A 72,089-nucleotide genomic window follows, 5' to 3' on the forward strand; every position below is an offset into this window, starting at 1 on the left:
TCACGGGAGCCGAGTGGAACGCATACGGTGATCACCGCTCTTCACTCCGGGGCTCCGTGTGTGACGATATTTACTGCATTTCTCGTGCCTGTATCGGCTTGTTTTTATCCTGGAAGCTAAATAAACGCCTTTTAAACAATAACACATCATTTGGAGCTTTCTTTCTGTCCCCTACTCGGTCGGATGCATGGATGGAGAGGAGTGAGGGCTGAGACTGCTGAACCCTAGAGTGGGACCCTTCCTGGCCCAGGTGGCCAAACAAGCGCTGTCCGGTTTTAGTGCCATAAGGCACATAAGACCCATTCGCTCTGGTGAGTGAGCATTTCTATGTCTCTTCACGGTGGAAACAGAGTGTCATCATAAAGACCATTTTGGAAGTCGGGCACAGAGCACTTGCACTTTTCACTAAAGAAAATTCTGAACTGTTTACACAAAGTCACCATATGATTTTTTATGACACTATATATATGAACTTTTTGAGCACTAATTAGGACAATAAGTACTCAACACATCCCTCACAATATAAAATTGTATTCAATATTGTACTGAAATTCATTTATGAAAATATTTATCTATTCACCTATTAGTTTGATATTTTCTACTGTTCTTTGTATTGATTTACTGTTTGCACTTTGGCGGCACATGTTTACATCTTATCGGATTCATCTCTTTTTCATGGATAGTGTAGGACCCACTGATAATGGGGTACTTTGACGCAGTAGTGGGCTTGAGCACGATATGGCCATATGGTGGGACCAAACCCCCATTTTTATTTATGGACTCTCTTCAGATTTGGTAGTAATTTCTTTTGCATTTGCGCGCTATTCTTTTTTAATATACATGTCTTTTGGTTCATAGCTGCAGCAGTTTTGGAAATACATGGGTATGCTCCCCCAAATTTTTTGCCTGTTTATTATGTATTCGGTCTGACCAGACTATCGCGGTTGAGCAGCCCTCCCCACCCCCCACATACACCTGTACTCAATCAGTGTCTACCATCAAGTGGATATAGGAGGAGTCCCCTGTAGTGCATTTGCACATTTTTCCCAGCAAGGAGTATTATCTCCAAGGGTTAGAAAGGCTGGATTCATCTCTTTTTCATGGATAGTGTAGGACCCACTGACAATGGGGTACTTTGACGCAGTAGTGGGCTTGAGCACGATATGGCCATATGGTGGGACCAAACCCCCATTTTTATTTATGGACTCTCTTCAGATTTGGTAGTAATTTCTTTTGCATTTGCGCGCTATTCTTTTTTAATATACATGTCTTTTGGTTCATAGCTGCAGCAGCTTTGGAAATACATGGGTATGCTCCCCCAAATTTTTTACCTGTTTATGTTTGTGATGGTTCTTGAAGGAAGCTGTGAGCAAAGGTGGCAATTGAGGCGCAATTCTATCATAAATCCCTGAATCCATAAACAAATGATGAAAGTGTTATTAAACCCAGACTACGACAAACTCTCATTACATACAATATGACAGAGTGTACATACTCACAAAGCCACTAAAGCATTTGTTTTGTGTAGAGTAAAATATACCTGGTTGTTCCTGCCTTCAGTTGTCCCTCCCATCTTCTCTGTGTCCCCACTGCAGCCTGAGATAGTGTAGACGAGCTGGTGTCCTCTATGAAGCATGTTCCATTTTAGTTTCCTTCTAAGCTCTTCATTTGCTCCTTATTCTTACCTGGAGAGCCAACTAGACTATAAAGTCACACATGTGAACATTAAAGTGGAGTTCCGGCCTCTGGAGTCAATTTGAGCTAAAAATACCCCTGGGACAGTCAGGGCTAGTACATTCCATAATGGATAGCATCTGAACTGTCCCGGGTCGCATTTACCTGTAAGAAGAAATACTTACCTTGAAAATTTCTTCTCCAGCGCTGCCATCTCAGGTGTGGGCAGCTGAAGCCGCAGCGTCCCTTTTCATGTCCTCTTCCATGACGTCAGAGTCCCACAATGCACTGCACCGGCCCCGCTCGTCACTTCCGGTGCAGGCGCAGCATCCCTGCACAGCTTCTGGGCGTGCATTCCACCTTACGCGCGTTTCAGTCCTCTGAAGACGTCAACAGAATGACGAAACTCATGTAAGGTGGAACGCACGCTGTGACGTCACGGGAGCCGAGTGGAACGCATACGGTGATCACCGCTCTCCACTCCGGGGCTCTGTGTGTGACGATATTTACTGCATTTCTCGTGCCTGTATCGGCTTGTTTTTATCCTGGAAGCTAAATAAACGCCTTTTAAACAATAACACATCATTTGGAGCTTTCTTTCTGTCCCCTACTCGGTCGGATGCATGGATGGAGAGGAGTGAGGGCTGAGACTGCTGAACCCTAGAGTGGGACCCTTCCTGGCCCAGGTGGCCAAACAAGCGCTGTCCGGTTTTAGTGCCATAAGGCACATAAGACCCATTCGCTCTGGTGAGTGAGCATTTCTATTTCTCTTCACGGTGGAAACAGAGTGTCATCATAAAGACCATTTTGGAAGTCGGGCACAGAGCACTTGCACTTTTCACTAAAGAAAATTCTGAACTGTTTACACAAAGTCACCATATGATTTTTTATGACACTATATATATGAACTTTTTGAGCACTAATTAGGACAATAAGTACTCAACACATCCCTCACAATATAAAATTGTATTCAATATTGTACTGAAATTCATTTATGAAAATATTTATCTATTCACCTATTAGTTTGATATTTTCTACTGTTCTTTGTATTGATTTACTGTTTGCACTTTGGCGGCACATGTTTACATCTTATCGTTTTAATTAGCAAGCGCTATAGGTAGCCCCTATCTTGAGGCTATTCACTTTCACTTTACACTCCATACTATAGCAGCTGCATATTCTTAACACTCATATATTATCATTTTTAAACAATTGTTTATTCATATATTAATTTCCAGTCAATTTGGCGCAAGGGATATTCTCCTAGTATATTCACCCCACTTAGTACTGTGTCTGTGTCCATGTGGATGACAGAGTGTACAAAAAAAAAAAAAAACATCTCCAAAAATCGCTCCTCAGAGGAATTACTCTTGTAGAATCTATACTGTTTTAGATTAAATTCTTGAGTACACAACAGACATATCACATATACAGTGCCTTGCGAAAGTATTCGGCCCCCTTGAACTATGCGACCTTTTGCCACATTTCAGGCTTCAAACGTAAAGATATAAAACTGTAATTTTTTGTGAAGAATTAACAACAAGTGGGACACAATCATGAAGTGGAACGAAATTTATTGGATATTTCAAACTTTGTTAACAAATAAAAAACTGAAAAATTGGGCGTGCAAAATTATTCAGCCCCTTTACTTTCAGTGCAGCAAACTCTCTCCAGAAGTTCAGTGAGGATCTCTGAATGATCCAATGTTGATCTAAATGACTAATGATAAATAAAATCCACCTGTGATTGTGGGGAAATATAGATTTGCAGTGGTCTGATACTCCTTCCATTTCAATATTATCGCTTACACAGTGCTCCTTGGGATGTTTAAAGCTTGGGAAATCTTTTTATATCCAAATCCGCCTTTAGACTTCTCCACAACAGTATCTCGGACCTGCCTGGTGTGTTCCTTGTTCTTCATGATGCTCTCTGTGCTTTAAACGGACCTCTGAGACTATAACAGTGCAGGTGCATTTATACGGAGACTTGATTACACACAGGTGGATTTTATTTATCATTAGTCATTTAGATCAACATTGGATCATTCAGAGATCCTCACTGAACTTCTGGAGAGAGTTTGCTGCACTGAAAGTAAAGGGGCTGAATAATTTTGCACGCCCAATTTTTCAGTTTTTTATTTGTTAAAGTTTGAAATATCCAATAGATTTTTTTCCACTTCATGATTGTGTCCCACTTGTTGTGGATTCTTCACAAAAAAATTACAGTTTTATATCTTTATGTTTGAAGCCTGAAATGTGGCAAAAGGTCGCAAAGTTCAAGGGGGCTGAATACTTTCGCAAGGCACTGTATAGTGCTAGCTGTCACATTGACATGATAAAACTTGGTAAAAAAAAAAAAAAACATGTTGATAAAAATGTGAGCTAAGGAGCAGGTGACAGCCTTGCATACCTGGAAACCAGAACCCTGGTGCTAAAAGAACCAGGAAGCACCAACCACTCTGGTAAATGCGCCGTCAGAGGGAATAGGAACATCCCTCAAGAGAATAAACTTGGGATACAATAAAGAATTCAATGCGCAATAGTAGCACTTGACACTGGAGAACACTTGCAGAGACCATCTGAAGTGACGATAAGCGAGTCCATCTTATGGAAGGAATCAGTGCAAGACAGGTAGATTCTGACCACCTGCACAATGTTCAGGAAGTGATGGGCATACTTCTTAAGATGAGAAGGAGATGAACAAAAGGAAGGTAGCACAATGTCCACACAGAGGTAAAAGACCATTACTGCCTTTACAACAATGGAAGGACTAGGTCTTTGTAAGGCCACCCTGTAAAGAAAAGGCAACTCACCAGGGAAATCCAAAATCTCCAACACCCTCCAAGTATACATGACAGAAAAGAAAACATAGAGGAGACTTAACCTAAGGGCTCGCAAAAGGAGTGCCTTGAATGACCCAGGTAGATTTACTGGTGACTTAGAATGCCTGATTAATAGTTTTTTTTTTTATCCCAGAACTGTAAAGCAATGGGAGTGATGGTACCTTACTCTCTAATGATTTATGTATACCACCCTACTGGCAAGTAACCTCCAGTATTGATTGACTCTATACTGACAGGAAGCTTAAGACTCATCGTGAGCTGAAGAGGTTTATGTCTCAAGATAAGTTGGGGGGCATATGGAGTAGCAATGACATGTGCCTCTGAAGATCTGGTTGAGCACATGCAAGTGTATTGTATGAAAGCTTTTGGATCAGTGTAAAGTGATTTATTCCATTAAATGTGGGCTGAAACCACATCCATGGAGGGTATAAAAATGAGTAGGGCCACAAAAGAGTATATCAAGCCTTTTTATATATACAGGGTGTCCCAAAAGTCACCATACATAGGGAAAACTGAAAATTGTAACTAAACATAACTATATTTATATAATATACATTACAAAAAATATTCTCTACCTTGGCCACCTCTTTCTACACACACAAAGTATATAAATATGGAGTTTTCTCATTTTTTCTATGTATGGAGACTTTTAGGACACTCTGTATTAATAGAATAGTAACCAAGGGGTTTGAGGTGTCTTGGTAAAATTAATAAGATGAAGAAGTCAGTGCACATTGTCAGTTGCTTGTCAATTGGGCATGAAGCCCACTTGGTCTTTATGGATAATAGTAACAATCCTATTACACTGTCAAAAGGTAATTCAGGAGGTTTTTTTTCCAAGTGTCATAGAGTGGTTCATACTGACCATATTCAAATTTAAGGGTGCATAGAAAAATAAAAGTGTAAACACAGGTTTTGGAGGTCTGCCAGCATGGCAATTTGCCCTCTTTCTGGTACAGGATAGTGCTAGAATCAAGGAGGCAATCTGCAAGAAAATAGCAGGTGGCTTACTTTAAGAGACTCTTGCACAAGAGCGGATGGCAAGCGTCTAACCTGAGCTCCTGCAGAAGAGGTTAAAGCGGAGCTCCACTCCAACCCCCCCACCCAAAAAAAAAAAAAGATGATAAACTTGGTAGCTACAAATATTGTAGTTGCTGAATTTTATTTTTAGGGTAAATATCTGTCCAGGGATTCCGGGGTGTCCTCACCGAAGCGTAATTGACTCTCGGGTGCTGATGCCACCATCTTGGGTAAGGGAGCCTTGGGGCTTCACAGCTGGCTTCCTACTGCGAATGTGCAAATTTCGTTGAGTTCGCCGTCAAAACCAGGTACCCGCCCCCCCCCCTCCTTCCAGTGCCATATTTGGGGACAAGAGTATCCTCTTTTGCGTGGGGCTCTGGTTACAGCAGTTCTTCTCTAGTCTATTCCTCAGAAAGCAATAGGCTGCCAGGCTTTCCAATTTAAAAAGGGGCATGCAACTTCCAGGAGTCCTAGCGATGCTAGAAAAGAGTTGGAGCAGAAGAGATGCAGAGAAGCAGATTGCAGGATCATTTTGCTTGCAACCTTCTCAGAAAGAGGTAAAGTTGCCGTGCTGGCAGACCCCTACATTCTGTTTCTACACTTTATATTTTTTCTCTGCACCCAAAGGTTTTAATATGGTCAGGTTTTGTACAGTTTCCAGCATCAACTGTGCACAAGGCAGTTGTTGTGTAGCGTTTTGTCTTTTCTAATGGAGGGCTGTGGGATTGAATGAGATAGCATTCCAAAAGGGTATAAAAATACCAGAGTAGAAATCCTAGGGTGAAAGGAACCCAAGAAACCGCATATCATTTAACATGAAAAACATGTTTCGGTTAAACATGAAATGGCAGCCAGACAGTGTTTGAATTCAGGGGCCAAGAGCATAAGCTACAAGGTGAAGCCTGAGCATCTATTCTGAGAGAAGGTAAACAACCAGGTGACACAGCAAAAGAAACAGCCCCCACACTTAGGGCTTTCAAGTAGAGATCTTAAACGGGAGCTAGATCGTCAGATACTACTGTAGTAGCAGGTTCCTCCACCCCATTACAAGACCTCTTGCATGGAGGCAGATGCAAAGTTTGAGTACCAGAATGATGATGTCAAAGGTAGTACCAAAGAGGCGACTACTTCCATAAGGGCAAGAAAATCAAATGTTCCTTAAACGTATCTTCGGCATGCCAGTAGTCAGAGTCCTATGAATATGGACAGACAATATGCCCATGCGAGTTACAAGCTTAAATACTTGCAAAAGGCCATCACGGCTGAATGGCAGGGCTCCAGACATTTGTTAAAGAAGTTCCAGGACACAAGAGTCTGTCCTTGAGATAGCGGGTTCTCTTTTAAAGGAGAACTCTGGGGGAAAAAAACTTTTTTCCATGTCAGTATTGCTTATCGCCTACCTTCAACTATGCATCCATCTTCTTCTGAGCTAAGAAGTTCCTCTGTAATAGCCTGATGAATTTAAAGTAAAACCGTTAATCTCCAGTGATATCCTGTTTGGAAGACCGGTGGCTGCTATTCCTCCTGTACCCCCCAGCCACCGGTCTTGGCACTTCCCATTTCTAGTTCTCTCCAGCAAACAGGGACTTATACTTCTGTCCTTACTTGCTGTAGTGGGCAGAGGGGTCTCACTGGCTCTTTCTTTCTGTGTTGCAGCTAGGGATGTGCTCATATACACTATACAAGCACTGATTGCTGTTGCTGAAAGATCTCAAAGCTACAGCAGGAGGAGGAATATTTATAATACAGAATTACAGCAGGTAAAATATAGAATTATGGGCATGTGTCTACAGTTCAGTAATCTTACATAAAGTAAGGGCAATAGGTTTATCTCCTGTTCTGGCTGGAGGGGGAGAGCACAAACATGTTTTTGCATTTAGAAGGCTGTAACCTACCTATCCTACTGTACAGTGGGTACGGAAAGTATTCAGACCCCCTTAAATTTTTCACTCATTGTTATATTGCAGCCATTTGCTGAAATCATTTAGGTTCATTCTTCTTCTTCATGAATGTACACATAGCACCCCATACTGACAGAAAAACACAGAATTGTTGACATTGTTGCAGATTTATTAAAAAAGAAAAACTGAAATATCACATGGTCCTAAGTATTCAGACCCTTTGCTGTGACACTCATATTTAACTCAGGTGCTTTCCATTTCTTCTGATCATCCTTGAGATGGTTCTACACCTTCATTTGAGTCCAGCTGTGTTTGATTATACTGATTGGACTTGATTAGGAAAGCCACACACCTGTCTATATAAGACCTTCCAGATCACAATGCATGTCAGAGCAAATGAGAATCATGAGGTCAAAGAAACTGCCTGAAGAGCTCAGAGACAGAATTGTGGCAAGGCACAGATCTGGCCAAGGTTACAAAAAAGATTTCTGCTGCACTTAAGGTTCCTAAGAGCACAGTGGCCTCCATAATCCTCAAATGGAAGACATTTGGGACGACCAGAACCCTTCCTAGAGCTGGCCATCCGGCCAAACTGAGCTATCGGGGGAGAAGAGCCTTGGTGAGAGAGGTAAAGAAGAACCCAAAGATCACTGTGGCTGAGCTCCAGAGATGCAGTCAGGAGATGGGAGAAAGTTGTAGAAAGTCAACCATCACTGCAGCCCTCCACCAGTCGGGGCTTTATGGCAGAGTGGCCCGACGAAAAGCCTCTCCTCAGTGTAAGACACATGAAAGCCCGCATGGAGTTTGCTAAAAAACACCTGAAGAACTCCAAGATGGTGAGAAAAGATTCTCTGGTCTGAGGAGACCAAAATAGAAAATTTTGGCCTTAATTCTAAGCGGTATGTGTGGAGAAAACCAGGCACTGCTCATCACCTGTCCAATACAGTCCCAACAGTGAAGCATGGTGGTGGCAGCATCATGCTGTGGGGGTGTTTTTCAGCTGCAGGGACAGGACGACTGGTTGCAATCGAGGGAAAGATGAATGCGGCCAAGTACAGGGATATCCTGGACAAAAACCTTCTCCAGAGTGCTCTGGACCTCAGACTGGGCCGAAGGTTTACCTTCCAACAAGACAATGACCCTAAGCACACAGCTAAAATAACGAAGGAGTGGCTTCACAACAACTCTGTGACTGTTCTTGAATAGCCCAGCCAGAGCCCTGACTTAAACCCAATTGAGCATCTCTGGAGAGACCTAAAAATGGCTGTCCACCAACGTTTACCATCCAACCTGACTGAACTGGAGAGGATCTGCAAGGAGGAATGGCAGAGGATCCCCAAATCCAGGTGTGAAAGACTTGTTGCATCTTTCCCAAAAAGACTGACTCCTGGCTGTATTAGATCAAAAGGGGGCTTCTACTAAATACTGAGCAAAGGGTCTGAATACTTAGGACCATGTGATATTTCAGTTTTTCTTTTTTAATAAATCTGCAACAATGTCAACAATTCTGTGTTTTTCTGTCAGTATGGGGTGCTATGTGTACATTCATGAGGAAGAAGAATGAACTTAAATAATTTTAGCAAATGGCTGCAATATAACAAAGAGTGAAAAATTCAAGGGGGTCTGAATACTTTCCGTACCCACTGTATGTTACTGATTAGTGTGGTTGGCTGGCTGCAGAATGAGGGGGTGCGATTTATGTCACTGCAATTCACAAAGCATGATGGGAAGTTTAGTTTAATTATAGTGTAGACAGAGGGGAGAGGATATGATGTAATCCCATGCTCCTCCTTGGCAGAATAGATGCTGCTTTTCTTTTTAATTACACAGAGGACTTCCTGAAAAATCAATTATACTTTTCTCTTCAATGGTAAGGAATTTCACAAATGTAATACTGTTTAGTGCTTTATGTAGGGAGTGTACTAATGGGAGATTTTCGTTTTGCAGATCTCAGAGTTAAGAGATTTTATCCATAAATGTGAGTTACTGCAAAAAGAGGATGGAGAGCCACTCCACATAGCTCAAACTAATACTTGAGCAGGGAGTCTGTATGTTAGTCAAATACCCAAAAGTAAGAATATCATCAACCTATTTAGCTTGTTAAGGTGGATGACTGGAGTATCTACAGTGGATAGAGACTATTATCAGTAAATTTAATTTTCAATGAAAAAAAAAAAGCTCATTCACATTGTCAGGATGGAGCCATGATTTCACAAGTTGTGTCTAGTCCTCATGGAGGAATATTTTACATGCCAAGTGTATTGGAAAGGTCTTTGCAGCCATCAGAGCCCCCAAAGACCCTAGGCATGGAGCAGCAGGATGATCCTCCGACTGCAGGGTAAAACATATTGCATCAATTAGATTATCAAGAATTCCTTGTAAATCTGAGTCCTATGGAAATTGCTGAAATAGTCTCATTAGGAGAAGACTGTGGACTCGGTTCCGAAACGGTAATAGGAAGGACTCTGCATCAGAGATGGTACAATAGGGGCCTCAGGCACACTTCGAGGTGGAGGTCTAGTACAGTCACATTTAGATTCGGTCATGGATGGTACCAGAGCCCCTACAAGCTATTTGCTTTAAAAATTGTGCGCAAACGGTCAAAAAATCCAAAGTGAATATTAGGGGTCTTGTGGACTCTCAAGGTCTGACTCATGCTGTAGAGATATAGAATGCTCATAAAGATCACCCTGTAGTAATAGAGGTCACAAAATGTATAGATACTCCTGCACTAATCAATCAATAAATAAATATAAAACTGTGAAACACCAGCTGCTGCCAATCTTTAGATTGTGTTCCCATACAGTAAGGTCAATAAATTAAATAACTGGATGTGATGCTGCCCAGGTATAAAATAAAAAACTAAAAAGCCCAAAAAAGTGCACAGAAATAGACCCCTAATAAAAAATGAGACACATTCATATACCAATATATAGTGTAATACCATACTGTGATGTTGTAGTAACAAACAATACCAGTAAACACAAAAAAACAATCAGTTTAAATCAATGCATTGGAATCTTCTTTTATATTTGCAATACCAAATAATAGATATTGTGCCCACAACTTCTGTGCTGCACCAACTGCAACAATTTGTATAGAATTTATTAGAGTTGGTGCAGCAACAGAGTTGTGGGCACAATATCTATTATTCCGAATTGCACATATAAAAGAAGATTCTGATGCACTGATTTAGGCAAATTATCTTTTACAGGTTTACCAGTTATTGTTTGCTATTGAAAGAGCAAAGTATGATGTTATACAGTCTATTTTTATATGAATGTCTAATTTTTAGGGATCTATTCGTGTGCGCGTTTTTTTTTTTTTTTTTTTTTTGTACATGGGCAGCACCACATTATTTAATTCATGGTACCAGAATCTAGTTTGCAGCCATCAGTCCTTCTGGGGATATTGAAAAATGACCCTGAGCAACTATGGAGGTGTATGGGGTGAGGTCATCTATTGCAGCAGAACTGTCTTCTAGGGGTTTTTATAAAGATGTTGCATTGTTTAGTGGAAAAACAACTATGAGCAAGGCCTCGCATACTCTGAAGAGGGTCGGTGATCCTGCAGTGAAACTAGATGGAAGACCAGATAATCGACAAATGCTTCAGAAAAGCGCTGAGTGCAAGCATGCCCAATCCACCTAGCAAATGACACCAACAATTCATTTCAACAGCGCTCGCTTTTACTTGTTAAGATAGTGGTGGCACCCAAAAGGTACCTACAAGGAAGCAGCCCCTAATGCTTTAGTCTGACTGGCTTACTTACCCATACGAGTCGCCAGAGACTGGGTCACAGCAGAGGCAGGCTGCACCATACCTCCGGACCCGGAGAACCCCCTGTGGCTAACAGTACAGAGGTTTGGAAAAAAGTGCCACAAGACTAGCCTTACCACGTCCAAAGGTCTACTTACTATGTGAGTCTTAAGAAACTTGGTAAAACCAGAGGCTGTGTCACTGCTCGGGACCTGGAGAACACTTTGAGGTTTATTTACTAAAGCTGCAAAATCTGTTGCATTTCTGCATAGAAACCAATCAGCTTTTAGGTTTTAATACCAAAGCTTAACCACTTGCCGACCAGTCACTGGGACTGTACTGCGGCAAAGTGGCTCGTTCCCGTCCAGCGACGTAGACCTACGTTGCTGGACTTCTCCCCTTGTGGGCGGCGCTCGCGCGCTGCCGGAGGCTCGCTCCCGCTGTTTTCCAGTCACAGCGGGAGTCGGGCCAGGGGAGGAGCGGCGGTGATCACCGCCGCTCTTCCCCGATCGTCTGGGAATCGAGTCTGGAGATCCGCCCGCTTGTGTAAACAAAGCGGGCGGATCTTCTAAGTGACAAACGGTGACAGATTGCAGGGTTCAGCATAGCTGAACATGCGATCTGTCCCTGTGTCACTCAGTCACCTCCCCCCACACACGTTAGTAAGCACCAGACATACATTAACCCCTCCCTCTCCAATAAAATTAACCCCTTCCCTGCCAGTGTTATTATTACAGTAACAGTTTTGCATATTTATAGCAGTGATTACTGTAGTAATGTCACTGGTACCCCCAAAAGTGTCAAAAATGTCAGTCAAGGGTCCGATCTGCCCGCAGCAATGTCGCAGTCCAGCGCAAAAAAAAAACAAATCGCAGATCGCTGCCATTATTCGTTAAAAAAAAAAAAAAAAAAAACACCAAAAATGACAAAAAGCTTTCCCTTAGAAAACGCAATAACTTTTGCGCAAACCAATCAAAATACGCTTATTATGATTTTTTTTACCAAACATAGGTAGCAGAAAGAAATTGGCCAAAAATGTAAAAAAATTTTGATTTTTACATTTTTTTTTTGGGGGGGGGGGGGGGGGGATTTCTTATAAAAAAAAAAAAAAAAAAAGTGAAAAATATTGTTACTTTTTCAAAATTTACGCTCTTTTGTTTATAGCGCAAAAAGTAAAAATTGCACAGGTGATCAAATACCACCAAAAGAAAGCTCTGTTTGTGGGAAAAAAAGAACGTAAATTTCGTTTGGGTACGGCGTCGCACGACCGTGCAATTGTCAGTTAAAGTCGCACAGTGCCGAATCGCAAAAAGTGGCCTGGACGCAAGACAGCAAAATCCTCCGGTGGTAAAGTGGTTAACTGAACAAGCTGAGGTTAGAAGCTAATTTACTACCTTGCACAGCTGCACAAGATTCTGAGTGCACCAGTTTTAGTAAACCTAAACCTTTTCATCTAAGTACACAGAGGTCCGGAATGCAGAAATAAATGCCCGAAAGTCACGTTCCAGGCTAGCACTACGATTTTTAGTCCAGCACTGTCAGAGTACGGCCTCCAAAACAATTGCTGAAGATATACTTATCATGAGAGCTGCTATGTATAGATTAGCTTAAAACAGTGCTTTCAATGTCTTAAAAGAATTGACCTTGGTCCCTTGAGAGGTATATTTGACCACTATCTGATTGAGGGTCACTTTGTTGGCCAAGGGGCTCTGGTGAGCACATATAATATCACATATTGGGTGGAGCACCGTAGATTGAATATTTGGGTACTGCATTTCAGAAGCGCAGTGTTGGTCATTTGATAAAACTGTACTTTTTCCTTCTAGTTGGAATTTAGGATTATCATGGCTGGTTTGCAGTTTTTATTTATAATTCAGTAGATGCACTATCACTGTCTGATACATTATTTTTGATTGGGTAGACAGGGAAGTACTTTGTTTTGAATAATAATATTGTATAGCGTTTTTGCACTATAAAAAAAAAAAGGGGCAGCAACTCACGTATTACCGAAAGGATAAGTTGGCGCCCCTCCTAAATTGATCATGAAGGAAGTACAATTTAAAACCATCACAGCATTTACACAAATGAAAAAAGAGAAGACAGCAGTTTCTAAATTATTATACACTTTTATTATTTTTACATAGGTCATTTTTTATTGCATATTTTAGTGATGATGCTTCTGTTTAAACTGGAGCCCACAATATCCACAAGTTCCAGATCTTGTTTCTTTGTCCTATGAGAAAAACAATAATACTTTATACATATGCTATATTATAATTATACGCAGTTTACTTTATTTTTAAACAACCCCTCCTCCTGTGAGAGATATATAAATAAAAACACACACACACACACTGTATCTCACAAAAGTGAGTACACCCCTCACATTTTTGTAAATATTTTATTATATATTGTGACAGCACTGAAGAAATTACACTTTGCTTCAATGTAAAGAAGTGAGTGTACAGCTTGTATAACAGTGTAAATTTGCTGTCCCCTCAAAATAACAACACAGCCATTAATGTCTAGAACTCTGGCAACAAAAGTGAGTACACCCCTAATGTCCAAATTTGCCCAAAGTGTCAATATTTTATGTGGCCACCATTATTTTCCAGCACTGCCTTAACCCTCTTGGGCATAGAGTTCACCAGAGGGTCACAGGTTGCCACTGGAGCCCGCTTCCACTCCTCTATGACAACATCACGGAGCTGGTGGATGTTAGAGACCTTACGTTCCACCTTTCGTTTGAGGATGCCCCACAGATGCTCAATAGGGTTTAGGTCTAGAGACATGCTTGGCCAGTCCATCACCTTTACCCTCAGCTTCTTTAGCAAGGCAGTGGTCGTCTTGGAGGTGTGTTTGGGGTCGTTATGTTGGAATACTCCCTTGCCGGCGCAATCTCTCACGGGAGGGGATCATGCTCTGCTTCAGTATGTCACAGTACATGTTAGCATTCATGGTTCCCTCAATGAACTGGAGCTCCCCAGTGACAGCAGCACTCATGCAGCCCCAGACCATGACACTTTCACCACCATGCTTGACTGTAGGCAGGACACACTTGTCTTTTTACTCCTCACCTGCTTAATGTGTTAGGAACAAAAATAGAATTTTTTTAAGAACTTACCGTAAAATTCTTTTCTCTGAGTCCTGACAGTCACCGCCCACTCATAGTCTTCACTACTGGGTATTGGTCTTATCCACAGGAGTATACTTAGGCAGAAGACTCCGAGAAAATAATTTTATGGTAAGTTCTTACAAAAATTCTATTTTCTCTTACGTCCTCTGACAGTCGCCGCCCACTCATACAGTTTTCACTACTGGAATGTCCCAAAGCAGTGTAGATGTGAGGGGTGGGAAACGTAACCGTCTAAAAGACAACGCAGCACCCAGGTCAGAGAAAAGAACCTTATCTGAACCAGAAAGGTAAAACACTGGGTAACAGGAAAGCTCAACAGGAGAGAACAAACCCAGGAAAGCAAAATAACCAAAAGGGTAAAAAACCCCAACAGGAGGGGACAGGCGAAAAAATGCCATGTCTCCCCTAAGGCACTGCGGCACTCAGAACTTTGCGGCCAAAGGAGGCATCTGCCGATGCCAAAACATCAAGTTTGTAAAATTTTGCAAAGGTGTGCACGGACGACCAGGTCACCGCTTTGCACACCTGGGACACCAAGGCCCAAGACGCACTCACCGCTCTGGTAGAGTGCGCCGTGACAGGGAATGGCGAAACCCGTTCCCTAAGTGAATAAGCCTGTACAATCGTCTGTCTGAGCCATACCCTTCCGAGGTCCGAGGATTCAGTAGACGACAGGTACACCCTGATCGCCCGGACTACATCAAAGGAATGCAAGGCAAACTCTTTAGGATGCTTAGGATTCGCACACAGCGAAGGCAAGACAATGTCCTCGTTGAGATGAAAATCGGACACCACCTTTGGAAGGAAAGATTGATGGGGGTCGCAAGACCACCTTATCCCTATAAACAACCAGGTAGGGGGAGCGGCAAGACAGGGCCGCCAACTCCGACACTCTGCGAGCAGATGTGATCGCCACCAGAAGGGCGACTTTCCGTGACAGTGCGGGCAGAGGAATCTCCCGGATGTTCTCAAATTGAGGACGTTGCAAAACGGACAGAACCAAAGTCTAGTCCCAAGGAGGCAAGGGTGCCCTCCTAGGGGGAGCCAGATGATGCACCCCTTGAATAAAGGTGCGGATCAAGGAATTTGACGCCAAGGGGAGCTGGAAAAGAATGGCCAGCGCAGATAAATGACCCTTAATAGTGGTCAGCGCAAGACGCTGGTCCACACCAGATTGCAGGAAGGCTAACACTCTCACCACCGAAAAGGAGCGAGGATGGAAACCCTGCGATTCACACCAGGTGAAATAAGCCTTCCAGGTACGGTAATAAATCTTACCGGACGAGGCCTTCCTAGCCTTGAGTAGGGATGACCGCTGACGAGAGACCCCGATCTCTCAAGACCTGGCTTTCAACAGCCACGCCGTTAAAGCCAGCGACTAAAGCAGGATGGAAGATCGGCCCCTGAGACAGCAGCTCGTCTCGTAACAGGAGCCGCCAGGGAGGCTCGACGACCAGTTGCATGATGTCCGCGTACCAAGACCGGCGCGACCAGTCCGGGGCCACTAGAATCACCAACCTCGGTTCCGAGACCAACCTGCGAAGGAACCTGGACAAAAACTGAATCGGGGGGGGAAGGCATAAATCAGGCGATACCGATTCCAAGGCACTACCAACGCGTCCGAGGCGTCTGCCAGAGGGTCGCGTGTTCTTGCCACGAACCTTCCCACTTTGTTGTTTAGACAAGGCGCGAACAGATCCACGTCCGGGGATCCCCATCGCGCGCACAGCATCTGAAACGCCTCCGGGGTGTCGGGACCATTCCCCCTGGTCCAGGGTCTGACGGCTCAGAGTCGGCCTGCCAGTTGTCCACACCTGGAATGTGAACTGCTGAAATCGCCGAGACCCGCGTCTCGGCCGACTAACGGAGCAAACATAGTCTGATCGTTCGCAGTTCCAAGACATTTATCGGTAGGGAGGATTCCTCCTCCGACCAAGTGCCCTGGGCAGACAAATTGCCCAGAACGCCACCCCAGCCCGACAGGCTGGCCTCCGTGGTGACCACCGTCCATAACAACGGCCGGAAGGATTTCCTTTCCATCAGAGCCGGAGACTGGAGCCACCACAGAAGATCCTCTCTGACTTGGTGGCTCAAAGAGATCCTCCTTTCCAAGGAATGAGGATGTCTGTCCCACCTCACCAGAATCTCCGCTTGCAGAGATTGTGTGTGGAACTGTGCAAATGGTATCGCCTCGAAGGCTGACACCACCAATCCTAGGGACCGCATGCAGGTCCTGAGCGATGAGGACTCGTTGTCCATGAGGGACCTGACCTCATTCTGCAGAGTCCGGAGTTTGTCCCCCGGCAGGAAGACCTTCGCCTGGGCGGAGTCCAGAACCATCCCCAGGTAAGGGAGGCTAACAGAAGGAGACAATGTCGATTTCTGAAAATTGATGTCCCACCCGAACCCCTGGAGCATCTGAACCGTGGTTGTCAGGTCGTGCAACAGAGTGGCACTGGAACTTGACCGTAACAGGAGATCGTCCAGATACCCAAGGATGGCAATCCCCTGCGCCCGCAACATGGCCAGGACAGGAGCCAACACTTTGGTAAACACCCTTGGAGCCGAAGCGAGACCAAAAGGCAACGCCACAAACTGATAATGCTCCTCCGCGATTGCGAATCGGAGGTACCTCTGATGACCTTCGTAGATGGGGACGTGTAAATACGCATCCTTGAGGTCGATGGAAGCCAGGAAAACTCCTGGACTCAGGGAGGCCACCACCGATCTGAGGGATTCCATGCGGAACTTTTGAACCCGCACAAAGCGGTTCAGAAACTTTAGGTCCAGAATTGGACGCACCTTGCCCTCCTTTCTCGGCACCGTGAACAGATTTGAGTAAAAACCCCGAAACGCACACCCCCTGGGTGAGGAGATCCTGAACCGCCCGTTTGAGATCATGGAAACGATCTGGGGTCAAATGAAGATTTGAGGGAAAGAATCTGCCTGCTGGGCGTGATAGAAATTCGATCTTGTACACTGACCGAATGAATTCCTGAACCCATCTGTCCTGAAACTTGGCCAGCCAAGGTTCGGGAAAACAGCGCAGACGTCCCCCCACCCCTGAAATGGGTGAGGGCACCCCTTCAGGTCGAGGCGGACTGGGCTGCCGTGTCAGTGTGGGAGGCTTTTGACTTGCCCGCCCAAGGCTTCTTCTGGCAACCAGGGGCCTTGAAGGATTTGCCCTTGTCTTGAAGGCACGAAAGGACCCCTGGTTAGGTTTAAAGGAAGGGCCCCGCTTACCACGGAAAGACTTGCCCCTGGACACCTGGGGCAGCAGCGTTTTTTTACCCCCAGTGACCCCCTTCACCAATTCGTCCAGGGAGTCCCCAAAAAGGCGATTCCCTGCATAAGGGATGTCAGATACCGTCTTCTTGGAAGACTGGTCGGCCAACCAGCTTTTCAACCACACGATGCTACGGATCGTCACTGCGACTGCAGATAAGCGTGAGACTAAAGGGGCCTCATCCAAGGCCGCGTCACACAGGTATAAAACAGCCTGAATAATTTGGTCCATCATCTCCAGAGTAGCAGGAGGGGCGGAATCAGCCACAAGGGTGCATCTTAGCACCTTATTCCACTCCACCACAGCCTGAGAGACCATTACTGAGGCGAACACGGGTTTCATCAAGGAACCTGCCACCAGATACAAGTGGCGGGTAAGAGACTCCACCCGCCTATCCGCCGGGTCCTTAAACACCAGAGAATCCTCCGCGGGCATCAGAGTGGCTTTATTTAACCTGGATACAGTGTGGTCCACCTTAGGGGCCACAGTCCAGCGCGAATCCACCGGAGACGCAAAGGGATAACGGTACTGAAACCGCTTAGGCACCACAAAATTGCGCTTTAAATTGCGCCATTGTTCGTTCACTGTTTCGTGAAACTCAGCGGGACAGGGAAACACCTGAACTGACTTCTGGGTTTTGCGGGTCCCAAAGGAAGACCGGTTACCCGGCAGGTGGGGCTCATCTTCTAAATGTAGCGGGTCTTTAATAGAGCTAGTGAGCGCAGACATTGCAGTGCGTTCTTTGGCCGACCCGGAGGGGAAATCCTCAACCTCCTCCTCCCCCCCCATCCGACAGAGGACTGAGACCCCTCAGGGGGTACACTGTCCGTGGCAACCATATCTAGCTCCGAATCAGAAGATTGAGAAAGCCTGTGCCTTTTCTTAGAAGCCCGCTCAGACATCAACAGATCCACTTTGGACGCTAAAGTCGTAAGTGCAGCAGTAAATGAGACTATTGCAGAGGATTCAGGAGTACCTGAACCCTCCACCAGAGCTGGGGGGGGGGGGGGGGGGAGAGAATTGCTATCCTGAGACTCCATCAGAAACACTTAAAGATTAAATCGCCCTGGCCCTTTAAATTGGCGATAGCGGCGGATCCCACCGCAATAAGTGACTAGCCTGTGCTACTAAGCACTGAAAGATAACAACTGCCAGCAGAGATATAAATCAGAAAAAAATTGCAGAAAAGCCCCCAGAAGTGTGTCTATTCTGTACTCACGCTGCAACAAGAAAATTGTTGCCAATGTAAGTCTATGGGGGAGGCTCCGAGAAAATGGCCGCCGAGCACATGAGGAAACGCATTGCCCACACTAAAGATGGCTCCGAGAAAATGGCCGCCGAGCACATGAGGAAACACATTGCCCACACTAAAGATGGCGCCTGAAAGGGCGCCAAGCATTACAGAAAATGGCTGCTGCCCTCACCAATGAGGCTAAACAGCCTGCCCACACCTGAAATGGCGGCCCCGCGGTTTTACACTGATGTGGCCCGCACAAACATGTCTGTACCCCCAAAAACGTAGCACAAGCATCACAAGGGACTCAGGGACCCCCGAAAACCCCCCACACCGCGGCAGAACCACTATAGCGCCCCCGCAGGGACACACGGGAACCATACCAAAAAAAACCCAAAGAAATTCTTTAAATATATCAACAGCAAAAAAACTAAGGCAGAGCATATTGCACACATAATTAACAATGATGGGAGGATGGTTACAGAGGACACTGAAAAAGCAACCGTGCTGAATGCTTTTTTCTCATCAGTATTTACACAGGAAACGGAGGGGTACACTGACCATGACTGTATGGTTAGTAGTAATACACAGGACTTGCCACTATGGCTAACAGAGGGTGAAATCAGGGAAAGGCTGGATAAACTGAACACAAACAAATCACCAGGCCCGGATGGCGTACATCCGAGAGTACTCAAGGAACTCAGTAAAGTTATATCGAGACCACTGTTCCTGATCTTTGCTGACAGTATTAGGACAGGAGATGTAACAGGGGATTGGAAGAAAGCTAACATGATTCCGATATTCAAAAAGGGCCAGAGGCATATCCCGGGAAATTATAGGCCTGTCAGTTTGACATCAATAGTATGTAAACTTCTGGAGGGGATGATAAGGGACTATATCGTAGAGTTTGCTAAAGACAACAACATCATCAGCAGTAATCAGCAGTAATCAGCACGCGTTTACAAATGGGCGTTCTTTTCAAACCAATCTCTTAACATTCTACGAGGAGGTGAGCTAGATAGGGGGAGACCAGTGGATGTGGTGTACCTAGATTTCGCTAAGGCGTTTGATACAGTTCCCCACAAGCGCTTAATTTATAAAATAAGGTCTGCAGGTATCGACAGCAGGGTTTGCTCTTGGATACGGAATTGGCTTAAAGGGCGTGTCCAAAGGGTGGTAATAAACAGCGCATACTCAAGACTGGTCTGAGGTTGTAAGCGGGGTGCCCCAGGGCTCAGTCCTGGGACCAACCTTGTTCAATTTATTCATAAACAACATTGAGGACGGGATCAGTAGTGCGTTATCAGTTTTTGCAGATGACACAAAATTGGCCAGGGCAATAACTGCACAGCATGAAGCAGATATCCTACAGAATGACCTGGACAAAATAACAGAGTGGGCAACGACATGGCAAATGAGGTTTAACGTGGAGGTTTAACGTGGAGAAGTGTAAGGTTTTGCACTTGGGGACTAAAAACATAAAAACACAATACACGTTAGGAGGGGAACCCTTGGGGGAATCAAAAATGGAGAAGGATCTGGGAGTCTTGGTTGATGATAGATTAGGCAACAGCATGCAATGTCAAGCGGCAGCTGCCAAGGCCAGCAGAATATTAGCATGCATAAAGAAAGGGATGTATTCCAGAGATAAGACTATAATCCTTCCACTTTATAAAACTCTGGTCCGACCGCATCTGGAGTATTCTGTCCAGTTCTGGTCGCCAGTCCTCAGGAGGGATGTGTTGGAGCTGGAGAGAGTCCAGAGAAGGGCAACTAAACTAATTAGGGGATTGGAGGACCTTGACTATGAAGAGCGTCTGCAATTGCTCGATTTATGCTCCCTGGAGAAGAGACGTCTGAGGGGGGACATGATAGCAATTTATAAATATCTTAATGGGGATCCCAGCTTAGAAAAAAAGCTGTTCATTCGAAGGGATTGCATGAGGACTCGAGAGCATACAATGCGATTAGAGGAGAAGCGTTTTAATCTCAGGCAACGTGGGGGGTTCTTTACTGTTAGGGCTACAAGATTGTGGAATTCTCTACCACAAGAGGTGGTTTCTGTGGGTAGTATGGTGGCTTTCAAAAGACTCTTAGACTTACATCTCAAGGATCAGAACATTCAGGGGTATGTGAGATGATTACAGCCACGCACACCTACACAGGTTGAACTGGATGGACTATTGTCTTTATTCAACCTCACCTACTATGTAACTATGTAACATACTGACAGACATGAGGGGGATATCACAGACTCCACATAGACCCCCCGACAGATAATGCCATAGACAGAGGGGGTAGCATGGTACTCACCGGTCCAGCGAAAACGTGGGTACCGCTCTGTGACAGGAAGCCTCCCACTCTGGGTGGGGGTGCCTTCAGCTGAACAGGCAACACGCGGGCTACCGCAGTTGAGACATCCCAGCGAGGTAGCCACTTCGCAGGCTTTGTCCCTGAGGACAGGGACAGGTCGTTTGCGAGGCCTGGGCGTACGCATAGCCTGTTAACGCTCGATGGCAGGCTGGGATTCCGTAAGGCTCTAGGACAACCAGTGCGATTCCCAGCTCCGCAAATGCTGTAGTCTTCCGAAGTCCGACTAACTAAGCGCAGGAACAAATAAAAAGCTGTGAGTGTAAAGAAAAATCACTTTTGCAGAAATAAAAATTAAGAAGAAGAAGAAGAAAAGGCTGAGACTGCAGCCCCAGCCAAGGGAAGCCTGCCTACTCCTAACTAGGCAAAAGACAAACTGAATTGGGAATGCCGCTAGTAGGGGGGGGGGGGGGGTATTGGACTAGAGGGACAGCCCCCTGTAGGTGGGTCTATGCAAAGTTTTTGTGAATGTTTCTAACAAAATCTTCTGCCTAGCTTACTCCTGTGGATAAGACCAATACCCAGCAGTGAAGACTGTATGAGTGGGCGGCGACTGTCAGAGGACGTAAGAGAAAACACATTGTTTCATGGAAATGAAAATTATAAACCTACAGAGGGCTGAATTCAAAGACACCCTGAAAATCGAAATGAAAAATTATGCAGCAGGCTAGTCCATTTTGCTGAAATTTCATTGCACCAACTCAAAATGGTACTCCGTAGTTTGTATGGCCCCCACGTGCTTGTATGCATGCCTGACAATGTTGTGGTATGATTCTAATGAGACAACGGACAGTGTCCTGGGGTAATTTCCTCCCAGATCTGGACCAAGGCCTCACTGAGCACCTAAACAGACTGAGGTGCAACCTATCGTTGTCAGATGGACCAAAACAATGTCACAGAGGTGTTATATTGGATTTAGGCCAGGCAAACATTGGGGCCAGTCAATGGTATCAATTCCTCCATCCTCCAGAAACTGGCTGCATACTCTTGCCACATGAGCCGGGCATTATCGTGTACCAAGAGGAACTCGGAACACCAGTGTAGGGTCCGACAATGGGTCCAAGGATTTCATCCTGATAACTAATGGCAGTCAAGGTGCCATTGTCTGGCCTGTAAAGATCTGTGGGTCCCTACATGGTAATGCCTCCCCAGACCATAACTGACCCACCACTAAACCGGTCATGCTAAATGTTACAGGCAGCATAACATTCTCCATGGCTTCTCCAGACCCTTTTACGCCTGTTACATGTGCTCAGAGTGAACCTGCTCTCATCTGCGAAAAGCACAGGACGCTGGTAGTGGACCTGCCAATTCTGGTGTTCGATGGCAAATGCCAATCGAGCTCCACAGTGCTTTGCAGGGAGCACAGGGCCTACTAGAGGATGTGGAGCCCTCAGGCCACCCTCATGAAGTCTGTTTGATTGTTTGGTCAGAGACATTCACACCAGTGTTCTTCTGGAGGTCATTTTGTAGGGCTTTGGCAGAGCTCACCCTGTTCCTCCTTGTCACTTTGTATGGCTAAATTCGCACCGCACCCGCAGCAAACACGCACAGGACCCTTTTTTGCAGCCGCATCAGGATCGGATCGCACAGTGGTTCACACTTGTGCGATCCGATCCTGTGCGAACTGTAAGATCGCACTGCGATATGCGATCAAAATGGGGGTGTCGTTAAGATTACATTGACACCCCCAGCGTATCGCATATGGCAGTGTGAACTGCCAGGGGTGCGTTTGCGATGCGGGAACAGGCTGCAAATTCGCAGCCTTCCCGCATCGCATAAGTGTGAACCGGGGCTTAGACATGAAAAATTTTCAAAAACCTTCACTTGCAACAAGCATACTTCCAGTACATTATTCTTCTAAAGGCAGATATCTTTTATTTATTTTTTTTTTGCTGAGGAGATACGCTTACTTTTTCAGCTCACCAAGATAGAGAACACAGTTTAAAGCCTTTTAATAGTAGGTCAGGGTATACATTTCTCACATACAGATGTCTCTACTGGCTCAACATTACCCTCTCACTCCCTCGTGTACTTTCCACTAATTGAAGGATAACACTTCAATGAGAGACAGCAGCTTGTTGCTATCAAATCCTAACAAAGATAAGCAGGTAGTTGCTAGTATGCAGCGTAGCAGCTCTAATTCCACTCTCAAATTCCTGATCTGCATGCTTGTTGTGGGTCAGTCCTCCAGAAAGCATTCACACCAGAGAAGGGCAACTAGCAATTCTGTAATTCTCTCAGTACACGTTTCTTTCAGATTAAAACGGAGCACATAGGTGGTGCGTGCCCAACAATCATGCAAACAGAAAGAAGAGGACAGCACCCAGGAAATGATTATTTTGTGAAGGAAATAGACCCCAAAGGAAGTATTTACCACTGCTTTAACCACTTAAGCCCCGGAGGATTTGGCTGCTAAAGGACCAGGGGTTTTTTTGCGATTTTTTACTGCGTGACTTTAACGGACAATTGCGCGGTCGTGCGACGCTGTACCTAAACGAATTTGACGTCCTTTTTTTCCCACAAACAGAGCTTTCTTTTGGTGGTATTTGATCACCTGTGCGATTTTTTGATCACGCGCTATAAACAAAAAAAGAGCGTAAATTTTGCAAAAATAACAATATTTTTCACATTTTTTTATATGAAATTCCCCCAAAAAAAAAAGTAAAAATCAAAATTTTTTAACATTTTTCGGCCAATTTGTTTTATGCTACCTATGTTTGGTAAAAAAAAATCGCAAAAAGCGTATTTTGATTGGTTTGCGCAAAAGTTATCGCGTTTACTAACAAAGAGAAAGATTTTTGTCATTTTTGGTGTTTTTTTTTTTAACGCGTAATGGCGGCGATCTGCGATTTTTTTTTCGGTACTGCGACATTGCGGCGGACAGATCGGACCCTTGACTGACATTTTTGACACTTTTGGGGTTACCAGTGACATTACTGCAGTAATCAGTGCTATACATATGCACTGTTACTGCAAAAATGACACTGGCAGGGAAGGGGTTAACTTTATTGGACAGGGAGGGGTTAAGTGTGTCCTAGGGGCGTGCTTTCTACTGTGTAGGGACATTGCTATTGGTGTAAAAGCAAAGATCAACCGTTCTACATAGTAGAACGGTCAGATCTTTACTTTTACACAGGGAGAACTGACAGGCAGCTTGTTTACACAAGCTGCTCTGTCTTTCTCCCTTCACAGGAGCGATCGCAGTGTGACTGGCGGACATCGAGTCCGCCGGTCACACGCACTGACTTGCCTGTGAATGAGCCGCGGCGGGCGCGCGCCTCGGCGGGCGCGCGCCCGCTCGCTATAGGCTCGCAAGTCAGTGACAGGCGAGTGACGTACCGATACGTCACTCTGCCTGGCCGGGGCTGACCGCCGCAGTATATAGTCGTGCGGCGGTCGGCAACCGGTTAAAAGTGTAACTGTTCATTTGGTGCGATTACACTTCTATTTCATCTGGTCTTTACCCAAGTCCCTCCACCAGTCTACTACTCACCTTAGTTATCCAGTGAGAGATACCAATACCAAGGCAGCACAGACACTGGTCAAAATCTTTTGAGCTGGACCAGTGAATGTACTGTAAACTTCCATTCACGTACTTCTTTGCATGAATTCTAAATTTGTGCAGACTCAGCAAAGAAGCTTTATGAAAAGCATATAAAAGCTTAAAGTGGAGTTCCACCCTATTTTTATACTTACCTCCATCTTCTCGCTCCGGGTCACCTGAAAAAGAAATGGATAATCGCATATTTTTTTTTTTTTTTTACTTACCTCGTAGCGAAGAAAAAATACTTACCTTACTTCCTTCTTCCTCGGCCGCGACCCGTCGTCACTTCCTGGCTCTGCAATGATTCCTGGGGAGCTGAACGTCATAGCTCCCAGGAATCATTGCGCCTGCACCGGCCCCGACGTCAGTTCCGGGTCGCGCGCGTCATCCCCTTCTAAACAGCTTCTGGGCATGCCCAGAAGCTGTAGAGGGATGACGAGCGCGACCCGGAAGTGACGTCGGGGCCGGCGCAGAGCATCGTGGGACCAAAGAAGGCGGAAGAAGACGCCGAAGGGGATCTCGCTGGCTTCAAGCTGCCCACATCTGAGATGGCAGCGCTGGACAAGACGTTTGCAAGGTAAGTATTTGTCCTAACAGGTAAGTGCAACCCGGGACAGATCAGAGGCTAGCCATTGTGGAATGTACTAGCCCTGACTGTCCCGGGGGTATTAAAAAAAAAAATCCAGGGTGGAACTCCGCTTTAAGACCTCACTGACGATGCAGTTATACAGCAATGTTACCATTAACTTTTTCTTTCGTATTTTATAGCATAGGTGCTCTTTTTTAGGTTGCACAGCAATGCATCTCCTCCTTTCCAACTTACCAAGTTGATGTATACTTTAGGATGACCCAAAGCTCCACCTCCTCCATCACACGATACAATTCGGTCTTCAGATTCATTAATAGGCTGTTCCGCAATCAGCTCAACAGCAAACTGCTCATTCACCTACAAAGACAAACACTGTCAAATGGACGCAATCCCATATAGCTTTTTGAGGCATGAGAGAGGCTGAGCGGTTTGTAACAACCCATGATCTAATGCCTAAAATGACATTCCAAGTAACAAAATATAAAACTCAATAATCTTATACAGTTCCTGCGGTAAGGTATTTTGAAATAAATAAAATTATTTAATACCACTAGGACAGCCTCTGTTAGCCCATATTTAGACAACAGCCATGAACATAACTCTTAGAATCTTCCATTTGCACAGGATAAGTTTCTGTCTGTCTCCTTATGGGGGTATTCCTAATAGGTGCATTAAAATGATGTACTGTTTCCATCTGCTCATGCTGATGGATAAGACAGCTAACCGCACATAGGCTGTGTTACAGTTTAAAGTAATGTGATGTCTCAGTGACTGACAACACAAATACCTTCCAGGTTACTCTGGCAGACATCAAGGCACCGACTGTGGCAGCTGAAAGACCCCATCTACCTACTTTGTGGGACGGCCATGCAATGCCTTGACACTTCTGAATGACAAAAAGGCCATACTACTGTCACTTAATGCACGGCACTCAAGGCATGGATGACCTTATTATTAATGCTTGGTCTCTGAAAATCAATCCTACTGGAGAAATACACACGCATTCTCTCTAGCAGATAAATGAGAAGGGATGAGAAATAAAGCATTTGCTGTGCTTCGAGAAAAATACTAAGTGGCCAACAAATAGCTCAGCACAGGATCTGCATTATGCATCACTTTCATCTGATAACGCGGAAATAGATTACTTTGGTTATGAGATATCTATCTATATATCTCTCTTTCTCAAATAAATATAAATAAATAAATATATATCTTTGGTATTTTTCTTTTGAAGGGTGGGCATACTTCATTTGTTTCGTGAAAAAAAAAAAAAAAAAAGTACTATTTAAATGCCATAGTATACCTATAAACAACAACTACTACAACAGCAACATCCCCCCCCCAAAGAAAGAGTATTTCTTTTGAAATTCCCATTTTGCATGTTCTTGACAAAACCAGGCACATAATTAGTACAAACGACAGTGATACCGCTGTACACAAATGTAACTACTTTTGAACTTGTCGGTGCTTTCCACTTAAAAACATGTGTGCATGTAAGGAGAATTTGTGGGCATGCTTTACATTTTCACATGCTACATCTAACCACAAAGTAAACAATTCATGACCCAGGCGCTGGTCTTTTTTGGGCGATAGTTTGAAAGTGTGCTGGGAACTCCCTTTGTATTGTCTTATACTGTATATAGCGAGTCTCTGGCTTGCTCGCTTTTTTGCTTTCAGGAACGTAAAAAATACAAAACTGACACTTTCTTTGCACAATTTTATACGGTAGTCAGCTCAGTGATTTAGACATTGTATTCACTTACAAATTGCAGGCTTAAGTCAGTCTGATACTTAGAATACCAATAAAATGGATAGCAAACTCACTAAAACAGTGTTTTTCAAACTTTTTTCAGTCAAGGCACCCTTTAAAATATAGAGTATCTCAAGGTCCCCTCTAAAATTATGGGCACCCCATTCTAAAATGTAAAAAACTGTTTTACATAATGTGGCAATGTCTACACATGTAGGACACCAAACATTAGGAAAGATTTTTTCCCCCCAATTGATCAAATAGGACCATGCTTAACTGCTTGCCTAATGCATGCCACAGTTGTACGGCGGCAGTCTGGCGCTCCCAGGCAAAGTGGTGTACATGTACGGCGCTAGCCTGGGAGGAGCTAGGGGGCGATCGCGCGCGCAGCCGGAGGCGTGCTACCACCCCCGTTTGTCGGCTGGGGAGCCAGCGCATGTGCCCGATCTCCACTCGCAAGAGAAGGACAGACGGGTGATGTAAACATTCTCACTAAAGTAATCATAGAGGCTATGTGATCCTGCTATGTAGGATCACATCACAAGCCACGCCCCTCCACAGTTAGAATCACGCCCCTAGGGACACACTTAACCCCTTGATCACCAGTAAAGTTTACCCCTTCCCTGCCAGTGTCATTTTTACAGTAACTGTACATATTTTTAGCACTGATTGGTGTAGTAATGTCACTGGTACTCCCAAAGTGTCAAAAATGTCAGTCAGGGGTTCGATCTATCCGCCACAATGTCGCAGTCCCACAAAAAAAAAAAAAAAAAAAAAACAATAAAAATGACATAAATCTTTCCCGTAGTTAGTAAACGCAACGTAACTTTCACGCAAACCAATCAAAATACGCTTATTGCAATTATTTTTTACCAAAAGTACGAAGCGGAAAACAAATTGGCCTAAAATGTTAAAAAATTTAGGATTTTTACATTTTTTTTTTTGAGAATTTCATATAAAAAAAAAAAAAAAAAAAAAAATGTGAAAAAGAGTTACTTTTTAAAAATTATCAATTTTTTTGTTTATAGCGCAAATAAAAAAAAAAAAAAAAAAAAATGCACAGTTAAACAAATGCCACCAAAATAAAGCTCTGTTTGTGGGGAAAAAAGAACGTCAATTTCGTTTGGGTACATCGTCACACGACCGCGCAATTGTCAGTTAAATTAATGCAGTGCCGAATCACAAAATAGGGCCTGGTCTTTTAGCAGTCAAATCTTCCGGGGCTAAAGTGGTTAATAGGTTTTTTTTTTGCCTTCCTTTGGGTCAACAGTGGATACAGGATCGTGTATATGGAGGTGTTCTATTTATTTTTTTTAATTGGTTGTAAATTAAGTTTGGTAATTAAGTATGTAACAAGGCAAGATATAACAAGTATTATTTTAACTATTTAAACAGATATATTAAAACCCTTTTAAAAAGGTATATTTAGCAGACCAAAGTTTTCATATACTTCAACTCTATGTAAAAGGGATAGAAAGCAACATTTTACATCTACAGGAGTGAAATTTCCCTTTTAATTAACTGGTACAATTCTGACAAAAAGACAGTAGACTTGTTTTTTTATTGAAAAAGGACTAAAAGTAAAAGTAAAGACCTAATATTCACCTGTTAACGGCTCGTTGTGAACATTTTCCAGAATCCAACACACTTCTGGGTTTGTCCAATTCCTGGCACCCCACTGTGCATTGTGGTTTCATCAGCCAGCTGCTACGTCACTGCAAGACACAGTCAAGACTTAGCAGCTGGCAGGGGGAACCACAGAGTCATTTTAGCTGAACATTTACCTTGCTAGAGTAATGTATATTTTACATTTTTTTTTGCTATAAAAGCACTACGGTCTCTTTTTTTGAAACTCACACTCTTACTGCAACCCAGCAACTTCGAAGGACTTCCGATCTTGCAGAATGCAAAATAGAAACCTGCTGACAGAGATGCAGCTCAGCTTGATCTTATGTTCCCTGTCTTCTGCATATCAATGAATGCAGTGCACCACCTGATGACATCTCATCCACCCATGTGATCATGTATGTCCTTCCCCACGTCTTTAAATGCGGGGAAAAGGAAGAAAAATGCAAACTTGCAGAAAAGCCATTCCAAAGACTTGAAGCACTTGCTATGCTTCGACATCTATCATATCAGCTATAAGAAAAGAGAAGAGCTGTTTTAGCACAGTAAGTTCCCAACCACTGAGCTGTTGCCCACTGCCAGCCCACAGCCATCTGCCTCCTGCCGATCCCCTAACCTGAGACAGCACCTGCCAGTTTCCATAGTGCGTCACAGTGCCACTCAAAATGCACACTGTTTCTCCAGGCCCCACACTGCTGCTCAAACTCCCACAGTACCACCACCCCGCAGTGCCCCCTGCCTTGCTGCAAACTACAACAGCTCCTTGCAGTGCCCCTGCAAAGTCCCCTGCCTCCAAGAGGGACCCTCAGCCTGCGTCAGAGACCCTATACCCCATAGTCGTCCCCAGCTACCTCCAGAAACCTCATCCCTTACAGGGCCACCAAGTCTGTTGCATAGTCCCCTAACTCCCATCCCTGGAACAGGGACACCCAGCCCCATCCAGAGACTGTCAGATTTTTAATACATACAGTATCTCACAAAAAAAAAAAAAAGTACACACCTCACATTTTTGTAAATAATTTATTATATCTTTTCATGTGACAACACTGAAGAAATTACACTTTGCTATGATGTAAAGTGGTGAGTGTACAGCTTGTTTAGCAGTGTAAATATGATGTCCCCTCAAAATACCTCAACACACAGTCAATAATGCTCAAACCGCTGACAACAAAAGTGAGTACACCCCTAAGTTAAAATGTCCAAATTGTGCCCAAAGCATCAATAATTTGTGTGGCCACCATTATTTTCCAGCACTGCCTTAACCCTCTTGGGCATGGAGTTCACCCGAGCTTCACAGGTTGCCCCTGGTGCCCTCTTCCACTCCTCTATGAAGACATCACGGAGCTGATGGATGTTAGATACCTTGCGCTCCTCCACCTTCCGTTTGAGGATGCCCCACAGATGCTCAAAAGGGTTTAGGTCTGGAGACATGCTTGCCCAGTCCATCACCTTTATCCTCAGCTTCATTAGCAAGGCAGAGGTCGTCTTGGAGGTGTGTTTGGGGTTATGTTGGAATACTGTGGAATACTGCCCTGCAGGCCCAGTCTCTGAAGGGAGGGGAAGTATGCTCATACTTCAGTATGCTACAGTACATGTTGGCATTCATGGTTCTCTTAATTAACTGTAGCTACCCAGTGGTGGCAGCACTCATGCAGCCCCAGACGATGACACTCCCACCATCATGCTTGACTGTAGGCAAGACACACTTGTCTTTGTACTCCTCACCTGGTTGTCGTCACACCCGCTTGACACCCATTTGAACCAAATATTGGTCTCATCAGACCACAGGACATGGTTCCAGTAATCCATGTCCCTAGTCTGCTTGTCTTAAGCAAACTGTTTGCAGGCTCTCTTGTGCATCATTTTTAGAAGGGACTTCCTTCTGGGATGACAGCCATGCATGCAGACCAATTTGATGCAGTGCGCGGTGTATGGTCTGAGCACTGGACAGCCTGAACCCCCACCGCTTCAACCTCTGAAGCAATGCTGGCAGCACTCATACATTTTCCTAAAGACAACCTCTGGATAGGACGCTGAGCACGTGAACTCAACTTCTTTGGTTGACCATGGCGAGGCTGGTTCTGAGTGAAACCTGTCCTGTTAAACCGCTGTATGGTCATGACCACCATGCTGCAGCTCAGTTTTAGGATCTTGGCAAACTTCTTATAGCCTAGGCCATCTTTATGTAGAGCAACAATTTTTTTCAGATCCTCAGAGAGTTCTTTGCCATGATGAACTTCCAGTGACCAGTATGAGAGAGGGAGCGCTATAACAGCAAATTTAACACACCTGCGACCTTGTAAGACCTCGTGTCACATGACACTGGGGAGGAAAAATGGGTAATTGGGCCCAATTTGGACATTTCCAATTAGGGGTATACTTGCTTTTGTTGCCAGGGGTTTAGACTCTAATGGCTGTATGTTGAGTTTTTTGAGGGGGCAGCAAATTTACACTGTTATACAAGCTGTACACTCATTACTTTACATTGTAGCGCAAAGTGTAATTTCTTCAGTGTTGTCACATGAAAAGATATAAAATATTTACAAAAATGTGAGGGGTGTACTTACTTTTGTGAGATACTGTATTTTGTATTCCCATCATTTTTTACTCTTTAGGCATGGAAGTTTTTGGAAGAATATATATTGAGCCTTGGTCTCAATAAAGGTTAAAAACCACTGCTAAAGTATACATTTTATTTATATTTTTTTTTTCTTAAGAGCTTATCTATTGACATAATGATGTCTTGTAAATGAAATACTTACAATGGATCGTTGGCTATACCATAGATCGTTTATGATTTCAGCAGTGCTATTTTTTCTACATTTAGGGAGGTAACATTCCCAGAATAACTACATTGCATCAATTCTACTGGAAATTTAGATCATTGTCATAGGACAGTGATGGCGAACCTATGGCACACGTGCCACAGCTGGCACACAGAGCCCTCTCTGTGGGCACACGAGAGCTGCCGCCACTGCCCGCACTGTGACAAGGGGAGTGAATGCGGGCTGTCAGTTTATTTCCCCTGCTCGCCCCCCTTCTTCTGTCAAGAAGCACGGGACAGGGACAGAGCGGCACTTGCAGGGATCGCCGCCCACTCTGATTCCTCCTGCCTCCCCATTGGCTGAAGCCAAGGACCAATAACAAGCCAGGACAAGAGCACCATGGGACATGGAGTCCTGGAAGACTATGGCTCCATTTTAATCAATTAAAGAAAAACTACAGCCCCAGCATGCCCTGAGAAAATAAGAGGATGGACAGCCTGGAGCCCGGGAAAAAAAAAGAGCTCAGAGAGAAGGGAGAGCAAGGGTGAGAGGAGTCTGGGAGACAAGAGTGAGAGGAGGCTAAGGTGGTTCAGAAGGGAGAGAGAGCCCAAGCCACAACAGCCCCTGGAGTTGAATCAACCAGAGAGGAGCAAGAGGACAGTGATGAAAGGGACATCAAGAGTGAGGAGGGTGATCAAAGGCCCCAACAAAAGGAGAAGCTGCTGCCAGGCACACCGATACTGGACGCCGGAGCTGGGTGAGTGCTGACTTGACTACAATCTCTCTTGGAGTGTGCGATCTGGTGGGTGTGTGCAGTTTAATTGCAGTGTTGGCACTTTGTAAAAAATAAGTTGTTTTTTTATGGCGTTTTGGCACTCGGGCTCAAAAAGGTTCGCCTTCACTGTCATAGGAGATATCATTAGCCACCCTTCATCTCCATAATAACCTCCTTGTGCGCAGGTTGAGCACACAGGAACTCTGAAATCAGCTCACAGAGATAACAAAACACTTTCAATGGTATATTTAACAGACCAAAAAGGGAAAAAATAAGAGAATTTGTAAACCCTAACAATCTTACACTTTAAATACATCACTGCAAGCATTTGTTATATTTGCTTGAAAAAAAAATTCAGAGCTAGACTTGTGGTAACATAATTTCCATGAGTTGTAAAGGATGGCACATGAAAGCTAGGCACCTCCTCCAACCGCAAACACCACATCACCAAAAAACACTTTTAAACAAAATCCTTCTGCCAAGCTAGTCAGTAGTAAACCAGAACTACACAACATAAGCTAAAGCAAAATATATGCAAAAATAAATAATAATAAAAATAAAAAGGGGAACAGAACACAAGGGTGGGAATCCAGTTGTCCTGGAAGACTCATTGAAATAGAATAGTTATTAGTTAATTTAACCCTGGATTTTTGGATTTCTCAAATCGTCCTTTAAGACAGCACAAGAATATTGAGAATATACCAGATTAGAGAGGGACAACAACATCTGGAAAACTCTCCTCCCACAGTGGTATCCATATGTGTTAAAGGCCAAGTTCACTTTTTTCAAAAAAGTAATAAATTAAAATTTTTTTGCAGGTAAGAAAAAAGTGCATTTATTAATTTTTGTTGCCTGGAAAGCATTGCACCAGCGTTCAGCAGATTGCTGATGCCATTTGGGTCTCCTGTACACAGCCAGTGTTATCGGCTTACCGGTACATACCTTTGACTCAGCCAGAGGAAGCTTTGTATTACTAGAATACATTTTCTCTGATTGGCTGAGTGATTTTAGTGTGTTCTGGGTATGAGACAGGAAGTCTTGGCTCTAACCCGAAACAAGGCCTCAGCTACATACAGTTTATACCGCACATCTAGCGGCCCCAGATTAGTGTGGGACATAGTTTATTTAGGCCAGCTTGGCCCAAGCAAACTATGTAAAAAAGTGTAGCAAAAGCTGGAGCTCAGCTTCAAGCCATCAATTTGGCCTTGTTTTATTTATACAGCCATGAGCATATTCTGCATATGAGAGAAGTATGCAGGATTCCTGCATATTTATTGAATTAAAAACCTTTTATGAATTCTTCAGTGCAAGCTGAAATTGTAAAGCTCACCAGAACATAAATGTGCTGACTTACAGTTAAGTTCATATACAGCTGCTAGAAAAAGTATGTGAACCCTTTGGAATGATATGGATTTCTGCACAAAGTGGTCATAAAATGTGATCGGATCATCTTCTAAGTCACAACAATAGACAATCAGTCTGCTAAAACTAATAACACACAAAGAATGAAATGTTGCCATGTTTTTATTGAACACACCATGTAAACATTCACAGTGCAGGTGGAAAAAGTATGTGAACCCTTGGATTTAATAACTGGTTGAACCTCCTTTGGCAGCAATAACTTCAACCAAACCTTTCCTGTAGTTGCAGATCAGACGTGCACAACGGTCAGGAGTAATTCTTGACCATTCCTCTTTACAGAACTGTTTTAGTTCAGAAAAATTCTTGGGATGTCTGGTGTGAATTGCTTTCTTGAGGTCATGCCACAGCATCTCAATCGGGTTGAGGTCAGGACTCTGACTGGGCCACTTCAAAAGGCGTATTTTCTTCTGTTTAAGCCATTCTGTTGATTTACTTCAATGCTTTGGGTCATTGTCCTGTTGCAACACCCATCTTCTGTTGAGCTTCAGCTGGTAGACAGATGGCCTTAAGTTCTCCTGCAAAATGTCTTGATAAACTTGGGAACTAATTTTTTCCTTCAATGATAGCAATCTGTCTAGGCCCTGACACAGCAAAGCAGCCTCAAACCATGATGCCCCCACCACCATACTTCACAGTTGGGATGAGGTTTTGATGTTGTTGTGCTGTGCCTCTTTTTCGCCACACATAGTGTTGTGTGTTTCTTCCAAACAACACAACTTTGGTTTCATCTGTCCACAGAATATTTTGCCAGTACTGCTGTGGAACAACCAGGTGCTCTTGTGCAAATTGTAAACGTGCAGCAATGTTTTGTTTGGACAGCAATGGCTTCCGCTGTGGTATCCTCCCATGAAATCCATTCTTGTTTAGTGTTTTACGTATTGTAGATTCGCTAACAGGGATGTTAGCATTTGCCAGTGACTTTTGTAAGTCTTTAGCTGACACTCTAGGATTCTTCTTCACCTCATTGAGCAGTCTGCACTGTGCTCTTGCAGTCATCTTTACAGGACGGCCACTCCTAGGGAGAGTAGCAGCAGTGCTGAACTTTCTCCATTTATAGACAATTTGTCTTACTGTGGACTGATGGACAGCAAGGCTTTTGGAGATACTTTTATAACCCTTTCCAGCTTCATGCAAGTCAACAATTCTTAATCGTAGGTCTTCTGAGCGCTCTTTTGTGCGAGGCATCATTCACATCAGGCAATGCTTCTTGTGAAAAGCAAACCCAGAACTGGTGGGTGTTCTTTATAGGGCAGGGCAGCTGTAACCAACACCTCCAATCTCATCTCATTTAGACTCCAGTTGGCTGACATCTCACTCCAATTAGCTCTTGGAGATGTCATAAGTCTAGGGGTTCACATACTTTTTCCACCTGCACTGTGAAGGTTTACATGGTGTGTTCAATAAAAACATGGCAACATTTCATTCTTTGTGTGTTATTAGTTTAAGCAGACTGTGATTGTCTATTGTTGTGACTTAGATGATGATCAGATCACATTTAATGATCAACTTGTGCAGAAATCCATATCATTCCAAAGGGTTCACATACTTTTTCTTGCAGCTGTATATTTGGACACAGGCACAATTTTCATACTTTTAGCTCTGTGTGCCACCAGAATAAAATTAAAATGAAACAATCCAAATTAATTTGAAGTTCAGACTTTCAGTTTTAATTCAAGGGGTTGAACATAAATATCAAGTACAAATTTTAGGAACTGCAACAATTTTTATATACAGTCCCCCCATTTTCAGGGGCTTAAATGTAATTGGACAAATTAATATAATCATAAATAAAATGTACATTTTCAATATTTTGTTGAGAATCCTTTACTGGCAATGACTGCCTGAAGTCTGGAACCCATGGACAATAGAGTTTCAGACAAAGACTGGGTTTCCTCCTTTCTGATGCTTTGCCAGGCTCTAACTGCAGCCATCCTCAGTCATTCTTTGTTTGTGGGTCTTTCTGCCTTTAGTTTTGCCTGTAGCAAGTGAAATGCATGCTCAATTGGGTTGAGATCAGATGATTGACTTGCTATTAAAGAATATTCCACTTCTTTTCCTTCAAATGCTCCTGGGTTGCTTTTGCAGTGTGTTTTGGATCATTGTCCATCTGTACTGTGAAACAACGTCCAATCAAACTGCTGCATTTGGCTGAATCTGGGCTGACAGCATCTCTCTAAACACTGCAGAATTCATCCAGCTGCTTCTGTCACATCAATAAACGCCAATGACCCAGTGCCACTGGAAGCTATGCATGCCATCACACTGCCTTCACCATGTTTTACAGATGACATTATGTGCTTTGGATCATGAGCTGTTCAAAGCCTTTTCCACACCTTTTTCTGCCCGTCATTCTGGTACAGATTAATCTTAGTTTTATCCGTCCAAAGGATGCTTTTCTATAACTGGTCTGGCTATTTTAGATGTTTTTTGGCAAAGTCTAATCTGGCTTTTCTATTCTTCAGGCTTATGGTTTGCACCTTGTGGTGAACCCTCTGTATTTGCTCTCGTAAAATCTTCTCTTGATTGTAGACTTTGACAAAGATACACCCACCTCCTGCAGAGTGTCCTTCACTTGTCTGGTTGTTGTGAATGGGGTTTTCTTTCCAATAGAGAGGATCCTGCAATTATCCACCACTGTCGTCTTCCTTGGACGTCCAGGCCTTTTTATATTGCTGAGCTCACCAGTGGGTTCTTCTGAACTCAGAACGTACCAAACTGTTGATTTGGCCACTCCTAATGTTGCTGCTATCTCTCTGATAGATTTGTTTAGTTTTTGAAGCCTTACAATGGCCCGTTTCACTTGCATGGACAGCTCCTTTGAATGTACAGTGGGTACGGAAAGTATTCAGACCCCCTTAAATTTTTCACTCTTTGTTATATTGCAGCCATTTGCTAAAATCATTTAAGTTCATTCTTCTTCCTCATGAATGTACACATAGCACCCCATACTGACAGAAAAACACAGAATTGTTGACATTGTTGCAGATTTATTAAAAAAGAAAAACTGAAATATCACATGGTCCTAAGTATTCAGACCCTTTGCTCAGTATTTAGTAGAAGCCCCCTTTTGATCTAATACAGCCAGGAGTCTTTTTGGGAAAGATGCAACAAGTCTTTCACACCTGGATTTGGGGATCCTCTGCCATTCCTCCTTGCAGATCCTCTCCAGTTCTGTCAGGTTGGATGGTAAACATTGGTGGACAGCCATTTTTAGGTCTCTCCAGAGATGCTCAATTGGGTTTAAGTCAGGGCTCTGGCTGGGCCATTCAAGAACAGTCACGGAGTTGTTGTGAAGCCACTCCTTCGTTATTTTAGCTGTGTGCTTAGGGTCATTGTCTTGTTGGAAGGTAAACCTTCGGCCCAGTCTGAGGTCCAGAGCACTCTGGAGAAGGTTTTTGTCCAGGATATCCCTGTACTTGGCCGCATTCATCTTTCCCCCGATTGCAACCAGTCGTCCTGTCCTTGCAGCTGAAAAACACCCCCACAGCATGATGCTGCCACCACCATGCTTCACTGTTGGGACTGTATTGGACAGGTGATGAGCAGTGCCTGGTTTTCTCCACACATACCGCTTAGAATTAAGGCCAAAAAGTTCTATTTTGGTCTCATCAGACCAGAGAATCTTATTTCTCACCATCTTGGAGTCCTTCAGGTGTTTTTTTTAGCAAACTCCATGCAGGCTTTCATGTGTCTTACACTGAGAGGCTTCCGTTGGGCCACTCTGCCATAAAGCCCCGACTGGTGGAGGGCTGCAGTGATGGTTGACTTTCTACAACTTTCTCCCATCTCCTGACTGCATCTCTGGAGCTCAGCCATAGTGATCTTTGGGTTCTTCTTTACCTCTCTCACGAAGGCTCTTCTCCCCCGATAGCTCAGTTTGGCCGGACGGCCAGCTCTAGGAAGGGTTCTGGTCGTCCCAAACGTCTTCCATTTGAGGATTATGGAGGCCACTGTGCTCTTAGGAACCTTAAGTGCAGCAGAAATCTTTTGGTAACCTTGGCCAGATCTGTGCCTTGCCACAATTCTGTCTCTGAGCTCTTCAGGCAGTTCCTTTGACCTCATGATTCTCATTTGCTCTGACATGCATTGTGATCTGGAAGGTCTTATATAGACAGGTGTGTGGCTTTCCTAATCAAGTCCAATCAGTATAATCAAACACAGCTGGACTCAAATGAAGGTGTAGAACCATCTCAAGGATGATCAGAAGAAATGGAAAGCACCTGAGTTAAATATATGAGTGTCACAGCAAAGGGTCTGAATACTTAGGACCATGTGATATTTCAGTTTTTCTTTTTTAATAAATCTGCAACAATGTCAACAATTCTGTGTTTTTCTGTCAGTATGGGGAGCTGTGTGTACATTCATGAGGAAGAAGAATGAACTTAAATGATTTTAGCAAATGGCTGCAATATAACAAAGAGTGAAAAATTTAAGGGGGGTCTGAATACTTTCCGTACCCACTGTATGATGTAGATTCACAGAAATAGATTCCAAATGCAAATACCACACTTAGAATCAATTCCAGACTATTTACCCGCTTAATTGATGAATAAATAATGAAGGAGTAGCCCATACCTGGCCATGAAATAGCTTTTGAGTCAATTCTCCAATTACTTTTGGTCCCTTGAAAAGGGGGGGGGGGTGGCTATTCTTAAGAGCTGTGATTCCTAAACCCTTCCTCTGATTTGGATGTACATACCCTCAAATTAAACCTGAGAGTGTGCACTTTTAGCCCATATCCATTATATAACTATAGCTTAAATATGTTTTGGGAAATACCTGAAAATCCAAAACTGTGCCTGTGTCCTAATATATGGACCTTACTGTAGATCTGAGCTGTGGTAAAGATATACATCTACACTCCATAAACGTCTCCCCTCCCCACTGTGCAGGAATAGCAACCTACATATTACAAATGTGTGTCAAGGTGGTCCATTTCAGCATCTCTAGCTAAGAGGGTGTTAAGTGATACATCAAGTCATCATAAGTGTTTTCGGGTATTTGAGGCAGGTTGCATGGGGACAGAAAGCCTACTCATATGGCATTGGCATCCAACTATAATTTAACCCCTTTCCACTGACAGTACGCATTTATGTGGCCCCACTGGACTCACTTTACTTTTGCAGATTCCAACTTGAATGCAGTGGTCAGCGCAGTTTGCCATACTTTCCAATCATTTTGGATGGGAGCAAGAACCCCCCATAAAGTCCTGGTCTTGGTTTCCTAGTCCAACTAGAAGAGTGTCATCCCAAACTGCTAGAAGTGACACCACTCTACCTGATAGTGGAGGATGGGACTGCATGTGCTCACTAGGTCTAAAGTGTCAGGACTCCATGTGGTCCATGCCATCCAAGAACACACTATAGGCCCTTCTCAAAACTCCCTAGGAGGGGGAGGAAAAAGACAGGGTTGACAGCCAGGGGCTTCAGGAAACAACCTCCTACAACCAGACAGGAGCTAAGATCTTTGAAAGACTTTCTGTTCTAGGACAATGCTGGTCCTTCATGCATTTAGTGCAGGGATATGCTTTACAAACGTGCTCTGCTGGCTCCAGACCAGTGGAGAGTAACAGAACTGAATGACAGTTCTGTAAACAAACAAAACAAAAAGCTAGGAAGAAAGCTGGGTCATGGGTGACAATGCCTGCTCTCTTACAATCACAGGGCTCCCTGCTTCATCAAGCTCCATGGGGCTTCCCTGGTTATACAAGGACCAATTTTTATGACTGAGATATGCACTGCTGCACTACGCACGTCGCGGCCGAACAGAGAACGGATAGTGATATTCACTCCTTTATAAAATGACCCCATAAGTATGGTCTTGGAAAGATCAGACAAAAAACAAATAATGCCTGAAAGCAAAATCGAATGCATTCATCACATCGAAGGAGGTGGTCAGCTGCAACATATTACAACTTTTTGGACAGTACTGTTGAATCTTAACCCCTTCCCTCCAAGCATATGCATATAGAAGGTCTCATGAAGTGGGTTCTTATTTGTGGGGCTGCATATATGTGCTGCTTTGTTTATGCAGAGAGCACACTGAACAGTGTGCTCCCAGCACAGAGAATGAGTCAAAGACAGCTCTGGGTCTTTTACTAATGATCAAGAACCAGAGAAGTCCAGTTCTCAAACACCTGATTGCTGTGATAGTCTGTGATTGGCTATCGCAGTGATCAGTTACTGTACAGCATGCCTCTGTTTTCTCCTCTTGAATGGAGAAAAAGATACACTGGGGTAAATTTACAAAAACCGGTGCACTCAGAATCTGGTGCAGCCGTGCATGGTAGCCAATTAGCTTCTAACATCAGCTTGTTCAATTAAGCTTTGGTAACAAAACCCAGAAGCTGATTGGTTTCTATGCAGTAGTGGGCCTGATTTTGCACTCTCCAGCTTTAGTACATAAACCCTATTGCATCTTTTTCTCCTTGCTACAGGAGAAAAATTAAAAAGAACAGTGTGTTAAAAAATTAAAAATAAGGATACAATAGCTAGATCAGGGTTTGACTAGGTCAGTGTCAGGGCCATCAAAAGTCATGGCCAGAGGCAAAGGTCAGGGTCAGTGTATTTTGGGTAGGATTAAAAAAAAATAAAAAAAATGCTTTTTAGTTTTTTTTTTTTTTTTTTAAATCAGCGTCAGTGTGTCTTGGACCCCATTCACACTAGCGCGACTTATCAGGCGACTTGGTCGCCTGACAAGTCGCGGTGGGTCGCTCACCATTGAGTAGTACAGGACCCGTTCTAATAGGAGCGACACAAGTCGCTCCGACTTAGAAAAAAGGTCCTGTACTAATTTGGGGCGACCTGGAGGCGACTTGCATTGACTTCAATGATATGAAGTCCCTGCAAGTCGCGCCAAGGACTTTACAGGTCGCCCCACCAAGTCGTGTCGCCCCTGTCTGAATGGGATCTTAGTTAGGATAAAAAAAGAAAAATGCACACTATTGTTCCTGGGGCCGATAAGGGGTACAAACAACAAATAAGATATACATGTGGTATTGCTAGTAGTATAGTTCTTTGTTGATAGGTTAGGGTAACAGCAAGAAATACAGATACATTTTAAAAAATTATTTTTTTTACCATTTGTGCTAGTTTCCAAATAAAAAAAAAAAAAAAAAACCACACATACAAACAAGTCAGGAGATAGCCAATAACATTTATCACCACATGAAGGTCCAATTTGCTCTAATAAAAACAAATTATTAATTCCCCTGGATACACTGAGTAGTTGCAATGTTATATACAGTTTTACCGAAACATGTCAAGAGTTGCAAAACTGTATTGTTAAGATTTGTTTAACCTTTGTCATGAAGGGGTTAACTAAACCCCGCAAAGCATTTTTTATTGATGTACACTAATACTTTAAGGTTTCCTTACCTCTTTCTGCTTCCCAACAAATCTTACTTTCCTGTAGTCATTTTCCTCATATACCTGAAAATAAAGAATATTTATTGACAACCATTTATAGTGGATCTTAGCTGCATTTGAGCACCACAAAGCAAAAACACTATTTAAACCATTCTTAATATCTAAAGCAAACTCCCCTATCAATCCATGTCTATTTGCTTTATTTTGTTGAGAAATCACTTTGAAAAACAACTCCCCGGGGTTTCTGGCCGTGGCCATCCTAAATAAGGGCAGATGATTCATGTAGCATTTACTTCTTGGAATCCATCTGCCCTTAGCTCAGGCATGCGTGCTAAGCTGAGAAAACCCCTCCTCCTCTCTTCCCCTCCTGAAGCTCTTGGGATGTATTCACGCCTCTAACGATGTCCTATTGCATGAAATGCGTAAGCCAGGCCCTTTGAGACACAAGCATGCTATGAGCTGCCGCTATCCATGTTTTTTTATCCATGCTCATTTATTTTCTTTGTTTGTAAGAACCATCTTAGTAAATCTTTACATTTGTTTGAACATACTTCACCATGTGCCTCTTCTTTCACTACGGTGATCAACTCCTTGTGATGGGGGTTTCACGTTGTGGAGTGCATTACCTTTGGACAAGTGATGTAGAGAGCTGACTACTGATCTCCTGTGTGCCGGGTTTAATCTCGGTGTAGAGCCATCCATTTGTGACCTGATGCTGGAGTTGCATCTTTACTACATGCTTGTTTGTAATTTCCTTCTGGTAAGGAGATTAGATTTAAGCTGGATACACACTATACACTAAACACTATTACAGCTGGTAAACAGCTGTAATATATTTGATGTTTAGAGTTCTGCTTCAACACTAACCCCCTATTTTGATGTACAGCAAATGTCATCATAAAAACCAAACATCAGCTTTGCTTCCTCAGCTTCCCTGTACTATGTCACCACACCTCCCAACTTTTTGAGATGAGAACGAAGGACACCTATTAGCAAAAGTATGCAGGTATAGGACACACCCCCTGTCAAACCCCATAAAGGAGAATTGTTTTTAAAAAAAGGATTAGTTAACCACTTCAATACAGGGCACTTTCACCCCCTTCCTGCCCAGGCCAATTTTCACCTTTTAGCGCTGTTGCATTTTGAATGACAATTGCGCGGTCAGGCAACACTGTACCTAAACCAAATTTATGTCATTTGCCCCCCACAAATAAATCTTTCTTTTGGTGGTATTTGATCACCACAAGGTTTTTTCTTTTTTGCTAAACAAATAAAAAAAAGACCGAAAAGTTTGAAAAAAAAAGTTTTTTGTTTAGATTACAATTTTGTAAATAAATACATTTTTTCCTGCACGGATGAGACTGAACTGACAGGCACTGATGAGGAGGCACTGATGGGGTGGCACCGATGGGCAATAATGGGCAGCGCTGATAGATGGCAATGATGGGCAGCACTGATGGGGAGAGCAATGGCAAGCAGCACTAATGCGGAGGGCAATGGGGGGGCTCCCTGAGCCCCGATTGCCATCCCTGGGGTCATGGGTGGGCATCCCTGGGGTCATGGGTGGGCATCCCTGGGGGTTCTAGTGGTACCCCCGAGGGTCTGCACTGGTAATCAATGATCTGATTACCAGTGCCAACCCCCCCCCTGTCAGGGGAGCTGCTGATCGGCGCTACTTTACTTGTGCCTGTCATTCACGTACTGAGGAAAGCTGATCAACGGCTCTTCCTGTTTACTATGTGACCAGCCGTGATTGGACACGGCTGGTCACATGGTAAAGAGCCTACGTCAGTAGGCTCTTTACCGAGATCGGAGATGCGAGGAGTCAGACTGACACCTCGCATCACTGATCGTCGCTCTGCGCGCCCCCCTGACGTCTGGTCAGGATAATGCAACCACTTTTCCAACCTCAAACACCTTTAGGGCGGGCGGGAAGTGGTTAAACCAATAAGTTCTTTTTTAAAACTACTATTCCTTTATACTGGCTTTTGAAATGTACAAATACAGCAATTTAGAAATCGGATGAAAGGTTTAGCACTGGGAAACACTTTTAGGCCCCTTTCACACAGGGGTGTCTGTCAGCGGACTCGGTTTTTCTCGATCTCCCGCTGAGTAGGCGGATGACAGCTGTGTCTCCACGCTGTGTGCAGAGACAGAGCTGTCAGGTCCCACTGTTATCTATGGAGGAATCAGATGAGAACAGACCGCCTGTCCATTCTCATCCGATCCGATAGAAAATAGGGTTTCCATCCGTCCAGATTAGACGGATCGGATGTCAGCGGACATGTCTCCGCTGACATCTGATGCCCCATAGAGATGCATGGGGGGGGACCGTTCAGATCCACCAAAAAAACGGACAGGCCGATCTGAACGGTCCGCCTGTGTGAAAGGGGCCTTAGAAAAAGAAATAGTACATGTTATAAAGAACTATATAGATCAGACCAAATGAGGAAAGAGGGACAGTAAGTGGAAATCAGGGACACTTGGGAGTATTATAAGGTGCAGTGATTGTGTCATGCACAGTAATGGAGGTATTATTTAGGACTCAGCAGCCCAATATCAGAGATAAAACCATAAAAGAACATGACATGACCTGTCCGGTGTGAGTGACCTTCTCTCCGGCCACGGACTGCAGAGCGCTGTGATGTCTCCAGCTTTGTATCCTCACACACCCCAAGCCGCGGGCTGCACCGCCCAGTGTGCCCCCATCCAGTCCCTTTCCCACGACACCTCTGACATAAACACGACCCAGAGCAATCCAGGAGGCCGCCATGTTTAATGTCACCCTCGGCTCGCTTCCCCCTGACCCCGGAAGTAGATGGTGAGCCACTGCCACTCTCCTGTAGAATCAACCAATAAGAAGAGAGGAAGGCGCGTCACGTGGACGCTGTCATACAGTGTAGCCGTGTGCTGTTGTTATCGGAACGGACGGTACATGTGGAGGTTAGTGGTGAATGTCACAGTGTGAGGACAGTCAGTGGTGGCGGTAGGTGGTATGTAGGTAGCTCTGTAAGGACTGAATCTAGTTTTCTGGCAGTACACGATATGCTGTCATTATGGGTCCCTGAAAAGAGGATCATGGATGCTGTTAGCATTATTCAGCGATTTATTAGGGGATGATGGGGTGAGAGAAGGGGGTTACTATAGATTGCAGGAAGTAGTCCAAGTAGAAACAAAGGCAAAACTTTTTATTTTCTTATGTATAGAGCAGGGTTCTAACTTATCTGTTCAAGTCTGATCCTCTTCCTGTACCATAACCAAAACAGGAAGTGAGAAGAAATCCCTCTAAAGTGAGGGAATTCTGATGGTTACCAGAACCAGTGTCCCCATTGGGAAGATTTACCCTCTATTCCTGTTCAAAATCTGCATTTTTCTTTCACTTTCATTCTCAGTACTGAGGCTTCATTCACATATAGGCGTTTTGGATCACGGGCAGAACTGCTGCAATTCTGTCCGTGATCCCAAACCATTGCAAGTCGCGGGACGCCCGTGCAATTCCTGTGACTTGCAATGGCACCCCAAAGGCCGCGCGAATGTCAGTAGACAATTGCGTTATAGTATAGTGGTGCCAACAGGATCGCGGGATGCCTGTCGCCCAAAAGAACTTATAGTCGACAGGTGTCCCGCGATTCTGTTTGAGCGATTTTACCACGGTTCGTCGGGCGACAATTGCAGCAAAATCGCTCCTCGTTTGGGGTGTCATTGCAAGTCACGGGAATCGCACTAGCGTCTAGCGACTTGCAATGGTTAGGAATTGCAGGCAGAATCACGGCAATTCTGCCCACGATCCGAAACACTTATATGTGAATGGAGCCTTACGGTGTCCTATCAGATTCTTCAACCGGAAGTGACATTCGGACGAGAACAACTTACTGCGCATGCACCATGCGTTCCAATAGGTTTCCTAATGTGACAGAACATGAAGCAGCGGCAGACATCTTCTTACACCCACGCACGTCTGGAATTTTACATTCATTTTAGCAGTAAACTCACCTTATAGACTGAATAACAGTATTCAATTTCTATTAACCACTTAAGCCCCGGAAGATTTTACCCCCTTCCTGACCAGGGTTTTTTTTTGGGATTCGGCGCTGCGTGACTTTAACGGACAATTGCGCGGTCGTGCGACGCTGTATCTAAACAAATTTGACGTCCTTTTTTTCCCACAATTAGAGCTTTCTTTTGGTGGTATTTGATCACCTCTGCGATTTTTTGATCATGCGCTATAATCAAAAAAAGAGCGTCAATTTTGCAAAAATAACAATATTTTTCACATTTTTTTATATGAAATTCCCCCCCAAAAAAAATGTAAAAATCAAATTTTTTTAACATTTTAGGCCAATTTGTTTTCTGCTACATATGTTTGGTAAAAAAAAAAAAAAATCATAATAAGCGTATTTTGATTGGTTTGCACAAAAGTTATTGCGTTTACTAACACAGGGAAAGATTTTTGTCATTTTTGTTGTTTTTTTTTTTTTTTACGAGTAATGGCGGCGATCTGCGATTTTTTTTTTTTTTTTTTTTTTTTTTTTTTTTTTTTTTTTTTTTTGTGGGACTGCCACATTGCAGCTGACAGATCGGACCCTTGACTGACATTTTTTACACTTTTGGGGGTACCAGTGACATTACTAGTAATCAGTGCTATAAATATGCACTGTTACTGTAAAAATGACACTAGCAGGGAAGGGGTTAACTTTATTGGGGAAGGAGGGGTTAAGTATGTCCCTAGGGGCGTGTTTCTTACTGTGATTGGACATGGCTACTGATGTAAAAACAGAGATCATTGGTCCTACATAGTAGAACCGTCTGATCACCATTTTTACACAGGGAAGAATGACAGGCGGCTTGTTTACATTAGCCGCCTGCCTTTCTCCCTTCACGGCAAACGATCGTGAGTGACCGGCGGACATCGGGTCCGCCGGTCACACGCACTGACTTGTTAGAGAACGGGGCGTGCGTGCGCCTCCGCGGGCGCGCGCTCGCCCGCTATCGGCTCACAAGCTAGTGACGTACCGGTACGTCACTTTGCCTGGCCGGGGCTGACCGCCGCAGTATATGTACTTGCGGCGGTCGGCAACCGGTTAGTATTGTAAATATAGCGAGAAACCTGCAGGTAGAAGGTGGCGACGGCCATCTTGGTACATCCCCGCACTGCTCAGCGACAAACTGATTATATAGTGAAATAGACTATTTCACTCGGTTGCGGTGAAATAGTCTATATCAGTGTATAAGGTGAGTTTACTGCTAAAATAAATGTAAAATTCAAGACTTGTGTGGGTGTAAGAAGATGTCCACCACTGCTTCATGTTCTGTCACATTAGGAAACCTATTGGAATGCATGGCACATGCGCAGTAAGTTGGTCTCGTCCGAACGCCACTTCCGGTTGCAGAATCTGATATTCCGATAGAACAACGGTAAACAAGAAGAATAGAGAGAGTGAATCTCCCTAACTGGGTGTTGGGGAGATTTCTTCCCATAATAATAATCGATCTGTAGTCGACAATCCATTTGATTGATATGCCACAGAGAAGTGGATTTGGATTTTTAGTTAAAGCAGGTCTCCCCAATCTGTGTTTTTTTTTTTTTTTTTTTTAAACCCCTGCATACTTTGCTGGTTCTGAGCATATCAGATACTCGCCCCCAACCCCCCCCCCCCCCCCCAGATCCATTGTTGTCCTGCACAATCCTAGACTTGTAAATGGCAAAAAAAAAAAAAAGTAAATGCCCCCGCTAGGTCCCGTCCCACCTTCTTTTTGGATTATATAATTGGTAGGCCTGCTGGCTTTTATGGGTTTAGTTGCCGAGCCTCACAATGGTGTGTTGCTAGGTCTTCCCCCTCCTCCTTTCTCAGTAAAGCGGTACATATCCTGGAATATGTGACATGCATATAACACCAGGAACAGCGGGCATAATGCATGTCATTCCCCCTAGGCGGGAGTCAACAAAAATATCATACCTTCCAATTAGGGATCAACCGATTATCAAGGGCCGGTATGCACTTTCCCCGATATATCTGAATCGGCCCCTGAGGTTACCGATATTGCCAATATTGACGCGATAATAACCCCAGCATTGCTGTCAGTGGACGCAGTAATAACCCCCAGCATTGCTGTCAGTGGACGCAATATTAACCCCCAGCATTGCTGTCAGTGGACGCAATATTAACCCCCAGCATTGCTGTCGGTGGACGCGATACTACCCTGCATTGCTGTCAGTGGACGCAATACTAACCCCCTGCATTGCTGTCAGTGGACGCAATATTAACCCCCAGCATTGCTGTCGGTGGACGCGATACTACCCTGCATTGCTGTCAGTGGACGCGAAACTAACCCCCAGCATTGCTGTCAGTGGACGCAATACTAACCCCCAGCATTGCTGTCAGTGGACGCAATACTAACCCCCAGCATTGCTGTCAGTGGACGCAATACTAACCCCCAGCATTGCTGTCAGTGGACGCAATACTAACCCCCTGCATTGTTGTCAGTGGACGCAGTAACCACCCCCTGCATTGTTGTCAGTGGACGCAGTAACCACCCCCTGCATTGCTGTCAGTGGACGCAGTAATAACCCCCTGCATTGCTGTCAGTGGACGCAGTAATAACCCCCTGCATTGCTGTCAGTGGACGCAGTAACCACCCCATGCATTGCTGTCAGTGGACGCAGTAACCACCCCCTGCATTGCTGTCAGTGGATGCAGTTGTGATGGTGTTCACCATCACTGGAATTTAAGGACAGATTGGTGATGGGTTGAATTGCTTCATATTTGTCAGCAAGGTCAATTGTTCCCTTTGCCATGAGGTCTCTGAGCAGGAAGTCCACTCCTAATATGGTCATTCCAGGAAGTTCTGAGGAGACGGACTGTCTAAGGTGGCTCTCCATTCATCTATTGTCAGGTGTGCTAATGACCTCACCTGCTGTCTGCTAAGAGATGTATTGACACTCAGAGTGATGTGTATTGGGGGCTCGTTAGGGAACCATTGTTCTGTGTCTGACTATTGTGTACATTGATTGCCCCCTGGGGCTTCTGTCTCCTTGAATTGGTCAAAGCTATCTGACCAATCCCTGTTGACTCATTTTCAATTCCTCATTTGCATGGCTAAAAGAGGACCTGAATGGGAACTGCAGGTACTTTGCAATTGACCAATGGGAGGGCGGTTGTTGGGGGCAGGATGTTCCAAATTCTGTATAAAAGTGTGCTTTGTTCTTCCAATAAATGTCTTCCTGTTTGAACTTGCATACAGTCAGTGGATGGGATATTAACCCCCAGCATTGCTGTCAGTGGACACGATACTAACCCCCTGCATTGCTGTCAGTGGTCGCAATACTAACCCCCTGCATTGCTGTCAGTGGTCGCAATACTAACCCCCTGCATTGCTGTCAGTGGATGCAGTAATATCCCCCTGCATTGCTGTCAGTGGATGCAGTAATATCCCCCTGCATTGCTGTCAGTGGACGCAATATTAACCCCCAGCATTGCTGTCAGTGGACGTGATAATAACCCCCAGCATTGCTGTCAGTGGATGCGATACTAACCCCCTGCATTGCTGTCAGTGGATGCGATAATAACCCCCAGCATTGCTGTCAGTGGATGCGATAATAACCCCCTGCATTGCTGTCAGTGGATGCGATAATAACCCCCAGCATTGCTGTCAGTGGATGCGATAATAACCCCCTGCATTGCTGTCAGTGGATGCGATAATAACCCCCTGCATTGCTGTCAGTGGACGCGATACTAACCCCCTGCATTGCTGTCAGTAGATGCAATACTAACCCCCTGCATTGCTGTCAGTGGACGCGATACTAACCCCCTTGCCTGGTGTTTGTTCTAATGGATTCCGAACGGCAAATAGCTGTAGTTCGGATCCCGGATCCTTGGTTGACCGAACCTTCAGACGTTGCGATCTGCAAGCTGACTGACTAGAAACAGAGGAGTGTCGGGAGAGCAGACAGAGCGAGCAAGGGTCTCGTCACAGCAGTAATAACCCCCAGCATTGCTGTCAGTGGACGCAATATTAACCCCCAGCATTGCTGTCAGTGGACGCGATATTAACCCCCGGCATTGCTGTCAGTGGACGCGATATTAACCCCCAGCATTGCTGTCAGTGGACGCGATACTAACCCCCTGCATTGCTGTCAGTGGACGCGATACTAACCCCCTGCATTGCTGTCAGTGGACGCAGTAATAACCCCCTGCATTGCTGTCAGTGGACGCAATAATAACCCTGATGTCAGTGGACACAATAGCAGGGCGCAGGACTGGTGTCAGTGAGTGTGTGCAATAATACCCCCACCCCGGTGTCTAGTGTGAAAGTTTAACCCTCTCCCTTCCTGCATTCATAATTACTGGCAGTGAAGCTTAACACCCCCCCCCCCCAAAGTTTACCCCCATAATCCTCTCCATCCTTGGCCACAGCAGTGAAATGCTAACTCCCATCCCTCTTACCTGATCACAGGCTCCTGCGCCATGCTCATTCTCTCCAAGCTGGGACTTTACTCATACTCTTTACTTGTACTGTGGGACGCAGATAACTCCACCCACAGTACAGTTTCCTTCTTTCAGTATTAGGAGCTGATATATACAGAGCGTGCTCCACTTTAAGGCACTCTACTTAGTATATGGTGTAGTATAGTCTTAAGTGGGGTACACTCTAGTAGAAAATCTGCCGAAAATTCCGGTCCGAGGTAAAATCGTACGATTTTCGGCTAGTGTGTACACAACTTTCAGCAGCCGATGCCGACATTTTCAACGAAAAAAAACGGAGGGACAAACACCAAAATTTTTATCGTCCGTCCCCAGACGACCAATTTTCGTTTAATGTGTATGCAGTACATCCGCGAAAAATCGGATATGAAAGACCGCGCATGATCTGAAGTTGCTGACGACCCGGAAGTCTAGGAACAAATGTCCCAAAAAAAATCGGACGAGAAATTTCGTTAACATTATGCACTGTCAACTAAAAACGGTTATGAACGCTGAGCAAGAGAGAGAAAAAAATCAGAGGATATTTCGTCCGATTTTCATCAAGTGTGTATGAGCCTTTAGGTGTGAATTTCCTTTACGCATGTTCTAGATAGGAGGACGTAAGACTTAATTGTGGTATAGATGTCCTATTGGAATGATATCCTCTAACTTCCTTTTAACCACTTGCCGACTGCTCACAGTATATTTACTGTGGCAGTCAGCCCCTCACAGGCAGAGAGACGTAGTACTACCCTCCCCCCCCCCCCCCCCGCCGGTCACTCGGCGATCGTCGGTGGAGAGGGAGAAAGGCAGGCGACTGATGTAAACAAGCCGCCTGTCATTCTCCCCGGTGTAGGAATAGTGATTATACAGTTCTACTATGTAGGACCGTTGATCATTGTTCCTACCCCTGAAGCCACAGCCAATTACAGTTAGAATCACGCCCCTAGGGACACACACCACCCCTCCCTCTCAAAAAAGTTAACCCCTTCACTGCCAGTGTAATTTTACAGTACAGTAGTGCATATTTATAGCACTGATTACTGTAGTAATGTCACTGGTACCCCCAAAAGTGTCAAAAATGTCAGTCAAGGGTCCGATCTGTCCGCCGCAATGTCGCAGTACCGCAAAAAAATCGCAAATCGCCGCCATTACGCGTTAAAAAAAAACAACAAAAATGACAAAAATCTTTCCCTTTGTTAGTAAACGCGATAACTTTTGCGCAAACCAATCAAATATACGCTTTTTGCGATTTTTTTTTTTTTTTTTTTTTTTTTTTTTTTTTTTTTTTTTTTTTTTTTTTTTTCCCCAAACCTATGTAGCATAAAACAAATTGGCCGAAAATGTAAAAAAAATTGGATTTTTACATTTTTTTTTCATTTAAAAAAATTTGAAAAATATTGTTATTTTTGCAAAATTGTCGCTATTTTTTTGTTTGTAGCGCATGATCAAAAAATCACACATGTGATCAAATACCGCCAAAAGAAAGCTCTGTTTGTGGGAAAAAAAGGACGTCAAATTTGTTTAGGTACAGCGTCGCACGACCGCGCAATGGTCCGTTGAAGTCACGCAGTGCCAAATCGCAAAATAGGCCCTGGTAGGAATGGGGGTAAAATCTTCCGGGGCTTAAGTGGTTAAAACAACAGGAAGTGAAGTTAACTCTCCCTAATGGGACACAAATGGCAGAAAATACACAAAACTGACAGGAGTTTTAACCTTCTCCCTACTTTATCCAAAATAATTAAATAAGGTTTGGCTGACAAGAAGCATGCTAGGAAGAGAAAGCAGAATGATAGCGAGACGATCTTATGACTGTGCTGCTTGACCTTTTACTGTCCATTCACAGGCTGGGGTGGGTCCAGGATAGCCTGAGATCAGAGGAAGTGGATTGAATGATGCCAGCCATCTGGCGGCATTAAACAAACATGCAGCAGGGAAATCTATATGAGCAGAGCTGCATTCATTAAAGCGGAGTTGCACCCTCAAAATTAACTTTTCACTATATGCTTGCTTTAATTTACCTGAAAAACAATTGGAGAATTATTTATTTATTTTTTTTTTTTTTTGATTCATTTACATTGTTTTTAACCACTTTACCACCGGAGGATTTTGCTGTCTTCCGTCCAGGCCACTTTTTGCGATTCGGCGCTGTGCGACTTCAACTGACAATTGCGCGGTCGTGTGACGCCGTACCCAAACGAAATTTACGTCCTTTTTTTCTGATAAACAGAGCTTTCTTTTGGTGGTATTTGATCACCTGTGCGATTTTTACTTTTTGCGCTATAAACAAAAAAAGAGCGTTTATTTTGAAAAAATAACAATATTTTTAACATTTTTTTATATGAAATTCCCCCCAAAAAAGATGTAAAAACCAATTTTTTAAAAATTTTTGGCCAATTTGTTTTCTGCTACCTATGTTTGGTAAAAAAAATCACAATAAGCGTATTTTGATTGGTTTGCGCAAAAGTTATTGCGTTTACTAACAAAGGGAAAGATTTCTGTCATTTTTGGTGTTTTTTTTTTTAACGCGTAATGGCGGCGATCTGCGATTTTTTTTTTTTTGTGGGACTGCGACATTGCGGCGGACAGATCGGACCCTTGACTGACATTTTTGACACTTTTGGGGTTACCAGTGACATTTCTACAGTAATCAGTGCTATACATATGCACTGTTACTGTAAAAATGACACTGGCAGGGAAGGGGTTAATTTTATTGGAGAGGGAGGGGTTAATGTATGCCTGGTGCTTACTGACGTGTAGGGGGGGAGGGGCCTGAGTGAGTCATGGACAGATCGGATGTCCAGCTATGCTGAACAGTCCGATCTGTCACTATGGAGATCCGCCCGCTGTGTTTACACACAGCGGGCGGATCTCCACACTAGATCCCCGGCGATCGGGGCAGAGCAGCGGCGATCGCCGCTGCTCCTCCCCTGGCCCGACTCCCGCTGTGAATGAAAACAGCGGGAGCGAGCCTCCGGCGGCGCGCAAGCGCCGCCCAGAAGGGGGAGTGTCCAGTCACGTAATACTACGTGACTGGACGATAACGAACCACTTTGCCGCAGTACTATTACCGTACTCGGTCGGCAAGTGGTTAAAGAAAATATACTTGCCTTCCTTCCTCTTCCTCCCTCTGCGGCCGCGGCCCACGCCGTCACTTTCTCCTTGCATTGATTGTCACTTCCTCCTTGCATTGACTCCTGGGAGCCGAGCGTCATCGCTCCCAGGAGTCAATGGGCCTGCACCGGCCCTGCTCGTCACTTCCGGCGCAGGCGCGTCATTCCCTGCTAAACAGCTTCTGGGCATGCCCAGAGGCTGTGCAGGGATCCGAGCTTCAGGTACCCGATGAGGCTTTAACTTACTTTGCTTTGATGTGAGGCTTAGTCGCAATGGCATGGTAAATTATTAGTCTGGCCTAGGAATTCCTTAAACATTTTTACATTTATCTGGAAGAACTCTATTTCTTCCACAGTCTAAGTAGCAAACAGGGTCTCTGACATCCTAACCTTGGGTATACCTTTCTCTGGTGATAATTTAGGGTTGCTTTCTAGAGGCTCCCTATTCTTCCAGGGTAAATGTGGAGGGGTTATTTTGAGGTTGGTATACCTGTTAGTTGACATAAGTGAATTTCTCTCTGATCTCATTGGTTCCCTGCCACTTTGCCACAGAGTTGATGATCTGCATGCCTCAGGTCAGTGTCTTTTAAGTATTGAAGCCTAAGACACCAGGGAACTATCATTTTTAGAAGGGCAGCAATGACAGCCTTCATATTTCTTTCAGTATAGGTTACCTGTAAAGTCATCTTGTTGCTTTAAATTGGCAGCCCCTTGTAAAGAACATGGTAATCCTCATGCCTGATTATTTTCTTGCGTCAAGTTCAGTCTTTACTCCCTTGCGGAGCTACAGGACTTGCTGTTATTTGACTCTTCCAGGTATGTTGTGTGCCTTGTTTCCCACTGCCTAACGTGTTGTGCTACAGTGTCCTGCACTGATGTAGTGGCCAGTGGGAGGAGCTACTGTGTTCAGCGGGGGACATGCTTTCTAACACGTTCAGAAGTGTCCATAGCATTGGCACCCATAGCTCTGGAAGAGTGCAAATAATGGTAAGCAGCAGGGTCGCTTTACTATGTGGAGTCCTAGTTTATTAATATGGTGATAAAGGAATTTTTTTTTTTTTTTTTTTGAATAAAAGATATGTTATACCTGCTCTGTGCAATAATATATCAAAGTGGTCCCTCATCTCTTTTTTGGCTGTCCTCCACCTTCTTCCTGCTGGTGCCTGTGTAGGTGCACTCCTGATCTGGGCTGTGTGCCTCGATAGACACACACAAACCAGCTTGGCCATGCCCCCCACTCCCTCTTTACAGGATTTGACTGACAGCATCAGTGTATAAGAAAAAGCAAAAGATAGCTTTTTGGCATCTGGTTAATCATTTATGTTTTTTTCTATTGTGCATGCCTGAACAACTCTTTTGCTGCGCAGCGAGGCTTGTTGTATGCTTCCAAGTCCCACCCCCCCAAGTAATGAACATCTCCCCAATCTGCGCACGCACCTATTCCAAGCTTCGCTTGCCAATCTACAAGCCCAGGGTCAGCATAGCTGGTGAAGCCAGATAGAGGGGAGGGAACTGAGCAGATATTCGTCCGTGCTACACTCCTTCTTGCTTCTCCCTTTCACTGCAATCTGCACTGCATTAGATTCATATGAGCACAGGTGAGACATCGGGGGTCTATTAAGATCCCAGATGTCTGATTAAAGAGAACCTGGCGCAATAAAATCATAACATAGGGGACTTTTTGTGATGAATAGAATAAAGAAAAGCTCATAAGACCCCCCCCACATAGATATATGTACAAAAGTAATTGCACACGTTGTCGTCCCCTGAGTTAAAAACGTCAGTTGTGATACACATGTTACATATCCTTCATGCACACCAAGTGAGAGCAATACTTTTAGCGCCAGAGCTCTGCATAGCTCTAAACTTATGACCTGTGTGGACTTTTAAAGCATCTTCTATGGAAAATATAGGATACTGAAGTCTGTCACCATTTCACGGATGCCCACAATTTTAAGGTTTGACATATTTGGTATCTGTTTACTTGGCTCTGCCTCATCTTTATATTTTACCAAAAAATTGGATGATTTATTGTGTTTGTATGCCCTGAAACTAATGTTAGTGTATTTTTTTTTTTTGTAACAAAAAATTTGAACCACCATTTTATTTTCCAAGTGTCTGCTTTTTGAAAATGTATGTATTTTGGGGTTTTATGCAATCTTTAGGGCTAATAAAATCTTTTAAAGGTGTGCAAAAAAAGCAAAAATGTCTCTAGCAGAGCAATTGTCTAGTTCCAACATGAATTATTTAACATTCAGCTGTAATTCTGTATGAATTTACTGGTTATTTACATCCAATTTTTCCTAAACATTATAGGTTTCTTGGTTTTTGGACTTTCAAAGGAAAAAGAACCAGCTTTCTACATGTAGGAGTCTTCCATCTTCCCATTCAACTGCTTCTGTACTTCTTTAGTGATTAGGAGGAAAAGGTCAGTCACAGCTTTAGTTTTCTTTAGATCACCAAACTGCTTACTATGATACTAATCTACATTTTCCAATAACAGATAAGTGCATTTTTTTAATTCCACTTGTTTACAAGTGGTTTATATGTAACCTCTTTGTTGCATGTGCATTTTGTACACATGGGGGTTTGATTTACTTAAAATGGAGAATGCAAAACTTACTTCTGTTTTTCTTTTAAAACTGTACTTGGCTTTTATATGTTTAGCTATTAATGGAAGGTGAATAAAATGTGAACTACGGTTGACTTTGGGGGGAGATTTACTAAAACTGGAGCACTCAGAAGTTGGCGCAGCTGTGCATGGTAGGCAATCAACTTCTAACTTCAGCTCGTTCAATTAAGCTTTGACGGAAAAATGTGGAAGCTGATTGGTTTCTATGCAGAGAAGCACCAGATTATGCATGGTCCAGTTTTAGTAAGTGCCCCCCCCCCCCGGGGGGGTGTATTATATGTTTTTAATGTTATGCTTTTTCCCATCCCTAGGTCTGACAATGGCATCTCTTTTGCTAAGAAGAGCAATATGTTCTCTGTCGAAGTCTCTGTCTTTTGTGAGCCACAGCGTTGTTCGCTATTCCACGTCCATCAATGGTTTCACACAGTATACCATTTCAAAGAATTTTCTGTCTTTCAGAAATTCTGATTTCCTTACTTGCAGTCACCTCCTACCTTTACAGCAAACCTCAGGGTTTAAAACGAAAACTGTCCTCAAGAAACGCTGCAAAGACTGTTATATTGTAAAGAGGCGTGGGACGTTATATGTGTATTGCAAGAGCAACGGGAAACACAAACAGCGACAAGGATAGCTGAAAGTTTGCATTTATTGGTAAACCATCTTTGTAGTTTCACATTTTGGCTCTGAATAAAACATTAATTTGTAAATGTGTATGCTTTTTAATTAATTTGATATAGCTCAGCCTGTTTATATTGTTGTGTGCTTTATGATTGTATAAAGAGTAAGGCCAGCTTTGCACATAAGAATTTTGGACATGCATGCATGTTCCTTCCATTATCTGGGTTGCCTCTTACTCAACTGCATAAACATGCATCACCTTGTAGCACCTGATTGGGGAAAAAGAAAAGTTGCAGTCAAATTTAAAAAATGCTTTGGGGTTGTGAGCGCCACTAGCTCAGCCTGTTTTGCCGAAGTGGCAAGTGTTATAAAGGTGGAGGGACACTCTGCAAGAGGGGACTATCAAGCTATGGGAAATAATCTAGCAGACAGAGCAGCTAAAGAGGCAGCCCGGAGAGATACAAAAAGTGAAAGTAGATTGTTATTTATAGACTAATTCTCACTTGAAGGGGTCATGGCCAGAGACCAGGAGTATGTGCTGCAGCTGAGCTCCGGACCCACCTTCTACTTTTCACATCCTACAGAGCTTGGTTTTTCTCCATTCATCTCCCTGGCTTCTGCTTTCAGTGTGGTCACTCTGGTGTCCAAGTTGTGGCTTTGCTCTGTTACCAGGTAAGCCAAAATCATTCCAGCCCTTGAAAGGTCCCGTGCGCTCTCCATCAGCACTGGCCATTTCAACTACAAGGTCTTCCAGCACAGATGTATCAGCGAGCACAAAGACATCTCCTGGAGATATGGAGGAGGTTGGAATGTCCACGGCAAATCTCCTAGCCACCATCACCTCCTGCAAAGAGACTCTGACATCCAAGATAGACTTCACTACAATCTGCCAACATCAGTCTCATCAGGCATGATAAGGAGAAATACCGCACAAGGCTCTGGGAAGCTTCAGTTATTGTGCATCTCTACTTTTGAATATGGCGGACTCCAGAGAGCGAGTAGGGATGCACCAAATTTATTTATTTTTTTTTACAGGTAGTACAAGTACCTTTATTTTTTTTTTTTTTTTTATTTGTTTGTGTGTAATCGTCGATACCAAGTACTGATACCTGCCAGCAACTGTTTTGTTTACACTTAAGCTGTCAGCAGGGGAACCCCGCTAACAGCTAAATAAGTGATCGATTATTAAGAACCTGGCAGCCTCGCTTACCACTTTGGCTCTCACACCTGTTCACCCCTTATGGACTACAGCAATTTTTACATTTCTGCTATGGACCTGTTTATTCGGCAGTAACTTTGTCATTACTTAAGATAACGTAATCCATATATTATTTTTTTTTAACCACTTGCCTACTTGGCACTTTTCCCCCCTCCCTGCTCAGACCAATTTTGAACTTTTAATGCTATCGCACTTTAAATGACAATTGGGCGGTCATGCAACACTGTACCCAAACTACATTTTTATCATTTTTTTTTTTTTTTTGATACAGAGCTTTCTTTTGGTGGTATTTAATCACCACTGGGTTTTTATTTGTTGCTAAACAAATGAAAAAAAGAGAGTTTTGAAAAAAAAAAGAAAAAAAGTTTTTATCTTCGTTTCGGTTATAAAATTTTGTAAAAAAAAATTATTTTTCTCCTTCACTGATGAGGAGGCATTGATTACTGACAGGCATCATTGGTGGGCACTGGTGGGGCTGTACTGATAACCAGGACACTGAAAAAATCCCAATAAGCGTATTTTAATTGGTTTGCGCAAAATGTATAGTGTTTACAAACTACGGGATAGATTTTTTGTAATTTTTATTTATTTTTTTGTTTTTATTAGTAATGGTGGCGATCAGCGTTTTTTTAGCAGGACTGCGACATTGCAGCGGACAGATCGGGCCCCTAACTAACATTTTTGATACTTTTTGAGGACCAGTGACAATAATACAGTAATCAGTGCTAAATATTATGCACTGTTACTGTATAAATCACACAGGCAAGGAAGGGGTTAACACTGGGGGTGATCAAAGGGGTTAATGTATGCCTAAATATGCTTACTGACTGTGGGGGCGAATGGTTCTGTGACAGGCACAGAGAGATTGGGGTCTCAGCTTAGCTGAAACTCCTGATCTCTCCCTGCCTGTCTGACAGAAGACTTTCCTGCTTTGTTTACATAAGCAGGCGGTTCTTCTGTCAGTTTCTCTGACGATCACTGGAGGCCGGCAGCAATTGCCACTGCTCCTCCCGCGGCCCGCCTCCCGCTGTGTCTAATCACAGCAGGAGCGCGGCTCCAGTAGCGTGCGCCGCCGAGACCTCATGCACAAAATACTACGGTGGGCAGTCAGCAAGAGGTTAAATAAGACTGGAAACGATTCCAGGATCTTTTGCCTTGAAGTGCCCATTTCCATGTGGAACTGCATCTGGGATAGCCAAAAATACAGGTTCTGGGATAGCCAAAAATACAGGTTCTAGGCTACTACTATGTTAGCCACAGAGGGTTTAAGGTTGGTTATAATAACCTCCCATGCTCACCTAAGTAAGACCTCCATCCTTTTTTCCATTGGCTTTTCAGGATACCTATATCCTCTAAGGATATGTTAGTGGATTTGAATATTTGAGGAAAGGACACATCATGAACCTTTATGAACCTTATTCCATGGACAAGAGGGGTCCTCTTCAAAAAGGAACCTGCGCTTCAGGCTTTTAGGATAAAACTATTTTTTCTGGAATCAGCCATTCTTTTTTGATGGCTTCGGATAGAGTGCTGTGAACCAGAAAAACTTCCCTTTTAGCCCTTAAGATTTTGGTACAAAATACAATGATCCAGATGTTCTGACAGATCCAGATGTGACAGATGGGCTGTGACACTAGGTGACAGGTCCTCTATTGGGGGTGGACTGTGTAGTGCACTTTTTACTGTAAAAATTATGATTTTTTACTCACAGATGACTGATCTCTGCTGTTCTCCTCACACGATCGGTGTGTGTGAGGAGAACAGCTCAGATCAGTAGTAAGGGCTCTCCATTGTTATTGTTGTGACCGGCTGTGATTGGACACAGCCGATCACATGGCAAACAGCCAATTTCATTGGCTGTTTACCCTGATCGGGTATGCGCTGTGTCGGAGGGACATACTACATGCCCGATCGCTGCAGTGCGTGCTCTCAGGAGCGTGCAGCAGCTTGTTATCTTGCCCGCCGTCATATGACGTTGTCAGGATAACTCAACCACATTCCCGCCGTCAATCTGTAATAGGGCGGGGGGGGGAAGTGGTTAAAGAAATCATCAAAGCGTTCCTGAGTGAAAGTAAAGTGATTTTCGGGGGTGAGGCAATTATAAAGTTTGCTGTAAAAAGTACCAAATACTTTAGCCATAGTGTAGGGACAGTGCGTTGGGGTACCATCAGGCAGGATCAGGAGGTCAGGGATTGAATGAAAGGGACGAGGTCTAAGTTTATTAACCCGCCTAGCGGTATCCCCGAGTCACGCTCAGGGTGGATGTGCAGAGCGCGCAGCGGTGTCTCTTACCTTCTCCTGGTGATCCAGCGATGATCTCCCATTGCTGTGATCGCCAGCCGAGATCCCTGCCGCTCGTCCGTCGGTATGAGGACTTCCTGGTTCTGTTCCCTGCAGCAGCAACGCTGCATGGGAGCAGAACTAGGGAGGGAAATTCAAACGTTGAACGTTGCACAAAACACAAACACATTTTATATTATATTTATATATATATATATATATATATATATATATATATATATATATACAGTTGTGTTCAAAGTTATTCAACCCCCACTGAAATTGATTGTTTTGGCCAGTTTGACATTGATTTTGATCATTCAGTCATCCTGCTTACAATTAAATCAAAGAGGCACGTGTAGGTCAGACAAATATAACCTAACATTTATAATGAAATAACCACAAATGTCTTTTCTGTGCTCACATCATCATCAGTTTTATTCAACCCCCAAGTGACATTCAATCTTAGTACTTAGTACAACATCCTTTTACAGTTATAACAGATTTTAAACGTGAAGCATAGCTTGACACAAGTGTCTTGCAGCGATCTACGGGTATCTTCGCCTATTCGTCATGGGCAAAAGCCTCCAGTTCAGTCACATTCTTAGGCTTGTGCACTGCAACTGCTTTCTTTAAGATGGCCACTCCAAAATGTTCCAGCCTTTAATCTGCAACCATGCTCTAGTGGACTTGGAGGTATTGAAAGGTCCAATGTCTCCCAAGCCTCAGGTTTGTGACGGACTGTATCACATTGTCATCCAATATCTCCTGGTACTGAAGAGAATTCATGGTACCTTGCACACGCTGAAGCTTCCCTGTACCTGCAGAAGCAAGACAGCCCCAAAGCATGATTGACCCCCCCCCCCGCCATGCTTCACAGTAGGCAAGGTGTTCTTTTCTTCATAGGCCTTGTTCTTCCTCCTCCAAACATAGCGTTGATCCATGGGCCCAAACAGTTCTAATTTTGTTTTATCTGTCCACAGAACACTAGACCAAAACTTCTGTGGTTTGTCCACATGACTTTTGGCATACTGCAGTCGACTCTTCTTATTCTTTGGAGACAGCAAGGGGGGTGCGCCTGGGAGTTCTGGCATGGAGGCCTTCATTACGCAGTGTGCGCCGTATTGTCTGAGCAGAAACTTCAGTACCTACATCTGACAAATCTTTTCTCAGTTCCTCAGCAGTCACACGGGGACTTTTCTCCACTCTACGCTTCAGGTAGCGCACAGCAGTCGAAGTCAGCATCTTCTTTCTGCCACGACCAGGTAGCGTTTCAACAGTGCCCTTTGCCTTGAATTTGCGAATGATGCTTCCTATGGTGTCTCTTGGTATGTTTAACATCTTTGCAATCTTCTTATAGCCATTGCCCTTCCTGTGAAGAGTAATCACCTCTTCTCTTGTCTTCCTGGACCATTCTCTTGACTTCACCATGTTTGTAACCACACCAGTAAATGTCTAGAAGGAGCTGAGTATCACAGTCATTTTAAAGCTGCCTAATTGGTGCTTATTAGGCTTTATTGCTGCTCCCTGACATCCACAGGTGTTTTCAATACCTGAAAACACTTCAATGAACCTCTGTTCTTCAGAGTGGTAGTCTTTAAGGGGTTGAATAATTGTGTCAATGAAGAATTCACAAAAGAAACCTTTACTACTGTATTACAAAACCAATTGTGTCATTTTAGTTGCATATGGTTCTTTAAGAAGTCCTTGTAGGATTTCATTCTGAATACAATTACAAATGTACACTAAATTCCCTAAAACCCTTTACAGCATTGGGGGTTGAATAATTTTGAACACAACTGTATATACAGGTCCCTCTCAAAAAATTAGCATATTGTGATAAAGTTCATTATTCTCTGTAATGTACTGATAAACATTAGACTTTCATATATTTTAGATTCATTACACACAACTGAAGTAGTGCAAGCCTTTTATTGTTTTAATATTGATGATTTTGGCATACAGCTCATGAAAACCCAAAATTCCTATCTCAATAAATTAGCATATTTCATCCGACCAATAAAAGAAAAGTGTTTTTAATACAAAAAAAGTCAACCTTCAAAAAATTATGTTCAGTTATGCACTCAATACTTGTTCGGGAATCCTTTTGCAGAAATGACTGCTTCAATGCGGCGTGGCATGGAGGCAATCAGCCTGTGGCACTGCTGCCTTGAGCTCATCCAGAGTGTTGGGTCTTGCGTCTCTCAACTTTCTCTTCACAACATCCCACAGATTCTCTATGGGGTTCAGGTCAGGAGAGTTGGCAGGCCAATTGAGCACACTAATACCATGGTCAGTAAACCATTTACCAGTGGTTTTGGCACTGTGAGCAGGTGCCAGGTCGTGCTGAAAAATGAAATCTTCATCTCCTTTTCAGCAGATGGAAGCATGAAGTGCTCCAAAATCTCCTGATAGCTAGCTGCATTGACCCTGCCCTTGATAAAACACAGTGGACCAACACCAGCAGCTGACATGGCACCCCAGACCATCACTGACTGTGGGTACTTGACACTGAACTTCAGGCATTTTGGCATTTCCCTCTCCCCAGTCTTCCTCAGGGTCCGGTCAACTCTTCTCGTTTGTGTAGCGTTTTCTGCCACACTTTTTCCTTCCCACAGACTTCCCACTGAGGTGCCTTGATACAGCACTCTGGGAACAGCCTATTCGTTCAGAAATTTCTTTCTGTGTCTTACCCTCTTGCTTGAGGGTGTCAATGATGGCCTTCTGGACAGCAGTCAGGTCGGCAGTCTTACCCATGATTGCGGTTTTGAGTAATGAACCAGGCTGGGAGTTTTTTAAAGCCTCAGAAATCTTTTGCAGGTGTTTAGAGTAGGGATGCACCGAAATGAAAATTTTGGGCCGAAACCGAAAATGCAGGATGCCCTTGGCCGAAAACCGAAACCGAAAATTACTTTTTCCCCAAAAATGTTTTAAAATGGATAGAACAGGGGCATACACCAAAAACGGGTAGTGACGTACACCTGTCACTGCCACCCTGTCACAGTATATGTACTGTGATGGGTTGGCAAGAGGTTAATTTAATTACCAATGGTATTAGTATTATGCAGCATGAGGGGGTTAATGTATTGTCACTGCTGGTCACTGATGCATTAGTGACCGACCAGTGGCAGGTAATTAACCCCTTTGTGCTGCATTAGTGCAACCAGTATCAGTGCAACCAGTGTTAATTAACACTGATACTGGTTGCACTAATGCAGCACAAAGGGGTTAATTACCTGCCACTGGTCGGTCACTAATAGATGAGTGACCAGCAGTGACAATACATTAACCCCTCATGCTGCATAATACAAATACCATTGCCATACCCCCCCCCCCCCCACTGCCTCAGCGTCCCCCTCCTCGGGTGTCCTTCATTCAAAAGTCCCGCCTCTGGCCGGCAGCACCGCCTCTCAATGACGTCCCTACTACGATCTGTGCATTATGAATGGACATACCAGGCGGGGCGAGCGGCCGCTATAGAGAGAACTATGTGATCCATCACTGTCAGCTCAGCATGACTATGTGTGAATGAGAACAGAACTGACCTGACACCGGGCGGGGGGAGCGGCCGCTATTAGCTGTAACTATGTGAGAGCTTCACTTCCTTGTCAGCGGAGATACTTGCCTGACAAGGAAGTGGAAGGGCTCACATAGTTACAGCTAATAGCGGCCGCTCCCCCCGCCCGGTGTCAGGTCAGTTCTGTTCTCATTCACACATAGTCGTGCTGAGCTGACAGGGATGGATCACATTAGTTCTCTCTATAGCGGCCGCTCGCCCCGCCCCCCCGCCTGGTATGTCCATTCATAATGCACAGATCGTAGTAGGGACGTCATTGAGAGGCGGTGCCGCCGGCCAGAGGCGGGACTTTTAAAACCTGCCCTGCGTTGCGCCCTCCTCCTTCCCCACGGCGGCCATATTTCTTTTCGGCAATGTTAACCCATTATCGGCAGATAATTTTGGTGGCCGAAATTTCGGTGCATCCCTAGTTTAGAGTTAATTAGTTGATTCAGATGATTAGGTTAATAGCACGTTTAGAGAACCTTTTCATGATATGCTAATTTTTTGAGATAGGAATTTTGGGTTTTCATGAGCTGTATGCCAAAATCATCAATATTAAAACAATAAAAGGCTTGCACTACTTCAGTTGTGTGCAATGAATCTAAAATATATGAAAGTCTAATGTTTATCAGTACATTACAGAAAATAATGAACTTTATCACAATATGCTAATTTTTTGAGAGGGACCTGTATGTATGTATGTATGTGTGTGTGTGTGTGTGTGTGTGTGTGTGTGTATATATAACATGTATGTGTGTGTGTGTATATATATATATATATATATATACATACACACACACACACACACACACACACAAAAAATATATATATATGTAACGCATGAATTATAATCTAATCAATAATATAATTTTATAATATATATTATATAATAAAATTATATTATTGATTAGATTATAATTCATGCGTTTGTGTTTCAAATTTATCACATCTGGGATGTCTACTAGAGTCTTGTTTTGGTCAGGTTTAAGTCAGTAATTACTAAGAATTGTAGGCCTATAATACATAACGCCAAATTCCATGCAAAAAAAATTGTACCGCTTTTGGTACAGAATTCCTGACATAATCATACCGCCAGGGAGGTTAACTAACATCTTATGCGGTTTGTTTGAAAATTCGTAAAATTTTTGTTTCGCCCAGATCAAGGATTTGGCAATCCTGGACAGGTCTAGGGTCTTAATACGATCCCAAAGATTAAGAACTTTCCTAAGCTTCAACACTGAGGGGGAACCCACAAGCTGAGATTCCGCAAATCTGCCAGCAGGGAGGCCTCTTTCTTCAACCTGGAACACTCGGCGATGCAAGAGACCCGGAAAACAGCCTTGTGCGCCTCCTAAAGCGTGGAAATGTCATCCACCGAGCCCGCATTGAGAGCGAAAGAATCCGCCAGACCAACAGCCAGTCTATCACGAATGACCGGGGTTTGGAGAAGTCATTTAGACTCCAATGACAAGCTCTGGAGGAAGAGGGGCAATAGACAGGTCTAGGATCACAGGTGCATGGTCCGACCAGGTGATTGGGAGTATATCACAATTTACCGTGCACGGAATCAGGGGAGAGGAGATAAAGAAATGATCCAACCTGGAATGCATTTTATGGGCCGCGTAGTAAAAGGTGAACTGTTTAGATGTGGGGTGCTTAACTCGCAAAATCGAAAAGTTTATGGGCCCGAATACATTTACGGAAGGCCCTGGACTGAGTCAACAGGCGACGGGAGGGAGTTTCCTGGACAAGGAGCTGTCTATCCCGGTGAGGGGACATTACCAAATTAAAATCCCCACCAACTATCATGAAGGGCTGGGTGAAGCGGGAAACCTTCTCCAACATCGCATCCAGAAAGGTTATCTGACCCGAGTTGGGAGCATAAACATTGAGCAGTGTGAAGGAGGCAGACTGATAATCACAAACCAAGGCAATGGCGCGTCCCTGAGGATCCAGGTACGAGTCCGGAATCCTGAGTGGACAAGTTTTCTTGATCAAGATTGCCACTCCCCCCCTTGCCCGAGGGGTCACTGGCAATGTAGGAAGTGGGAAAAATCTGGAGGCAAACTTAAACGATCCTCCAGTGCGGAAATGCGTCTCCTGGATCAGGACGACATCCGCACCCGAGGAGCGAAACTCCTTAAGAGCCAACCAACGCTTCTGTACCGAGTTCAGGACCTTAACATTATAGGATAGAATTTTCAGAGCCATCTACAAAAAGAACGTGAACAGAGGATAGAAGCAGAGAACACATTATGCCTAATGTAAGCACACATATAAAGCAAGGTAAAGATGCAAACAATCCCCTCAGCTATCTGTGACAGATCTGGTGACCAGGCACAGGCACCACCCCAATGTAACCATTGTACCCAAAGGGGCCAAAATATAAACAGGCCAAAAAGGACTAAAGAGCAAGTAATACATTGCAATGACAAAAACACATGAACAAAAATATAAAAAAAAAGAAAAACCAACAGTCCACAAAAACCATCGATGGAAGGCCTGAGGTGCCGTGACACCTCAGGGTGTAAAACCCGGGCGTGATAGGGCAACATGGGAGCTCCCGGGGACGAACATCCAAGGAAAGGAAAAGGGGGAAGAGTGGGAGACCCGCCGACACTCCAGCAGATGAAGGCGTTCAAACAGATGAAAATAAATGGTACCAGGACCTCCAAAAAAAAAAGGGAAGAAAAATGTAGTAACCACACGTTGAAACTGGGACATCGCTTAGGTCAAGGGGAAGTCCAAAGTACCATTCTGTAAGAAAAAAGGTAAATTTCAAAAAATAACAGTTACCCCATGGGGGGGTCATAGCTACCTGCAACACGGTAGCAAGAAGCGTACTGAAAGGCCACGTAAGGCACAACTCCTGGAGGGGAGAGAAAAAAATCAAACAGCCACCCTCAGTAGCTGGATCAAGTGGGGGGTCTGGAAGGTCTTGACCGCTGAGGAATGGAAGACAATCTCCGCTGCTGGCTCTTGGCTGGGGTCCACATGCGATTCTGCGTTGCCGGCAAGGGGCAGTTGAGAGGTGGTTGCTGCAACAGCTCTTCATTTGGAAGGGGGGGTATGCCTAGACCCTTTATGAAAGCCTCACCCTCATGGAGGTCACGCATACTGTGTTGAACCCCATCTTTGGAAACAACGAGGCGGAATGGAAAGCCCCAGTAGTAGGGGATGCGATGGCGTTGAAGATGAGTGGTCACCGATCCAGGCTCCCTGGTAATCCACCTGGGATCTCGTGTGGGTAGCCAAGGTCAGGGCTTCATTACTGTCGTAGTAGTGGAAGCGAACGATCACATTGCGTGGTCTGGCCCCCTGGGGTTTGGGACCAAGGGACCTGTGGGCCCGATCCAACCGCCAGTCAATATCCACTATATTATGCACTAGGGATGTAACGATATCGAAGATATCGCGATATCGTATCGTCGTGGTCGTCTCGATATCGTCGTGGTCGTGTCTCGATATCGTCGTGGTTGGGTTACAATATGAAAAGGACAGGTGTCCGTCAAAAAGAAAGAGGAATAAACACAGTCCCGTGGAACAAATCATTGTTAACTACATAGACTAGAGTTTGATTTTTTTTACTGTTTATTTTTTTTTTTACTTGCAATGTAGATATTTGGTTTTTCTGATGAAAAACGTGAACATAAGCTAAATGATAGTTCAGTGGTTTTTTTTAAAGGCTTTTTGACTGACTATTTTATTTAAGTTTAAGTTATGTTCCTAAATACCAGTTTTAAAAGGCTGCCTTTATTTGCCTTGCACATTTAAACCTGACTTAACTTGATCTTTGTTTGCACTTAAAGGGAATTGCCTATTGTTTGTTTACAATTGTTCTAGCTGCTTCTTAACTTGAACATTGCACAGAAGAATCAGTTATGCAACCAAATATTACTATACAGAATATTGATGTTCCTGACTACAACTTGCACTTTAAAAGCACTATGTGATCAGTGTTTTATGTTGTCATAGATCCATAAATACAACAATAAATTGCCTGTTGACTGGCAAAAGCAGAATAAATGTCGGTATTTTTTCGCTATTATCATCACAAACACTATCATGAGCTATTTAACAATACCATGAGCTTTTCCACAATATCGCAATAAATATCGTACCGTGAGGTCAATATCGAAATTGTATCGTACCGTGAGATTTTGATTACTATTATGCACCAGATTGTTGAATAAGCCTAGAAGATATGCACGAAGATTATTGTCCCCCACCGTCTCAGGGATGCCCCTGAAGGGGAGATTTTGGCGTCTCTCCCTGTTTTCCAGGTCTTCTTGTTGTAGCTGGAGCTGTGTCACTGAATGTTTCAGAGCAGCGTTTTCATCCTCCAAAGCTTGTACATATTGCACTAAGTCATTCATCTTAGTTTCTAGGGCATCTGTACGTTCCCCAATTTGAGTGATTTCCCCCCTAAGCTCCTGAGACAGCTTGCCCGCCTCTGCAGCAATATTGCGAGTGATCTGGTACAGCAGGGCCTGGAGTTTATCATCCGTCATAGCCGGGGTCAGCACTGCTTGATCTGATAGCGGCGACTGGTGCTGCAGGGCTGGAGTACCCGGGGGGGGGGGGGTCTGTGGCCATCCCAATTCCCAACTTGGGGTCCGCGGAGGAGAACGGGTCTGACTGGGTACTCGAGGCCGGGGATTGCAGCCTAGTTAGGAACCGCTCCATGGCGACCTGTGAGCGCGGCTCCAGCGGCGCGGAATATGCCTGTTTTTGCTGGCCAATTTTCCCCATGGGGTGCCCCAGAGGTTCAGGGTGTGAGTGAGCTTACCCCTGTAGCTTTTGTTGCGGCTGGAGGCGGAGCAGGGGTCACGGAGAGTCGGCGGGGTCCGGAGCTCAGGAGTTACACGTCCGCCATGTCCGGAAGCCGTGCATGCGTCCCCCAGCAATTCACCTTGACATCAGCATCATTTAGCCTGGCTTCCTAATATGACTTACCGTAATCATCAGGGCCAAACTCGATGCCTAATACTTTGACTTTCTACTGAAGCCTCGGGAATGTGTCTGGAAGTGCAAAGCTCTCACCTCCCTCGCTCATCCAAAAAATGTCACTTTTATCACGGTTGACTTTGGAGACTGCGCCTCCTCTGTACCAGAGATAAAGACAGAAACATCATCAGCATAGGCTACAACCCTCAAGGGTGGCTCACCAGCAGAAGGCCAACCCCCATGGGCTGTCTAACCCAACCGTTAACAAGCATGAAACTCTGCCTCTCTGTTCAAAGTCTTAAGCCATCCAATAAACCCATTCTCCAAGCCATACTTGTCAAGGAGAAGCCAGAGGTACTCATGATTGATTCGATCAAAAGCCTTCGCCTGATCCAATGCCAGCAAATACTTTCCCCAACCTTCATCCCTGCAACATTTCACAGCCTCCCGGACAGCTAACAATGCTGAAAAAGTGCTCCTGACCTGGACCGAACAGTGCTGCTGACTAGAAACCAACCTGTCTGCTACTGACGACAAGTGCCAGAAAATGATCTTCAGCAGAATCTTTCTACCAACATTGAGAAGGCTAATGGGGCACCAATTATAAATAAATGAGGGATCCTTGCTTTTTTGAGAACAGAATCACAGCAGATTGTCTTATGGAGGGAGGGAGAAAACTCTCTTGTAGACAGTCATTAAATACCTCCACAAGATAAGGTACCCAGCTGGATTTGAAAGTCTTCTAAAATTCAGCTGTTAATCCGTCTGTCCCAGGCATTTTCTTAAGAGCCAGACCGTCTATAGTTTTGACTACCTCTTCTGCTGTGATTTCCCCCATCAAACTTGCCAGCGGAATGTAATTTCCCAGACCTGGTGTAGAGTCCAGAAAATCTTCAAAAACATCTTTCAAGGTACTTCTGCCCCAGAAGATCCACAGAAAAAGACCTCAGGACCCCCAGGATCCCTGGCCTGGATTTCATCAAAGAGCCCGTACTATCCCTTGGCCCAACAACCGTCTTAACTGCTGCGCTTTGTTTGCAGTTCTAAAAAGGGTTGGGGCGAGTTATATTTCCCATAGTCCCTTTCCAGAACCAAAGAAGCGTGCTGGTCATATTGATACTTCTTAACCACTTGCCGACCGCCGCCCGACTATATATACGGCGACGGTCAGCCCCTCCCAGGCAAAGTGACGTACCGGTACGTCACTAGCCTGGGAGCGAATAGGGGGCGAGCGCGCGCCACCGGAGGCGCGCTCCCGCCCCCGCTCGTACCCGACGAAGCCGGTGCGTGTGACCGACGGACCCGATGTCCGCCGGTCACTCGCGATCGTCGGGCAGAGAGGGAGAAAGGCAGGTGGCTAGTGTAAACAAAGCCGCCTGTCATTCTCCCCTGTGTAAAAACACAGATCACTCGGTCTTGCTATGTAGGACCGTTGATCTGTGCAATTACACCTCAAGCCACATCCAATGACAGTTAGAAACACGCCCCTAGGGACACACTTAACCCCTCCCTCTCCAATAAAGTTAACCCCTTCCCTCCCAGTGTCATTTTTACAGTAACAGTGCATATGTATAGCACTGATTACTGTAGTAATGTCACTGGTACCCCCAAAAATGTCAGTCAAGGGTCCGATCTGTCCGCCGCAATGTCGCAGTACCGCAAAAAAAATCGCAGTTCGCCGCCATTACGCATTAAAAAAAAAAACAAAAATGAAAAAAATCTTTCCCTTAGTTAGTAAACGCAATAACTTTTGCGCAAACCAATCAAAATACACTTATTGTCATTTTTTTTACCAAACAAACATAAGTAGCAGAAAACAAATTGGCCAAAAATTTTGATTTTTACATTTTTTTTTTGGGGGGGGGGGGGGGGGGGGAATTTCATATAAAAAAATGTGAAAAATATTGTTATTTTTGCAAAATTGTCGCTCTTTTTTTGTTTATAGCGCATGATCAAAAAATCGCACAGGTGATCAAATGCCACCAAAAGAAAGCTCTGTTTGTGGAAAAAAAAAGGACGTCAAATTCGTTTGGGTACAGCATCGCACGACCGCGCAATTGTCCGTTAAAATTACGCAGTGCCGAATCGCAAAATACCCCCTGGTCAGGAAGGGGGTAAAATCTTCCGGGGCTTAAGTGGTTAAAGAGGAGTTCCGGCCACAAAATCGACATAGTCGATTTTGGGCCATCCGCTTCCTATTTGTCACCTGAAAAAGAAATGGGAAGTTACGATTTTTTTTTTTTTTTTTTTTTTTACTTACCTTGTAATTGCAGAAAAAAAATACTCACCTTTCTTCCACTTTCTCGTGCGGCCCGCGCCGTCGCTTCCGCTTTCCAATGATTCCTGGGAGCTGAACGTCATCGCTCCCAGGAATCAATGCGCCTGCACCGCCCCCGACGTCAGTTCCGGTTCAGGCGCATCATACCTTGCTAAACAGCTTCTGGGCATGCCCAGAAGCTGTGCAGGGATGACGCTGCGGCCCCGGAAGTGACAGCGGGGCTGGCGCAGTGCATCGTGGGACGGAAGAGGACACTAAAGAGGATCGCGCTGGCTTCAAGCTGCCCACACCTGAGATGGCAGTGCTGGAGAAGAAATTTTAAAAGTGAGTATTTCTTCTAAAAGGTAAGTGCGAACCGGGACAGATCAGATGCCAGCCATTGTGGAATGTACTAGCCCTGACTGTCCCCGGGGTATGTTCATTGAAATTTTTTTTTTTGTGGCCGGAACTCCGCTTTAAGGAGAAGTTTCACCTCAGAGATTGCCCCTGAATCTTAGACATCTGCATATCTCCCCAGCCCCACTGCCAGATCTTAAGAGGGAATTGACTCATTACGTACTAATATAGTGACTTTTTTGTATACCATAATCCCCTTCCACCAAATGATTTGGATCAGTGCATAAAGCAAGGTCTATCAAGACATAGATGAGTGAGTTTGGGGTGGAGGAACTTGACTGGCCTGAACAGAGTCCTTCCCTCAACCTGACACCTTTGGGATAATTTAGTACGGAGAGTGCAAGCCAGGCCTTCTCGACCAACATCAGCGACTGACCTCACAAATACACAAACCTCAAACATTCCCATAGACACACTCCTAAACCTTGTGGACCGCTTTCCCAGAAGAGGTGAAGCTGTTATAGTTGAACCCTATGGACTAAGACTGGGATGCCATTAAAGTTCATGTGCATGTATAGGCAGGCATCCCAATACTTTTGACAATATAGTGTAGTTCCAGCAACCTTTTCTATCGACCTACTCTACCTTCTGGTCTGGTCTTTCTGCCTTCACAGCACCTGCCTTTTTAAAATTTCAGTCTCACTTCTACAAGACTAGATTGTGCGTAAAAGATAACGAAGCAATAGCAAGACCACACTCTTACCTGGCTATTCCTTCTTCACCATCCAGTGTTTCATAGTCTTTCCCAATCTAGTCTTAGGATGGTGTCAACTCAAAGATTCTGCTACTAATAAAACCTTGCCAACAGTAGAATTAGCACAGTACAACTCTCATTGGCGTGTGCCAGGTGTACCTGGACACACTCTAATCACTCATAGTTGCCAAAAATCATTGATGACATGCACATTTCTGGAACGAATCCCCTCCCTCTGATTCCTCCCCCAGCAATTTCAGGGGCTCCAGTACTGCAATTATGTTTGAGCGATCGGGAGGCAAATGCTCCAGCCCCGGAGATTGCATTAAGCTTGCCTTCTTCTGGTGCTGTGTCATGCGTGTGCTGAGCAAAACACGTGTGTGTGTGTTTGAGCTTTGGGGTGCACACCCTTATGCAATAGGCTGCGCACAGTTATAACAACTGTACTTTGGATAATGGACTTTGGAACCACGGTGGCCTAAATACTGCATAACCTCAAGTAATAGCAATCACCAGTTATTGTCATCTGGTACAGCTAACGAGGGAATGATACCATCAGGGAATGTGAACAGACCTAAAAACTCTGTCCTTGAAGATATGGCTCCAGAAACATAATTGTTTGTGTGACATGGTCCTTATCAGGGGCGTAACTACAGGGGTTGCAGGGGTTGCGATTGCAACCGGGCCCAATGCTCCAGGGGGCCCAGAATTGGATAGGAGGGGAGGCGGGGGCAGCATGTAGAGAAATCACTGTCCTCCTTTTTCCTCCTGTAGCTGCAGAAAGAAAATGGAGGAGATTGGATCCTCTGTATGCTACCCCCGCCACTCC

General features: G+C 44.2%; 1 protein-coding gene across 1 annotated transcript; it reads right to left on the minus strand.

Annotated features, from left to right (window-relative positions):
• Positions 1 to 13,301: 13,301 nt before the first annotated feature.
• Positions 13,302 to 43,897, minus strand: NDUFS6 (NADH:ubiquinone oxidoreductase subunit S6). The gene is made up of 4 exons (XM_082259795.1): positions 43,656 to 43,897; positions 41,072 to 41,125; positions 25,592 to 25,714; positions 13,302 to 13,428 (listed from the first exon to the last, which is right to left on the minus strand). Exons 1-4 carry the CDS (start codon positions 43,833 to 43,835, stop codon positions 13,360 to 13,362), a joined length of 426 nt encoding a protein of 141 aa, XP_082115921.1. The 5' UTR covers positions 43,836 to 43,897; the 3' UTR covers positions 13,302 to 13,359.
• Positions 43,898 to 72,089: the final 28,192 nt, after the last annotated feature.

This window comes from Pelophylax lessonae, assembly GCF_965119305.1.
Source record: "Pelophylax lessonae genome assembly, chromosome: 5".
Taxonomy (NCBI): domain Eukaryota; kingdom Metazoa; phylum Chordata; class Amphibia; order Anura; family Ranidae; genus Pelophylax; species Pelophylax lessonae.

What these genes read in the sequence shown, in the direction of transcription:
- NDUFS6 (XM_082259795.1), bottom strand. Translation starts at nt 43,835, where the DNA reads ATGGCGGCCTCCTGGATTGCTCTGGGTCGTGTTTATGTCAGAGGTGTC. An exon ending in AGGTCACTCACACCGGACAG is followed by an intron (nt 41,126 to 43,655) that starts GTCATGTCATGT and finishes CTTTATTTTCAG; the next exon opens with GTATATGAGGAAAATGACTA. An exon ending in TTGTTGGGAAGCAGAAAGAG is followed by an intron (nt 25,715 to 41,071) that starts GTAAGGAAACCT and finishes TTGTCTTTGTAG; the next exon opens with GTGAATGAGCAGTTTGCTGT.